Here is a 72089-nt window from a genome sequence, read left to right as displayed (position 1 = left end):
AAAGCACAAAGTCCTTCGGGGTACCAGAACAGCAGATCTGCGCCCCGGCGGACAACGGGTTAACTGACCTGGTCCGGCGCGACCAGAACCCGTCCCGTGTCCTAGTCACACCGCCATCCCCAGTCCTAAGAGGGGGGTAGGTACGCGTGTCGATCCAAAACATCACAGAGGGCGCCACCAAGATGGTCAGTACGTGAATGCACTGCACCTGGTGGCCCACCCCATGGGCGTGAGATCCCTCCGCCAATGCTTTGATCTACTCCGTCATCTCCCCCCGAAGATGAACGTGAGTCGTCAAGTCTAACCTAGTACACTGGCGCTCGGAAGAGATAAAACCTCCTTCCCAGTCGCTCGCATAAAAAAACGCAGTTTCTATGAATGAGCAACCAAGGCGCGCCAGCCCATGACGTGGTTCCACACCGAAAACACCCAGGGCCAGCGCTATGTACACGTCGAGACCCAAAAAACACATCAATGGTAATTCTAATAAGAAAACCAGACAACGTTCCCTCCATGCCGTCTGGGACGAGCGGCAGGAAGCCGGCCAAACAAGACACAGATATGGGTCCCATATGACGATGTAAACATTGAGCCACGTGACCAAAAGCCCAATACATATTTAAATAGAGAGCAGAGCAGAAAACGAACAGTTTCCAACGCATTGCATCACCCAACCTTGACAATGACAGTGGTCCGTAGTATGGAGCCTGAAAGAACTCACGGAAGTCTCATGGCCAATAGAAACGCGCCCAGTGACGTATTCTATGGCCGGGGAAATCCCGTGACCCACCTTCCAAATATGGCGTGGGACCAGGGAACTCCCCTGACCCCACAGCGTGACAGGAAGGCAGACGAACAGGAGGTCCAACCCCCTGGCCAATCAGTAAAAGGGGGGAGGGATTTATCAGTTCACCCCCTATGACCCCACACCCCGGATACGATGAAAAAAACCACCGGTATGACTGTGTTTGAACGAATAATGGACTCTGTGAAGCACTCTGAGTCAGAGAAGAGCGCTATATAAATCCAATCCATTATTATTATTATTATTATTATTATAAAATAACAAGCAGCGCATGACACCAGTTGTCTAGCATGCTACATGAAAAAGCGTATATCCTCTAGGATAAAGCTTAACAGTTGCACGCCAGCCACAGACGATAAACTTGTTTGTGTAAAAAACGGGTTTTTATACAAGGCTTTAGGCTCATGTGCGAACTTGCCACCCGCATTTTTATACCTTTACCAAGTAAAGAAAAAAACAACAGACGTTAAAGAGAGGGTCCAAAGACCTCGGTACAAGCTACATGTGATTACTTCTGTAGGCTAACACTCAACCTAGTTGTGGACTCGATGCCATGTTTCCCAAACGTAACAGAATACACACAACCCCCTCAGATAAAAAAGGTAAAGTTTACCCTTACTACTGCAAGAAGAACGCGTCTTTTATGATGAGAGAAGACAAGTCTTTTGACCGAGTGCTAGCCACAGGCCTTGCTAAGCACACATATATATAGCGACCAGAAAACAATTTTCAAAGAAAACTGCCCCACTCCCTAAGCAAGCACACAACCCCACAGCTAGGTGAGGGTTATACATCGTATCCCCAATTAAACACACGTTTTGTGACAAAAGACATTCCCTCACCAGGAGAGACTTTTTATTTAATAACAAAATTATATGTTGGGGGGGGGGGGGGGGGGAAACAGGGGAGTCACTTGCGCCGCCTGCCGCGTGCAGAGTGCTGTTTGCCCCCACGGGCAAACTGGCTGCAGCGGTCGAGGCACTCCCTCCACTCCTGGCCTTCTTGGCGGAAGGCCCAGCAGCGGCGGCGGTGACGGAGGCAACGGTCGCGGCCCTCTGCCGGCGTTGCTTCTTCCGGACATCACCGGTGGCATCGATCGGGGGAAATGGGGCTGGAGCACGGAGCGCTCCTCCTCCATCTCCCTGCAGGCTGCCGTCATCTGCTGCATTGCCGACCCGAATAATCCAGCATCGGAGAGGGGGCTGTGAGCAGCGGAATCCTCCTCTGGTCCGGCACCCGCGCCTGCTCCAGCCAAAGGTGGCGCTGGATGAGAGTGGCCAGGGCGCGCTCCTTCCCGGCGGCTGTCGCCTGCAGCTGGGTAAGGTGCAGGATGGCTCCAGCTGCCTGGGCGTGAAGGTATCGTTGATGGTCATCCAGTACAGACCCGCCCGCCATCAGCCCCGACATGTAGCGCGCCAGCTGCGCGATGTTGGAGGTCGCAGCCAGGCTCTGTGTCGAGCCCATGTACACCTGGTCACTCCACGATGCCAACTGCCTAGCCGATTTCCCCTGGGGAACCGGCTTCCTTAACGGCTCCCACACCATTTCGGGGCAAAGTATGGCTGCCATCGGGCTATCAAGCCGAGGCACCCCGTCCTTAAGCCCCTGGACCAAACCTGCCACCCAGGTGACTGGCACGTAGGCGGGGGTAAGGTCAATGATGCGGGATATTACCTGTCCCTGTGCCACGTAAGCCTCCATTGCTGGGAAGAATGGGCAGACAACGCCCGTCTCTCTCACAGGACGACGTTGCCAGAGATTACCTATCATGTCATCAGGAACAGGTGTCGGCAGTGGCTGCGGCAACGCCATGCCATTAGCGGCTGCGGCGGCCGCAATGAGCTCGGGGAACAAGGCAAGCCCTTGCATACCTTCCTCCACGTCACTCGCGTCCCTCGCGTACGGGAGGCTGCCTCGGCCGCCAACGTCCGACGCGGCAGATAGCTGGGCATCTTGTCTCGGGGTCGGAGGTTCTAACCCAACCCTGGAGTACAAGGAACCCCAAGGAGACTCAGCACCCCCTGCCACTCCCCGAGGGGGAGAGTGATACGTCTCTACTGGGGCTTCGAACAAGAGAGCTCCCGCCCCCTCCATGTAATCCTCAGTTTCCATCGGAAATGGAGAAGAGGCAAGAGAACTCTTGCTCGTCTCCAGCACAACACTAAAACAGCACCTGGCTGCCACGACCGCGGAGCCAGAGACGCCCCACGACGCACGGAGGACGCTGCGATAGTGAAGCGCTGGTGGAGGGTAACGTTGTGAGCGTCTAGACCCTCCGACGGCGAAGACATTATCTCTTCGTTTTTTCGTAAATTTGCGAGAGAGAAAAAACAAAGATACAATGTCAACGTAGCTCCTTTCCAACAACTATTTCGGCACTAAACTTAAAGTGGTGTGTTACAGACTGTGTTACAGACACTTTTCGGTGGTGAAAATAGGGAAGGAGCTGATGGTGTGGCCACGACCCCGCTTATGTAGAGGAGCGGATGTGGGTGTGGCCAGGCGGATGGGTGTGTGCATGTGGAGAAAATTATTCATTATTAGATTGGATAAAGGGATCGTTCCAATAGAGCAGAGCGTAAGCTATACGATAATATAACGTTAGTTGGCCCTGGCAGTGCCGTTAGTGTTACATCCAAACAGCCTGTTTGAAAATACTAGAATCCAACATTCAAATGCACCTTATCATCCATAAGTGTGATAGTTTTGTCCTCTTCATAATAATCTCCAATAGTTGCCGGTACAGTTGCCTCTGGAGTGCTCTCCCGGCGGCGACTGCTGCGGAGTGTTGTACAGAATACGTTACCTCCTCGGCCGGTTTGACTATAGTATTTTTATGATTTACCAGAAGTGTAGGGGTTAATGTAGTCTGGTGAAAACGCACCTTATCATCCATAAGTGTGATTGTTTTGTCCTCTTCATAATAATATCCAATAGTTCGCGATCGCCATTGAAGGTACCTCTCTATCCACTCCTGCTGCCCCTGGTGTGCTCTCAACTCCGGCGGCGATGATCCTGCCAGCGTGAGTGAGCAACCCCCCCCCCACAGTAAACTAGCCCAGTTCAAAAGGTAGGCGATACTGCCACCTATCGGGATTCGAACGTCATTTCAATTCCAATTCACTCAGAGCTACCAGGATCACCTGTTTAGTATAATAATAATAAAATAATTATATTTTCTTTTTTTAACTCATTCTGCGCCAGTCACGAGAAAACTCTGGTTTTAATCGTTATTTATTTTATTAGCTATATCCATTCATTTTTCATCCATCCAGCCTGATGTTATCATTGGGAATGGGTCTGAGCTCGCAAAAGGGCAAATACCGCCGGCCTACGCCTTCCAGCCGGTATTGCACTCCATTAGAAATGGTGTAGTTTATTTTCTGGGCCGATCTGAGCCATGCGGGTGGGGTTTAAATACTCCGGCAGGACTAGCGTTTACAACGTTACATCTGCGATGCTGCCCCCCCCCCCCCCCCCCTTCATATGCAATGCCGGATAATGTGGGACGGAATGGCGATCAGATCATTGGATAATTTCTTTTGCATTACATCACAGACCAGGTAAGGACTCTTTATATCCAATCTTGCGTTGATCTGATATTTCTTTCTACCGCGATCGAAGCTGTCTGTGTGGAATGTGTTGTGCTTTTTACCGTTGGCTGCGGTGGGGGGGGGGGGGGGGGGGGGGGGGGGGCGCGAGCGCCACGCTACGAGGGCCATTTCATGTATGCACGAGGAGATATAATAATGATAATCTAGTGTTGATTTCAGGAATATTCGATAATCAGGCGAAAAATGACAACGTGATAAGTGTATTCCACTAAAACGCTATTATCGCGTCTTTTCCTGGGATTACTAAGAATCACCAAAACTATACTCATATTCAAAACGGTATAAAACGGAAATGTACGGATGAAAAAACAATCTGTTTTGTGCATGTTGACTGGAAGCAACTCACTGACAATCGACGGGTGTATTAGACCCATAGCTATAATATAAGATATATTTTAAGCACTCGCAAATTTCGCAGTCTCCCCATTGATTAAAGCGATGGCGTTCTAGCGCCCCCTGGCGCCCCCCCGCTAGCCTAGCGCTGATTGAGTTAAGAACGAGTATTTACATTTTTGGCGGCCAACGGTTGGCTGGGAAAAATGAGTATACTCGTTTTTGGTGTTCAATGAGTTAAGGACAATTCTCACCGCTCGTTCCTGTTATATAATCAATGTTGTTCATGTATGTGTTACTTTTTATGTAAAGTCATATCACTATCAACATTTCAAGATAAAAATTCAGAAGAGGGTTCCGAGGAGCGAATGTGAGGAAGCCACGACGTGAAGCACATCGTTCGCTTTGATCTTTTATATGAAGAATTAAACGAAAGAAAAACGTTGTGTGGTTGTTCCTGCTCTGGATGAATAGCACGGCTGTGCACAGGGTGCCACTGATTCTCAGAAGAATGTCCTCTAAGTCAAGGACAGGCGTAGTTCCTTCCTTCCCTGTATTTACACATTTAAAATGCTAGTAATACTTCACACACAACGGCACAGGATGAACCCCTATTATTACAACATCCTTCGCTTTTTAGTTTGAAATGTAATTGAGACCGTATTTGCTTTGACAGAGTCCAGGCTGTAGTATATATCTTTTAGAGACTGACTATAGTCTGACCTTTGCCCCCTACCCAGAGTGCCCTACAGCTGGCCTTTCTCTACGCAGAGCTGGGCCTGGAGCCTCCACAACCTCCACGAAGGAGGAGGAGGTAACAAGACGAGGTTCCTGGTAGATTAAGAGGACCGGGACCTCAGGAGGAGGAGGTAACAAGACAGGGTTCCTGGTAGATGAAGAGGACCGGGACCTCAGGAGGAGGAGGTAACAAGACGAGGTTCCTGGTAGATTAAGAGGACCGGGACCTCAGGAGGAGGAGGTAACAAGACGGGGTTCCTGGTAGATGAAGAGGACCGGGACCTCAGGAGGAGGAGGTAACAAGACAGGGTTCCTGGTAGATGAAGAGGACCTGCTCCCGGGACCTCAGGAGGAGGAGGTAACAAGACGGGGTTCCTGGTAGATGAAGAGGACCTGCTCCCGGGACCTCAGGAGGAGGAGGTAACAAGACGGGGTTCCTGGTAGATGAAGAGGACCTGCTCCCGGGACCTCAGGAGGAGGAGGTAACAAGACAGGGTTCGGGCTCCCGGGACCTCAGAAGGAGGTGGCAGCAAGGACCCTGGTCTAACTGACCTGGACCTGCACAGCATGTGGCCACAGTGTAGCTCTGGACCGGGAAGATCTTTAAATTATGGTATTCTTAACCTCTTACTGTAACACACTGTCACATGACCCCTAGGCATTTTCAATAAATATATCCTCGTCACTCGGTCGAGCTCCAGCTCTGTCACTCAATGACTTTTCCTAAAAGTACCCGTTTTATCTGGCACGGTTTCTGAAATTTCAAAATTACTTCAGGAAAATGTAATTAGAATGTTATTCCACATATGGGCCGTTGGAACAGACGAAAGTCACAGCACTTTGTGAGCGTCTAGTGCAGGGGTGGCCAACCCGTGGCTCGCGAGCCGCATGTGGCTCTTTGCCCGTCAATGTGTGGCTCTTCCATCCAAAAAAATTATATATTTTTTAATTAATTATTATTATTTTTTTTATGTCACTCAAACCTACATTTCATTGTGGTAAACCTCATATTTTTATATTCAGAGGCAATTATATAGTTTACACTGTTTATTTTTCTCATATTTCTCATATAAGCTGTCGGGTCGTCTGACCCGTTCCTGGCGGGACTTACTGGCATTTTCTCCATGGCTGTGCTAGTGTTAAGGATAGCTCCTCATTGAACTCTGTCCCCTTTAAGATTACCAAAGATAGATTTACTTACCTAGGTGTGACCGTTACTAGAAAACCTGAACTGAATAACAAAACAAATTGCCTAAGAATAGAATAAAATATACAGTAAATAAATACAGTAAAAATATACAGAAGTCTACAGTAAGTGTAATATTGAACAGTGTTGTTTTAAAAGTAAGAGTCCAGTAAGATGGTAACTGTCACTCTGTGCTCAGTGATGCAGTGAGGCACAGTGATGCATTGTAAAGTCTGATGGCTGTCGGAATGAAGGACTTTCTGTGCCGTTCAGTGCTACATTTAGGGAGTGTTAGCCTAGCACTGAACATGCTCCTCCTGTCAGCCAAGTCTGTGTATAGTGGGTGGGAGGGGTTTTCCCTGATGGCCTGGCGCTTAGCAAGGCTCCTCCTCTCTGCCACCCTCACTGGAGAGTCCAGCTCCACCCCAACCACGCTACTGGCCTTCCTGACCAGCTTATCCAGCCTATTTGCGTCCCCTGCTCTCAGTCCGCTGCCCCAGCAGGTCACAGCGTACAAGAAGGCGCCCGCCACCACCGACTCATAGAACATCCTCAACATCCTTGTACAGACGGTGAAGGATCTCAGCCTTCTGAGGAAGTAGAGTTGGCTCTGGCCCTTCTTGTACAGTGCCTCTGCGTGTTTTGACCCGTTCAGTTTGTTGTCAATGTGCACACCGAGGTATTTGTAATCCTCAACCATGTCCACATCGACTCCCCTGATGGAAACGGGGGTCACTCACAGGTGTAGACGGTGAAGAGGAAGGGAGAGAGGACTGTCCCCTGCGGGGCCCCGGTGTTGCTGACCAGTCTGTCTGACACACAGCTCCGTAGGCACACATACTGTGGTCTGCCCGTCAGATAGTCAACAACCCAGGACACCAGGGGGGCCTCTACCTGCATCGCCTCCAACTTCTCACCCAGCAGCCCAGGCCTTATGGTATCAAAAGCACCAGGTAGTAAAGGGGCGGTGTCAAAATTATACCAGACACTTTTCAATCAGATGATAGTTAGCACAGAAAGATATAGGACTGAGTGGGAGTCAGAACTGGGGGTACCCCTCAATGAGGAATTTTGGGAAACGTGTCTTACAAATATTCACTGGTGCTCAGTAAATGTTAGACATAATTTGATTCAATTTAAAGTGATACATAGGTTGCACTACTCAAAGGTGAAAGTAAATAAGATTTATCCTATTGTATCAGCATTGTGTAACAAATGCAAAAATCAAGATGATACCCTTACACATCAACTGGTCTTGTCTCAACCTACACACACATTCTGGTCTGCTATATTTTACTTTTACTCAAAATATTTGAACAAACAGTGGACCATTAGTGGCCATTCTGGGCTCTTTCGACGATGCTACTCTGTACCCTGGCAGTGAAAAATGGCCGGTATTTCTGGGTGCTGTATTGGCTAAAAAGCTCATCTTGAGACTCTGGAAGTCTGATGCAGCACCCTCATTTGAAACGTGGATGAGAGAGCTGGGTGAGACCCTCTACTTAGAGAGGCTTAGATTAAAAAATGCAGGAAGGAGAAAGGTGTTTGATAAGACATGGGGACCGGTGTTGGATTACTTAAAGGGTCTGAGGGACCCTTTAAGTAATCCAGTGTTATTCTTGCAACATTTTTTTTTATTTTTATTTTGATTTGAAATCTTTATTTCGAACATGCAATGAATACAAACAAACAATAACAAAAGCAAAACAACTCAATCTACATGTTCGAAAAGGAGTAGGAAGAAGTATACACTTATTTAATCCTACCCCTTTTCCACTACTCAAATGAGTGTACTATTTTAAAACATAAAAAAGAAAAGAAAAAAAAAATATATATATATATATGCAAAACAAAAAAACAAAAACTATATATGTAAAACATGAAAGAAATAAAATAAAAATGTAAACCCCCGTGAATATCAAGTCCCTTCCTCATCCCTGTACCTTGTGAACATCATTTCCTTATACATCAGTTTGAATTGTCTCATGTTTGGACATTTCTTTAGCACCACATTTAGACTGTTCCACAGTTTCACTCCACATATCGAGATGCAGTGTCTTCTCATGGTAGTGCGTACATTTAGCACTTTTAAATTGTGTTCTCCCCTCAGATTATAACCCCCCTCCCTATCAAAGAACAATTCTTGAATGTTTCTTGGAAGTGCATGACTTTTTGCTTTATACATTAATTGTGCCGTTTTCAATTCCACAAGATCATTTAACTTCAATGTCTTTGACTCCAAAAACAATATGTTAGTGTGATCACGATAACCTGCAATGTGATCTATCCTTATGGCCCTTTTTTGGAGTATAAAAAGTGGTTGTAGTGTAGACTTATAATTGTTTCCCCAGACTTCAGCACAGTAATTTAAATATGGTAAAACTAGTGAACAGTAGAGAATGTAGAGTGATTTTCTATACAATGGCTCAATGTATATTCTCTGTTTTGTCTTGGCTTTTTGCCTTTTTCTATTGTTTTGGTCTTTTGGTCTCTTTCTATTTTCCAGCAAGAATCTATCTCATTTAGCTATCCTGTTAATTTGTATGTATAAATCTGCTAAATGATAGAATGTTTGTTGTTATATGCCGCTGTAAAAATTGTCTTTGGAAAAAAAAGAAAAAAAGTTTGCTTGTGTGCATCAATATGGAATGTATTCAAAGTACCCTGCAATAAAAATATTTATAAAAAAAAAGACAGAACCATGTAAAATATGCTTATTTTTAATAAGATAAAAAATACACAATTCAATAACATTCACTCTGTTCCACATCTTGTCGAGTCAGATCAGCAGGATTGTGTTTTGGCTGAACCGTCCCTTTTAACAGGTGAGCCATTTGGCATTAGGACAATTACAGACTAGACAAACCCCAAAGGGCCTTTAATACAGTATCAATAATCTCTGCTGATAATCATTTGATTTGGCCCAGTACATAAAATGTCAAGGATGAAGCTGAAGTCTTGATTGTCTACTGTAATCATTTAAAGGAACACATCAACATTACTGTAATCATTTAAAGGAACACATCAACATTACTGTAATCATTTAAAGGAACACATCAACATTACTGTAATCATTTAAAGGAACACATCGACATTATGGGAAATGCACTTACCTTCTTCTCCAGAGTCGGACAACAAGATGGATACCAATTTCCTCTCTGTGTGTTCAGTGGAAAGCTATCCGGCTGCAAGCTAACCTAGCTTAGCACAAATTAATGGAAGTGAATACCGACCAGTTATATATCAACTGGCTATCGCGTCTCGCTCTGCCTACTGAGATATAACCCATCATCTCTAGCACCTAGTTTGCTCCGGGAAACAAAACAAATGCACCCACTTGCACGTGACCACGCCACTCCCATGCGTCCCCTATATTACGCCCGGAAGTGGTCACGCCTCACCCTTCCTCATTCCTTTCCAACGCGGAAGCAGCTAGATGCACTTCGGAACTGGCGATTGTTATGAAGCAGAAGGAGAAATTACACATGTTGGGAATTCGCCAGAAGTTCGCCAGCCCCCGGAACCTTCTCTGCACGTCCTGACAGCACGACGGCCCTATCCTGTTTGTTCCTTGTCGCATTACAGCAGACCGAGGGACTTTGCGCGACGGTTAGCAGTCGAGCTACGTCGCGCCCAGGTAGGACCTGCACTAGCAGGCATTGGTATATGTAATACTGCTCGTTGTCTCATGAGACAGCCGGGTGATGTATTGGCGCGGGATATTTGGATAAACGTGGTCATCATGACTCACTTTTGGATGCTTTTCCAAGTATCCTAGCACACGCAGCTAATGCTAATGCTACAGTGTTGGGGCGCCGTTTCCCATGTACCCTGCCGAGGGCTGTCTTTACTGTCTTCCCTCCTCTTAACCATTCATGCTGACGGTCAATCGGTGTCTAATGTTGGGGGTTTAGCGGAGGCTTATTTACCCTTTACATTGGTGGATGGGCTGACTACAGGGCTCAGGGCAGGTGTGCTTTTTGTGAATCTATGAATTGAAATGGGGGACCCTGATGTAGACAGGACTAACGTTTTCTCTGGTCTGCATCCCCTTAACAATTGTGTGTATTGGGCTAGCCCATTCTGCAATATGTTAATAGAGTTTTCGTTCATTCATTTATTTATCCCTTCACGGGTGCACACCGCAGTGGGGGTTGTTACATGACTACTAGTGGAGCAGTGCTTCACTAGTAGTAGACTTTGGTCAGCAGCCACCACTGGTGTTCCGTGCTTAGTGAAGCAGGTGGCATCAGTCCTTTGCCCTGACATGGTGAAACGGTGTCCCGCCCGGCCGACGCCATGAGGCGAGTCGGCCCGGCTGGTGGGCTGATGAAGCTTATGCCGCCGCGGTACAGAATTTAGCAGCAACTGACAACATTGCTCAATTGGCTGCTTTTCTGTAAAAAATTGTGTCGGTGGTGGGGCCTTAGGGCCAGCCGACGTCAAAAACATTGCGCAAGGTTTTGAGGTTATTCAGCTTTTGACCTAGCCGCAAGCTATAACCGCAGGGAGGGCTAGGATGCTGTCAACGGTTGTTCACAGGCATCTTTGGTTGGAGCAATCTCCCCTTGAGGAGGGGAGGGGTCTCCTCCTCAGGGCTCCCCTCTCTGTGGGTGGACCTTGGTCTGTCCACGGAGGCGCGGGCGGTATTTGACCTAGGCTCCACGCCGCCCCACACCGCGCAGCCAGAGGTGAGAGCACGGCCTCGCCAGCGGCTGCGGCGAGGCCTCCGGCCAGTGGCCATGTTTTCCCCACCTGAGATACCCTGGACACAAAGAAAACAGGTGATCACAAGGCCGACAGCCTCGGCGGCCTGAGGGATCGGCTATATTAGATGGGCACGCCCTAAAAAACGTTGCCATCTAGCTGTGTCTAGCACGCTCTCCGGTTACTCCCCCCCCCGCTACACTACGGGACACAGGGCTCTGATTTGTTCCCTTTGGCTGCGAGCCGCGTTCTTCCAGTGAAGCGCACATTTCGCTTCTCATGGAGACAGGGGCTGACACCCAGTTGCTAGCTAGGCCTGGGTCTGTCTATGAGAATGCTGTGCTGTCAAGCGGCTCCGACACCACACGTCCTGCGTCTGTGTTTGGTGAGCCTGGTGTTGTATCTGTCGACGGAGCAGGGTTCCCTGTATCAGAGGGGGAACTCTAGGCCCAGGAGGTCGCATCGTGGGTTCCCCCCAGCCCGCCCTCGCCAGGCCGGGTATTACGTTAGTGCCTCCCCCGTCTGGACTTCCGATCCCGCGGTGGTCAGCAGGCATGCGTAATTTGGGTGGTAGTAATATCACTACAGGACTACGGTGTGTAGAGACCCACCCTATCAGGCAGTGTGAGGACCACACACCATGCATGTCCAGCTGCAGAGCAGGCTGTCCTCAGCAAGCTATGCCGGGAAGATGCTCAGCAGGGGAGCCTATGTCACCAGGGGTGATGGCCGCTCCCCCCGTATCAGACCGCCCCTTCTGTCGGGGTCCCCCCCTTGGGTGCGATTGCCTCGTTGGTAGAGTCAGGGTGCGATATCCTGGCTCCACGAGACACCCTGCTCGTGCGGTTGGCGAGACCAGGGTTGACAACGCACAGCAGGAGGGACCGGGCCACCTATCTACGATTCCTAGTGGACCAGCGACAGTTGGCGGCGGGGGCGCTTTGGAATTTTTACCACGTATGGCTGCAGTGGTAGCCATATGTCGGTGTGGATGGAGAGAACGCTGAGGGCGGTGCTTGTGTTACAGTTTACATGCCCCCCCCCTCCGTTTTTGGGTTTGGTACAGACTCTATTATCAGAGTCCGCGGCTGTGACAGCCCTGGCCGAGGAGATTTGTTCTTTGGCGGCGAAACAGGCCGTCGTCGTGGTCCCATGGGAGGACGCGATGAGCGGCGGTTCCTCCCGATATTCTCTGGTGCCCGAGAAATCGGGGGGGGGGGGGGGGTCAGACCCAGACCCAGACCCATACTGGACCTGTCCCATGGAAGGTTCAGAATGTTGACCGTCACCCACCTGTTAAAGGAAAACTCCAACATTTTGGGAAATTTGCTTATTTAACATCTTCCCTGTAGTTAGACAAGAAGATACATACCTTTTTTGTCTATCTGCATGCATTAGGCTTAGGGAACGCCCGCACTGTTAGCGTAGCTTAGCTTCATCACTGGAAGTGGGTCAGACTTTTACTTTGGATTTACTCGCCCAAACCCTGTAGCCGTGCATCGCTTAGATGGAATACAGCCTTCCATCTAAAAACATAAATTAAAACTTACCACAGTCATGGTATCCATAAACTTCAATCGGTTCGGATCCTTTGAATGAAATGAAAATGTAAACAAACACTGGCGTCACGTTAGAAAGTAGCACTGCGTTGCGTGAAATCACTTTTTTTGCTTAGAAAACGTAAATGTCGAATTCAATTATTTTTTATTTCTCCACGTGGTAAATACACAGGTCACAACATGTTTACAGGAACGTTTTGGAGTGTATTTCGTGACTGTAGGGGACTGTAGGGAACTTCAGGGTAAAAGTCTGACCCACTTCCAGTGATGAAGCTACGCTAACGGTGCGGGCGTTCCCTAAGCCTAATGCATGCAGATAGACAAAAAATGTATGTATCTTCTTGTCTAACTCCAGGGAAGATGTTAAATAAGCTAATTTCCCAAAATGTTGGAGTTTTCCTTTAAGCGCTGTCAGGTTCACCTCCATAGACCTGAAGGATGCGTATTCGCATCCCGATCTTCCCTCCTAGGACATACCTACGCTTCCTTTTTCAGGGCTTAGCGTACGAGTACCAGAGGCTGCCGTTCGGCTACTCTCTGGCTCCTCGCATCTTCACCAAGTGTGTGGAGACTGCGCTGGGGCCTCTGCGTCGTCAGGGGATACTAATTTTATTCTACCCTGGACGACGTTCTGGTCCTCGGTCGGTCAGAGAAGATCGCCAGGTCTCATACCAGGCAGGTGGTGGGATTCCTCACCAGCCTGGGTTTAGCTGTAGACTGGAACAAGAGTACTCCTCTTCCCAGTCAACGGGTGGAGTACTTGGGCTTATTTCTAAGCTCAAGGTCTATATGGGCGTCCCTCTCAGAGCGGCGGCGAGTGGGTGTTCTCGGCGCGCTCGGGAGGTTCCGTCCTGGCAGGACGGTTACGGAGCTGACCGTGATACGCCTGCGCGGTATTATGGCACCTGCTCAAGCTGTGGTCCCTCTTGGTCTCCTCTTCATGAGGAGGATACAGAGGTGGGTTTTTCAGTGTGAAAATAGACCCTGTGAGAGTCAAGTGGAAGCTGCTGAAGGTTCCCATGTCAGTACTGGGGGATCTCGCCCTCTGGGGGGGCCTGGGGCCCTCACCAGCGGGGTCCCCATGGGCGGCAGGCTGTCGCACGTCACAGTCTTCACCGACGCCTCCCCCACGGGATGGGGGGGGGGGGGGGATTTGTCGGACCGACGCAGTAGGGGGCAGCTGGCAAGGACCATGCTGCCCGGTCTGCGCTACATATCAATGTGTTGGAATTGAAGGCAGTGCTTCTAGTCCTCGGACGGCTCGGCCATCATGTGATGGGCGAGCATGTTCTGATCAGGACGGACAGCACGACGTCGGCGTCGTATGTTATCAGACAGGGAGGAGTACGCTCCTCCCGTCTCCACCGGGCGGCGGCTGTACGCCCGGGATTCTGTATGCGTTCCCCCCCATACACCTGATAGCTCAGCTGTTGGGTGGGTACGTCAGGAGTGCAAGACTTTGATCCTGGTTGCGCCGGGCCGGGGCACGGCTGTGTGGTTCCCGGCCCTGATTCAGCTCTTGGTGGCCCCGCCGTGGCCTGTTCCGTGGTCACCGCGGGCCCTCTTTTCAGGCATGTGGAACTCTGTTCTGCCTCCTGTTCTGGGGCAGCCCCTGGTGGCGTGGCTGCTGGAAGGGTGAATCTGGTGGGGATGCGTCTTAACTCTTCTGTGGTTAACGCCATACGGAACACGCGTGCTCCCTCCACTACCGCGGCTTACGCAGGGAAGTGGTGTATGGTTCGAGAGTGGTGTGAGGTTGGTGGGCTTGGACCTGGTGTCATGCCCCCTGGACTCGGTTCTGTCCTTCTCCAGTATATCCTGGATGGGCGGTCGGCCTCGACAGTGAAGGATATGCCGCAGCTATATCTTCTTGTCATGTGGGCTTTGAGGGCAGAACACTGTTCAGCCACCCTCTCGTGGGACGTTCTTGCTTGGCGCACGGCGTCTCAAGCCTGTGGAACGTTCTCTGTCTCCGAGTCGGGACCTCCAACTGTTCTGGAAAGGCTGTTGGGGGCCCCGTTTGAGCCTCTTGAGCAGGCGCCATTGGATTGTCTGTCTTACGACCGCGTTCCTTTTTTGGGTCATCACCTCCGCTAAATGCGTGGGTGAGCCATGTGCTCTCTCGGTGCGGTCGGAGTACCTGTCTATTCGGGTCGATAGCAGGCGACTCTGTGGCCTGATCTGGCCTTCGTGCCAAAGAATATCCGGATCTCTTGTCGCTCCTGGGATATTGTGATTCAGGCGTTTCATCCTCCTCCTCACGCTAGTGGGTTGGAGTCGAGCCTTCACCTGTCGTGTCCTGTCCGTGCACTGGGGGTTACCTTAGTCACGCGCAGGGTCTCAGGGCTTCCGATCAACTGTTTGTTTGTTACGGTGGCCCTCGCGCAGGTGAGGCGCTGTCCAAGCAGCGCCTGTCACATTGGTTGTGCGAGGGCATTGCCCTTTGCTACACGTTGGCTGGACAGGTTCCCCCCAGGCGCACTCCATTCGTGGTGTGGCGGCCTCTGCTGCCCTGTTAGGGGGGGCCTCGGTGGAGGACATTTGTGCTGCGGCCTCCTGGTCCTCTCGAGTCCTTTTGTAGGTTTTACCTCATGGACATGACTGGGGATTCTGTCTCCCAGGCAGTCCTGAGGTCCGGGACCTCTCCTGCATCCCGCCATCAGGTGGGTTAGCGGGAGTGTGTGGGTGTGGACCGCGGGGTGCTGTGTCACACGTGGTCCCGCTTGAGCTGTGCGTTCAGGGGTGCCTGGTTCCCCCCATTCTTCGCACTTTGGTGGAGTTGACTGCCTCCCCCCCTTCGTTAGGACGGGCGGGTGGACGGGACTCCCCTCCTCCCTGGCTGGGGCTTACGGGCCCTCAGGGGGTGCATTTGTCTGGGCCACGTGTCCGCTCTGCCCTTATCTCAGTAGGCAGAGCGAGACGCGATAGCCAGTTCATATATAACGTAAGGTTATCCTATAACCCTAGTTATATGATACTGGCTGAGCGTCTCGCTCTTAGCGCCCTGAGGTCCCTTGGATGTTTTCTGCTTATGGAAATCAAACTGGGAAGGGTGAGGCGTGACCACTTCCGGCGTAATATAGGGGACACATGGGAGTGGCGTGGTCACATGCAAGTGGGTACATTTGTTTTGTTTCCCGGAGCACACTAGGTGCTAGAGATGATGGGTTATATCTCAGTAGGCAGAGCGAGACGCTCAGCCAGTATCATATAACTAGGGTTATAGGATAACCTTACGTTATCTTAGCACACAATGAAAACCCTTTTACACCTAAGCCTGAAATAGTCCGCCTGGGTATATGTAGTTATTGCTGTGTAATTGTCAGAGAATGTGCTGTGAGTAAGTGCTTTTCACCCTTTTTTCAGAACTACTTCAGCTTTCATAAATCTATTATTATTATTGTTTTAACTTTACTGTATGTTTTGAGTGTGTATCAAATAGGGGTGGGAATCACCAGTTTCATCATGATACGATACGATATTGATTCTTTGGACAACGATACGATATTTGCCGATATCACAAAGTCTCTCACGATACAATACGATACGATTAGATTCAGGTGCCTGCGATCGATATGAGATGATATCATATGCCCATTTAACACAATCAGTAACATTTAGATCAACAAAAAAAAGGTAATGAAAATATCATTTGACATTTGGGAAAATCAATCTATTGTTTTTAATACAAATAGACCTCCTGTTCACTGTAAAGTGCCACGTTTTTATGTATTGAGCTTTAAACTTTAAGCTAAATTTTTTGGAACTCAAAACTCACAACCTCCCTCTCCCAAACCGTTCCTACAACAATTTGTTGATGTTGCATGATCATGTATAGGCCTACATTTATTATGTATTATATTGTTTATGTTTAAATAACATTTAAACATCAAACTCCTCTGACCTCATCTGGTCTTTCCAAAGACGCGCGCACACACACACACAGAAAGGGAGAATGCTATGCTGTAACGTCTACACACACGGAGCTACTGCTGTTGTTCTTGGGCGGATATGAGACTAGCCACAGGATTTTCAAAATAAGAGTATCGATATGAATCGATCTTATTACATCGCATCGATCCGATTCGATTGTTGATAATTACATCGATGTATCGATCTGGATCGATGTATCGTCCCACCCCTAGTATCAAACTGTTTTACACAAGAAAAACTCAAATCGGAATTAAATTTTTTGAACTTGGAACTATTATGCAACTGCAATACGGTTTGTGAACCCTGGCCTTTTAGATTTATTCTTCTTAGGGCTTGTGTCCATAGCAGACGTTTTATGAGTTGTCAGCTCTTTTCTGTCATTCATTTCTATGCTGGAGACGCGACAGGCGCGCTCCTTTTCCCAGCCCCGCGCCTCACGTTTTAGCGCTCTCGGCGGCAGCGTATTTTGGGCGGAGCGCTCTCAGCGCATAAAGTTGAAACTAGTTAAACTTTTGGAAAGGAGCGCGCTCATCAAGGTAATCAACATCGAGGAAGTGGCGCAGCCGCGGCAGTCGCGAGACTCAGGAAAACGCCTGGAGCTTTTTTTTTTTTTTTTTTCAAATCGGTCCGCCTTGAAAAAAACGTCCGCTATGGACACAAGCCCTTAGGCTCATTTTTACTCACTTTTGTCTAGGCGGAATTTGACCTCGGTGGTTGACCTTGAATCAGGTAGAATTCTACCTGTATTTACTTCCTCAATAACTCCTGCAGTTTTTGGATTACCATAATAAGCCAAATATGTGAAGAAAGCTTAGCTCCTTGGCTTTCAGACGGCGCTGAGATTTTGTTTATAACGCAAATACTCAAAGAGTGACGGTAAGGAGAAGCAGCAGTGGTAAATGGGCCCCAGGAGCGGCCCGTAGGCTTAAAATGAATGGAAGCGGATACCAAACAGCGATCACATTTCCCATAATGTCGGCATGTTCCTTTAACCACTGCGGTCCATCCCTGCTAGCATGTATACAGTATGTCCATGGCCGCCAAGTAGCAGGCCTTCTCTGAGACGTAGCAGCGCGCGGGGTGGTTGTGGTGGAAGCGAGTATCGGTGGAGAACTCCAACACCAAGCCCTCCCCGGCCGCCGTGGAGATCTCAGACTTCGACACGTGTCTCCCGTCCTTCGCCCCCCCGTCGGTGCTCAGACGCACGGTCAAGCGGTCCGGCAGCTCTCCGACGGAGCGGAGGTCGGTGACGGCGGACCTCGTGCCGAAGTTTAGGACGATGAGGAAAGCCCGGTCGAGGCCGTCCAGCTCTCGGACGTAGGAGAAGACGTCGAGGTCGGCGTGGACGGAGCAGAACCAGCCACGGTGGAGCGGGAGCTCGGACTGACGCAGACGACTCAGGGAGCGGTACTGGAGCAAGATGGAGTCTTCAGCATTCATCTGGGTCTGGGGGGGAGGGAGAGAGACAGAGACATACATGGAGAGAGAGGGAGACAGAGACATACATGCAGAGAGAGACATAGAGATAGACAAAGAGGGAGAGAGAGAAAGAGGGAGACAGAGAGAGGAACAAGTCATAAGAATAGAATATCACACAGATCAACAACATCTCAAATATGTGATTTGACTTCTACTTCTACATCACTGAGTCATAATGTTTATTGAGACTGGCTTCTACATGACTGAGTCAATTACCTTCACGCAATGTTTTATTACCTATTCATTCTTCTTGCCCCTGACAAATACCCCCCATGTTATAATAAACAAAGACAAACAGGTTTTAAATAATACAACCTGAACTAAAAGTAGCAAACCTATGCTGGAAACTTAACTGAAATTGAATTGAATTGACAACATTCAAATTAAAAACAAAACGGAAACGAATGAAAAATACCAAATTATAATAACCCTGATTCAACACACAGAGTACATTTCAACCAGAAGAGAAGAGAGACAGCAGATACACTAGCAGTGCCTCTAAAGTTGTAAGGAGAGTCAGTGTCATTTATAGTATAGTAGCGTGTTTATGCCTTACATCTATGACCGGGTGCACAAGGTTTGAATCTCCACGCCTGTGAAGGCTGTACAAAGGAGAAAGTGGTGCCAGGCGATTAAGCTGTCTGACGCAGAACAGGGAAGAGAACATTCACTGACTCCTTGCCCTCCCTAGATGACGGACGGACACTTTGTTCTATGTTTCTAAGGGAACGTTTGACCCAGAACGAGTGCTTCCACTCCTTCGAGAACAGATTGGTTGACCACTTTGCAGGGTGGACGCACCACCACTGACTTGAGTCCTGAGACGTCTCTTGCTTCTATGTTGCTAAAAACGCAGAAAATCGACTAGAACTGCTTTTAAAAGCTGCCATACAAACTTTTTCGGATATAAATGTGCACCTCTGCAAACGTCTAAATAGTGTTATATATCTTTAGTAGTGAATTAATAGTGTGATATATCTTTAGCAGTGAATTAATCCTTTCACCGCCGCACTACCAAACGGTTAACCCTTTCACTGCGCCAATACACAGAAGGTTAACCCTTTCACTGCCACACAACAGCCGTCGGTTGTGTGATAGTAAAGGGTTAACCTTCTGTCGTGTGGCAGTGAAAGGGTTAATAGAGTGTGGTATATAGTCTCTGGGTAATTTCTTGTTTCCGGTAGGTCCCGCTCCTGTACGCCAAACGCGGTTGGGTTTGGAGCGTCGGGAGCGTGAGACCAGCTTCACTGCACCCACCTCTACGTTGGGTTTGGAGCGTCGGGAGCGTGAGACCAGCTTCACTGCACCCACCTGTACGTTGGGTTTGGAGCGTCGGGAGCGTGAGACCAGCTTCACTGCACCCACCTCTACGTTGGGTTTGGAGCGTCGGGAGCGTGAGACCAGCTTCACTGCACCTCTACGTTGGGTTTGGAGCGTCGGGAGCGTGAGACCAGCTTCACTGCACCCACCTCTACGTTGGGTTTGGAGCGTCGGGAGCGTGAGACCAGCTTCACTGCACCCACCTCTACTTTGGGTTTGGAGCGTCGGGAGCGTGAGACCAGCTTCACTGCACCTCTACGTTGGGTTTGGAGCGTCGGGAGCGTGAGACCAGCTTCACTGCACCCACCTCTACGTTGGGTTTGGAGCGTCGGGAGCGTGAGACCAGCTTCACTACACCCACCTCTACGTTGGGTTTGGAGCGTCGGGAGCGTGAGACCAGCTTCACTGCACCCACCTCTACGTTGGGTTTGGAGCGTCGGGAGCGTGAGACCAGCTTCACTGCACCCACCTCTATGTTGGGTTTGGAGCGTCGGGAGCGTGAGACCAGCTTCACTGCACCTGTACGTTGGGTTTGGAGCGTCGGGAGCGTGAGACCAGCTTCACTGCACCCACCTCTACGTTGACTGTGGCGTAGTCGGGATGCACCGGCAGCCAGGTGAGGTTGGTCACGTCGTTGAAGCCTGCGTTCATGCTGTTGCTCCACTGCATGGGTGAGCGCTGGGGGTCCCGACCGGCACTCTGCAGAGAGAGGGGATGCTATGGTGAACCATTGATAATAATTAGTGCTGTCAGGCGATTCAAAAAGTAATCTAATTAATTACAGGATTTTGTAATTAATTAATCTAATTAATCTCATTTTAATCTCATAACCATTTTAGGCCTTATATTCTATAATCATATTTCAAATTGCATGTTGTCCGGATGGCAGAATTCAGTACTGTATCTACAAAACCTTCATCTTCCATTATCTTAATCATCTTCCATTTATTAATTTGCTTAAATTTTTCAGCTCTGGTCAATTTTAGCATGGTGTTATTCACAGTCAAAGATAATAAAAAAAATTATTGATATTCTCATTTGGTTCATTACAATTTACTCAAGCCTAGTAACAGACACAGTATTTCTGACACTGGGAATACATTCCCTGAGATCCATAGATGTCCCTAGAATTAGATACCAAGAAGTCTGTAAATGTGTATTCTACGTTCTTATGGAATGAATGAGATAAAAATATATTAAAAAAAATATATATTTTTTTTAGTTAATTTTGAGTTAATTTTCATAACGCGATAATTTGCTGTGTAATTAATTAACGTGATAAACTGACAGCCCTAATAATAATAGCAATAAACTTGATTTGTATAGCAAGAATTTCAGCTCAAAGTGTTTCACAGCAGTAAAAAGACACATATGAGCACAAAATGGGCATAAAATGAGCACAAAATGTACAAAGAAGTGCAGACATAAAACAAGTATAAAATAGATGGCAGCAAAATAGACAAAGTCAAGGCAAGGCATAGAACATTAAATCACATCGTTTTTCATATTAGGATCTAACATCTTAATAGATAATGTGTGACAGGAGCTTGACCCCATTGACATTGTATTGGTTTGTAGCTAACTATCCAGAGCTAGTATGAGGAACAGCATGGTTTGTAGCTAACTATCCAGAGCTAGTGTGAGGAACAGCATGGAGTGTAGCTAACTATCCAGAGCTAGTGTGAGGAACAGCATGGTTTGTAGCTAACTATCCAGAGCTAGTGTGAGGAACAGCATGGTTTGTAGCTAACTATCCAGAGCTAGTGTGAGGAACAGTGTGGTTTGTAGCTAACTATCCAGAGCTAGTATGAGGAACAGCATGGTTTGTAGCTAACTATCCAGAGCTAGTGTGAGGAACAGTGTGGTTTGTAGCTAACTATCCAGAGCTAGTATGAGGAACAGCGTGGTTTGTAGCTAACTATCCAGAGGGGAGCATGTCTATGTTCCCCGGGTCCCATGTTCCCCGGGTTCTATGTTCCCCGCTTTGATTGATTGATTGAACATTTTAGACCACCAGCCCTGATTCCAAACTCTAACCTTAACCAGTTCTAAAGAGGGCCTAAGCTTATCCGTTCGAAACAAGGCGGACATTAATAATTAATAAAATAATAAAAATTTATAAAATGTTCAATCTATTAATCAATCAAAGCGGGGAACATAGAACCCGGGGAACATAGGACCCGGGGAACATAGGGATGATCCCATCCAGAGCTACAGTAGTGTGAGGAACAGCATGGGTTGTAGCTAACTATCCAGAGCTAGTATGAGGAACAGCATGGTTTGTGGCTAACTATCCAGAGCTAGTGTGAGGAACAGCATGGTTTGTAGCTAACTATCCAGAGCTAGTGTGAGGAACAGCATGGTTTGTAGCTAACTATCCAGAGGTAGTATGAGGAACAGCATGGTTTGTAGCTAACTATCCAGAGCTAGTATGAGGAACAGCATGGTTTGTAGCTAACTATCCAGAGCTAGTGTGAGGAACAGCATGGTTTGTAGCTAACTATCCAGAGGTAGTATGAGGAACAGCATGGTTTGTAGCTAACTATCCAGAGCTATAAGGAACAGCATGGCTTGTAGCTAACTATCCAGAGCTAGTATGAGGGACAGCATGGATTGTGCTGAGAAAGGACTCTACCGATCAACAACATAGGGCTCCAAAATCTGTGTATGTGTATGTATGTATGTATGTATGTATATGTGTCTGTATGTATGTACTGTATGTGTATGTACTGTATGCGTGTGTGTGTGTGTGTGTATGTATGTATGTATGTATGTATGTATGTATGTATGTATGTATGTATGTATGTATGTATGTATGTATGTATGTATGTATGTATGTATGTATGTATGTATGTATGTATGTATGTATGTATGTATGTGTGTGTGTGTGTGTGTGTGTGTGTGTGTGTGTGTGTGTGTGTGTGTGTGTGTGTGTGTGTGTGTGTGTGTGTGTGTGTGTGTGTGTGTGTGTGTGTGTGTGTGTGTGTGTGTGTGTGTGTGTGTGTGTGTGTGTGTGTGTGTGTGTGTGTGTGTGTGTGTGTGTGTGTGTGTGTGTGTGTGTGTGCGTGTGTACTGACGGCGTTGTGTTTGCCAGCAGGGTCTTGTATTTGGCTCTCTGTGACGTTGACGTTCTCCATGCCGATCTCCTCGCCGTAGTAGGTGGTGGGCGTGCCGGGCAGCGTCAGCAGCAGCATGTTGATGACACGCGCGTAGCTCCGCCCAGCACTGGAGGCGATCCGAGGATGGTCGTGGTTCCCCACCTGCAGAGAGTGGGGTCGTTCGAAGGTTAAAGGAACACGCTTACCGCCCTTCTCCAGAGCCGGTTTTACAAGCTACGTCATCTCTGCGAGTTCAGTAGAAAGTAGGGATGTTTGATATTGGCTTTTTTACCGATATCCGATATACTGATATTGTCCAACTCTTCATTTCCGATACCGATATATGCTGGGTCCCCCCCAAAACGGAATAATTTCAGGTAATTAACATTACATATCTCTTATGCATACTTTTGACAATAAATAAAATAAGAATTTGTTCTTACTTGTTTGCCTGGGTAAATAAAGGTTAAATAAATTATTATTATTATTATAATTCTTTTTTTTAAACCGATACCGATCATTTCCGATATTACATTTTAATGCCAATATCGGCCGATAATATCGGACATCCCTAGTAGAAAGCTATCTTAGCACAAATTAATGGAAGAGGATACGGACCAGCTAGCCTAGCCGTTGGCCAAAAACACCTAGCTTTTAAACTCTGGAGAAGATGGTAAGGGAATTTCCCATAATCTTGGCGCGTTCCTTTAACCTGTTAAGCTCTAGCCCTATTTTCTGAAAATCCGCCTGAAAGTAAATGGAAGATTGCTCCACTTCTACAAGGTCAATTAGCATGTTATTGGTATCTTGGAACATCTATGGACCTCAGTGAATGTATTCCCAATGTCAGAAATATTGTGTCCGTTACTATGCTTGAGTAAATTGTGATGAAACAGAGGAGAATATAAATTATAATCTTTCTTTGCATCTTTGACAGTGACTAACACCATGCTAACATTAAGGTCGGAGGAATTTCGCTCACTGAGCTCATTCAGCATGTTCTTGAGATCAAGTGTACAAAAGGTTGAAGCAAATTAATAAAGGGAAGATGATTAAACAGAAGGATTTGTAGATACAGCACTGAATTCTGCCATCCGGATACATGCAATTTGAATGATAATGCATTTGAATATAGAATATCAGGCCTATAAATGACCTTATTATGGCCAAGCCAAGTTTTGATAGGGTTATGGACTGTCTTTACTCTTGGTTACATTTGAAAAAGAAACACAACATTAGATCGATTTATGATGAGAACAGCAGGGGGGGACCCTAGGGCTTAACAGGGCGAGAGCGATGGAGAGTGTAATGTCCTGGTTTACTGTACAGGCTGGTGTCATGCTGATTGACTGTAGGATGAAGGCTGCTCACATGGTCTAGAAGTACAGGGGGCTACATGATGCCAGTGTGGACATATGATGAGCTCCACTCTTTTGCATTTCCACCTAGATCCAGCAGAGTGCGGTCCATATTGTGCTATGTCTGGACTATGAAACAGCCTTAAAGGAACACGCCAACATTATGGGAAATGTTCTTACCGTCTTCTCCAGAGTCAGACAAGAAGATAGTTACCAATTTCTTCTCTGTGTGTTCAGTAGAAAGCTATCTACTAGCTAGCCTAGCTTAGCTCAAATGAACGGAATACTATTATTTTGTGTCATGTTTCCAAATAAGATTTGTCACAACGAAATGCTATCTACTTCAATTTGTTGGTTAGAATAGATGACCTCCGTTGAAACTTCACTGAGACTAACACAGTCTATTTGTGAGCTCCTGCACAGATGATAATAATAATAATAATAATAATAATAATAATAATAATAATAATAATAATAATAATAATAATAATAATAATAATAATAATAATAATAATAATAATAATAATAATAATAATAATAATAATAATAATAATAATAATAATAGCTTCATTTTATATAGCGCCTTTCAAGAGACCCAAGGTCGCTTTACATAGGGGGGAAAAAGAACAAAGTAACAAACATAGTGGACAGACACAACATAAATATTCGCATCAAGTTCGCATTTTTATTGATCACATAGGCAGGCTATACATGGCATAGGCCCAAGGCCAGATTAAGACTTCAGAGGCCCCTGGGCCAGATTCTTGTGGAGGCCCCCCCACACACACGTGCATGCACGCACAGTGGCATTTTTATGTCACTTTAAAAAATATATAGAATACCGTAATTCCTCTAATAGTAACCCCGGCTTGTATTTGTTTCAACTGTAGTGGATACCAGGCTTGTATTAAGAGGAGGCATGTATAAGAGAGAGGCCTATATTTCTAATTTTCGTATCTCTTTTATTTTTTTTACTGAATGAATGAATGAAAACTTTATTTAACAGATTGCAGAATGGGTACAATACAGTACGGCTCAATACACACAATTGTTAAGGCAGACCTGAGAAAGACGTTTGTCTTGTTTACATCAGGGTCCCCCATTTTCAATTCATATAGACATTTATGACATACACAACATACATGACATTTATGGCATAGGGACATATAGGTATTTAGTACTAGTACTAGTGTGTAGTGTGGAGGCCCCTAGTCGCGTTATTTCTAAACCTAGCCGCATTTCTGGCAAGACGCTCTCTGATTGGCCGATGCCTGTTTCTACACTGGTTAAGCTTAGGCACTCGTTCGAAGTTGGTTAAGGTTAGAGTTTGTCTTAGAGCGTGACGGGCTGACGGCAAGTTCTTTTGACGGTTAAGCTTAGGCACTCTTTCGAAGTTGGTTAAGGTTAGAGTTTGTCTTAGAGCATGGCGATAGAACGCCAGGTAGTTTGCAGGCTGTTTGACGAGGAAATGGGCAAAGACACAGCTCGTCACGCGATTGGGCAAACATGTCAGTGGCCAATCAGAGAGCGTCAGTCAGTGCCAATCATTCAGTGTCACAGTATGACATCGATCTCCAAAATAAGAAAAAAAAAATAAATAAAATGTGGGGCTTCTAGTGACGAGGGGCCTCCAAAAATGTTTAAAATAAAAGTTAAAAAAAAATAAACAAATATTTGGGGCCTCTAGTGACGAGGGGCCTCCAAAAGAAAAGAAAAGAAAAGTAAAAAAAAAATAATAATAATTTGGGGCCTCTAGTGACGAGGGGCCTCCAAAAGGCCTCGTGTGATGAGCGGCCTCCAAAAAAATTTATAATAAAAGTTAAAAAAAAATAAAAATAAAAGCTGGGGCCTCTTGTGACGAGGGGCCTCCAAAAGGCCTCTAGTGACGAGTGGCCTCAAAAAATAAAAAATTAAAGTTAAAAAAAAATAAAAAAAATGTGGGGCCTCTAGTGACAAGGGGCCTCAAAAAATTTTTTTTTTTTTTTTTTTTTTTTTTTTTTGAGGCCCCTCATCACTCGAGGCCCACGGGCCGCGGCCCGGTCGGCCCGGTCGTTAATCCGGCCCTGCATAGGCTACATGGCAGTGAGATGCATTGTTCTTGTATGCTCTCGTATTATTGTTATAGTATACTATTGTCAAGAAGGAAGTACATTCTTTTCAATTGTGGCTTTAATTCGTATAGCCGAGAAGCAGTCTCCTATCAGCTTCATTAATCCCGACCCATTTTAGCCACAGCATAACTGGACTACTGTAAATAAAATAGCCTATAACATTATAAAGGATATGGCTATAGCAGGGGTTCCCTTTCTTCCCCGAGCCCCACGATTCCTTGGAGACATATGATATATAGGCTATACATGGGTCCGTCAGCGAGGAGATTTAGCCATTTGAGAATAGGCTATTATGGCCAAACAAGGGCCAATAGCCTATAAATATTATTAAATGTTTTCATAAGCGTAAAGATACAAGGACAACAGTTATATTAACACATTCCCTGCCACGCTTATATCCATCAATGTTTGATCACTGCCACCAGTCTAAGCCTATGGAGATGTTTACCTTCTTTGCAGGGCTATAACTTTTTAAATTGTATTGCTAAATTGACATTACTATGGCCCTATTGCTAAATTGACATTACTATGGCCCATTCAACATCGATTATCTATCGTTCAGGATGTAGGAACGTTTTACTTTTTCATTCATAGATTCATACGAAAATACGTCTAGAATATAAATATGTTTTTATCGTTTTCTGCAGTAATTCCTAGAACGTGAGATCTAGGCATAAACGCATATAGATTATCAACTACAGTTTGTTGGCGATACACGCTATATTAAAAATTTCAACGCGGATGAACGGGGGGGGGGGGGGTCGTTCATAATTCCGTGATCGTCAGTAAATGCTTTATGTAGTATGGGTCAGTGCATGTGAGCGGATCGGAGCGTGAGCGGCGCAGGGCGCGGAGCGGCCGGTTTTGACGTGAGCGAGGAGTGGGTTTTAAAATGAGTCTGCGCGACGTCCGGAGCGAGAGTTCTCCTCCGCTCCAATCCACTCCAGGCCGCTCACAGTGGTTTAACACTGATGTAATATATACATGCAGTACAATGCCAAAGCAACAGATGGCGATGTACAAACATGAAGGCCATTTTCAACCAATGAGAAGGGTGAACCTGTGATAGGCTAGCCTGTTCAGGCTTTGTCACTGTAGAGACGCCCACACTCACTCCAGTTAGAAAAAGTATCGACGCCAGACGTTAGCTTACATGCTAACGTTAATGGCAGCGACCATAGCATTGTGGCTCGGCTAGCCTATCATCGCTTAATAGAACTAGTGAATGGATAAACAACGTTATTTAACATTGCAGAATGGCTACAATTACAATGCGGCTCAATACAAACAATTGTTAAGGGGCCCAGGGGGTGTAGACTGTTGTAGTTTGAGCTAATTTACACCATGCTCCAAAAAAAAAAAAAAAAACTGCTGAGCGATCTGGCGCGGGGAGTGGGGAGCGCTCGATTCAAGGTGAGCGGGGAGCGAGCGGAGAGCGACTTGGGGGCGGGGTCAACATGAGCGATTAGCGGAGCGGACCAAGCTTTAAAGAGCGAAGAGCGGATTTCTCGGCCGCGCCGATCCGCTCACGTGGCCTGGTATGGGTGATATATTGATCAGAGCAGTTTGCATGGATAATAATAAACAAACGCGCAGAAAATGACGTCAGCGTCCTCTTACTCCGTACTGGAGTAAAAAGATCCCACTTATTTGACGGCGATCTCCTAAATCCATTTCCGGTTTGTATAATCATAATAAACGCCCAAATCGTATCGATTATTCATGGCAGCGATCGCTACACACGGACGTGTGTCTACAGTCCCGCAACAATATGCGAGTGCCGGACGCATTTGCCAGATGCACCGGAGATCTCCAGAGATCCACTTCCGGTTGCAACTCGCCGATCATCCACCAGGCAGCAGTATTGAAGCGTTGCAGAGTTGTGCAGGCTCCCACTGCATCAGACCAGGCTCCGTGAGGGAATTATGAATAACATGTCGAAAAAATGAAATATGATCTCAATAACGTCGTACGCCATGGAATGGCAGAATTTGCATGAACTTGAAACACGTCGTAAGCCGTTTCCGGCGGTGGATGTGTTAACGATCAAGTTAGTTTACTGTATGCAGGTTTCGCGGGGGTCCGTGTGACATGTCTGTGCCATGCTGCGTTATGCGCAAATTACTGTTGCATAATGTAGGCTATGCATATATAATTTATATACACTGTAAGAAAAAAAGCTGCAAGAAAATGGTAAATGTCTGGCATCAATGGTTGCCAAATACTTACTGTCAAATTACAGTAAAAAAATCAAATACATTTACAGATTACAACCTTTATTTAATGGTTATTATTTTGATAAAAGGTAATTTACTGTATTTGTATGGCATTTACACTTAAAGTAGAAAAACAAAAGTAATCTGTAAAATAATACAGTGAATTTCCTGTGAAAAAACATTTATTTTTTACAGTGTAGGCTATACCTAATACCGACATCAAAATTATATGCCTGTACAAATCGTATTAAACAAATCATATGCCTGTACAAATCATATTAAAAAATATAAAAAAAATGCAGGTAGAAGATTTACGGAAAATCCGTCACGATTTGGAATCAAATTGACGGAGTACTTTAATCCCTGGGTATTAATCGAACGAAACGAAAAAAGGCAGTCATATTCCAGCATGGTTATTAATGACACCAACGGCAAACAGTGGTTAACGGTCTTTATTAGTGTTTGCGCTGCCCAGGCAGCAATGGTCTTTAGGAAGTTAATAGATATCATATCCGACATCACCGTCTGTCAGCCTGTCTCGTATTTCTCGCGTTTCATTACCGTATATGGTTAATTAGAGGCGGTTCTATATGCAAATACTTAAAATCATGCACGAGCACGGAGCATAGGACAAGTGGCATTTATCAACACGGAGTACTTGCAGGTGTGCGTAGGACCTGTGTACGCACGTTTGATAAATCCCGATTTTTCTGTGCGTAGAGACATTCTAAATTCTGTGCTTAAGAACGAAAATAGAACACTTTCTAAGCATTGTTGATAAATGAGGGCCTGACCTCCCAAAACAAACTAGTGAGACTCCTGCACAACCTTCACTTTAGGACTCACCTAACGCCAGCTCACTTTATCAGTCTGGGATGGCTCAGGGTTGAGGAAAGAGTACACCAGCTTAAAATGCTTCTGGTACTCAAAGAAACGGTCCCCAAGTACCTAGTAAATTATTTTAATAAAGTAAGTGATGTCCACAAATACGCCACAAGAGAAAAACGCATTATTTTACTCTGCTATTGTGATGTGGAATGCCCTGCCAACATCCCTTAAACTCTTGAACTCCCCTCTCGGATTTAAATCTGCCCTAAAATCATGGCTCAGCAGAAACTCAAATTGGTCTTAATTTGGTTTTTATCTCTTTTATCACAAGTGTTTGTGGTTTTTTAATTTCTTTTAACATTAGTTGACTTTATGAGTTTTCAGGTTAGGTGTTTTTGTACTTGCATTTAGGGTGTCCTGTCTGTGTACATGTTCTTTCGTGTTTTTCGTGCCTTTTTATGTTCTATGTAAATGGTCCACAATGGAAACAAGCCTATGGCTTTATTGTGTCCTATCCATTTGACCAGCGTTTGACATTGTTGTTTCAAATGTTGTTTTACTGTTGTGTCAAGTATTCAATTAATCAATCAAACCACAACCATCAGTAGGAAATAGGGCTGAGGGTCCAAAAGGCTGAACAATCCCTTCAATTTAGGGGTAAGCCGGAGCACCACTCACCGGGGTGTAAAAAGTACCCAGAAATTATACTTAAGTGAAAGTATGGGTACCGTCTCAAAATCATACTCAAGTAAAAGTCAGAGTATCTGGCTAAAAACACACTTGAGTCAAAGTAAAAAAGTTTCTACTTTTAAATGTACTTAAGTACTAAAAAGTAAAAGTAAAAACTTTTTTTCTGACTGTCTATTCTTCTGATAGCACGTGTTTAATCAAAGATCCCTGCTTTCTAGTCTTGCACAAGGACCAATCAGCATGGGCATGGGCGGGTTAATTTTCCATTGATGGGGATTTGATTGGCTGTTTTTAAATAAAGTGTGGCCGCAGGATTAATAACATTAACGTTAGTTTGGCCAGAGAAACAAATATACAAATTAAAATGGTTGGACCTGCGAGATTTGTACTTTGTACTTTGTAGGTCTGCATTTTAAATGTAAGGAGTAAAAAGTATGTTTTTTTTCTCTGAAATGTAATTAAGTAAAAGTAAAATAATACAAACCTAATAATACTCAAGTAAAGTACAAATCCCCCAAAACAGTACTTAAGTATGGTAACAAAGTACAATTACTGAAGTACTATACACCCCCACTCACCACCCAGTTGGGCCACTGTCCCTCTGGCATGTTGTCCAACCAGAGGTGGACCAGGTGTTGAACCCACAGGCCGCTGGCACTCTGGGGCAGATCCAGCAGGTAGAAGTTGAAGGGGAAGTCGCTCTCCTTCACCTGCGGAGTGCCGTAGTACATCATTGTCTTCTCCACCTCCTGGTAGTCGTACGACTCCGTCACCATGAACCTAGAGGCGGGGGGCAGGGGTGATGACACAGCAGTGAGTAGTAGAGCAGGTGTACAAAATTATTAATAATCGATGCGTCGTAACTCGTGATGCATCAATATGAATGTGGGAACTTAATACTATAGCCAACACAGTCTACAGTCTAACTGAAACATGAATAATATCAAAACGGAAAACACACCATACATGTATTTGTAAATATGTAAAATAAAAGACCGCCTACCTCCGGTCAATGGTCTCTAACTACACACCCTCAAGACCCCTACGCTCTGCATCTTCTGGCCGCCTCAGACCTACTCCTATCCAAGCTCCGGGAGGGTCATCAAAGAGAAGCCGCCTATTCTCAGTCCTTGCCCCACAATGGTGGAATGAACTACCCACCCCAGTTAGGACAGCGGAATCCCGTCCAATCTTTCGCGGTCGACTAAAGACTCACTTCTTCAACCATTATCTGAAATGATAATAATAAAAAAATAATAAAAGAATAAATAAATAAAAATCTAACCCTGACTAACCTTACTGTCATGCACTTGTCCTAATAAACGAACCTACACTGTAACACGCAACACTTTGATAAACATTGTTACTCAGCTGATAGAGTTGTACCCTTCTTGCTGTCTTGTCGTACAGAACTTGTAAGTTGCTTTGGATAAAAGCGTCAGCTAAATGACTAAATGTAAATGTAAAAAGATATGTTCCATGTATCACCACGCTGTTACCTGTATCACCACTCTGTTCAGTTGCTATCGCATGCACTTATCTGTGTTTCATCACGCATATGAGTGCATGCTTACCAACTGTTTCGCCTGTTTTATTGCAACACTACTATCACCGACATCTAAGAAGGGAGATCCGCCCTTGAACGGCCCTTCTAAGGTTTCTCTCCTCCACATTGCCTGTAGTGCATTTTTTCCTATTGCTTGGTTTTAGTGAGTTTTTCCTTACCTTCGCGTGGGGGTATGTCTGGGAGTGTTGCATTTATTTAAAAAATTTTGGACTTTATGGTGTTTTTGTGTTGTTCTTGATTTATCGTGAAGTTTCTTCTTGACTTGTTTAAAGAAGACGTGTCCGGCCCATGGGGACATTAACCTGTATCTCCACTCTGTTACCTGTATCTCCACTCTGTTACCTGTATCTCCACTCTGTTACCTGTATCTCCCACTCTGTTACCTGTATCTCCCACTATGTTACCTCCACTCTGTTACCTGTATCTCCACTCTGTTACCTGTATATCCACTCTGTTACCTGTATCTCCACTCTGTTACCTGTATCTCCCACTCTGTTACCTGTATCTCCCACTCTGTTACCTGTATCTGTTACCTGTATCTCCACTCTGTTACCTGTATCTCCACTCTGTTACCTGTATCTGTTACCTGTATCTCCACTCTGTTACCTGTATCTCCACTCTGTTACCTGTATCTCCCACTCTGTTACCTGTATCCCCACTCTGTTACCTGTATCTCCACTCTGTTACCTGTATCTGTTACCTGTATCTCCACTATGTTACCTGTATCTCCACTCTGTTACCTCTATCTCCCACTCTGTTACCTGTATCTCCCACTCTGTTACCTGTATCTCCACTCTGTTACCTGTATCTCCACTCTGTTACCTGTATCTCCACTCTGTTACCTGTATCTGTTACCTGTATCTCCACTCTGTTACCTGTATCTGTTACCTGTATCTCTACTCTGTTACCTGTATCTCCACTCTGTTACCTGTATCTCCACTCTGTTACCTGTATCTGTTACCTGTATCTCCACTCTGTTACCTGTATCTCCACTCTGTTACCTGTATCTGTTACCTGTATCTCCACTATGTTACCTGTATCTCCACTCTGTTACCTGTATCTCCACTCTGTTACCTGTATCTCCACTCTGTTACCTCTATCTCCCACTCTGTTACCTGTATCTCCCACTCTGTTACCTTTATATCCCACTCTGTTACCTGTATCTCCCACTCTGTTACCTGTATCTCCCACTCTGTTACCTGTATCTCCACTCTGTTACCTGTATCTCCCACTCTGTTACCTGTATCCCCACTCTGTTACCTGTATCTCCACTCTGTTACCTGTATCTGTTACCTGTATCTCCACTATGTTACCTGTATCTCCACTCTGTTACCTCTATCTCCCACTCTGTTACCTGTATCTCCACTCTGTTACCTGTATCTCCACTCTGTTACCTGTATCTCCACTCTGTTACCTGTATCTGTTACCTGTATCTCCACTCTGTTACCTGTATCTGTTACCTGTATCTCTACTCTGTTACCTGTATCTCCACTCTGTTACCTGTATCTCCACTCTGTTACCTGTATCTGTTACCTGTATCTCCACTCTGTTACCTGTATCTCCACTCTGTTACCTGTATCTGTTACCTGTATCTCCACTATGTTACCTGTATCTCCACTCTGTTACCTGTATCTCCACTCTGTTACCTGTATCTCCACTCTGTTACCTCTATCTCCCACTCTGTTACCTGTATCTCCCACTCTGTTACCTTTATATCCCACTCTGTTACCTGTATCTCCCACTCTGTTACCTGTATCTCCCACTCTGTTACCTGTATCTCCACTCTGTTACCTGTATCTCCACTCTGTTACCTGTATCTCCACTCTGTTACCTGTATCTATTACCTGTATCTCCACTCTGTTACCTGTATCTCCACTCTGTTACCTGTATCTCCCACTCTGTTACCTGTATCTCCACTCTGTTACCTGTATCTCCACTATGTTACCTGTATCTGTTACCTGTATCTCCCACTCTGTTACCTGTATCTCCACTCTGTTACCTGTATCTCCACTCTGTTACCTGTATCTCCACTCTGTTACCTGTATCTTCCACTCTGTTACCTGTATCTCCACTCTGTTACCTGTATCTTCCACTCTGTTACCTGTATCTCCACTCTGTTACCTGTATCTCCACTCTGTTACCTGTATCTCCCACTCTGTTACCAGTATATGTTACCTGTATCTCCCACTCTGTTACCTGTATCTGTTACCTGTATCTCCACTCTGTTACCTGTATCTGTTACTTGTATCTCCACTCTGTTACCTGTATCTCCCACTCTGTTACCTGTATCTGTTACCTGTATCTCCACTCTGTTACCTGTATCTCCACTCTGTTACCTGTATCTCCACTCTGTTACCTGTATCTCCCACTCTGTTACCTGTATCTGTTACCTGTATCTCCCACTCTGTTACCTGTATCTCCACTCTGGTACCTGTATCTCCACTCTGTTACCTGTATCTCCCACTCTGTTACCTGTATCTCCCACTCTGTTACCTGTATCTGTTACCTGTATCTCCACTCTGTTACCTGTATCTCCCACTCTGTTACCTGTATCTGTTACCTGTATCTCCACTCTGTTACCTGTATCTCCACTCTGTTACCTGTATCTCCACTCTGTTACCTGTATCTCCCACTCTGTTACCTGTATCTGTTACCTGTATCTCCCACTCTACCTGTATCTCCACTCTGTTACCTGTATCTCCACTCTGTTACCTGTATCTCCACTCTGTTACCTGTATCTCCCACTCTGTTACCTGTATCTCCACTCTGTTACCTGTATCTCCACTCTGTTACCTGTATCTCCCACTCTATTACCTGTATCTCCACTCTGTTACCTGTATCTGTTACCTGTATCTCCACTCTGTTACCTGTATCGCCCACTCTGTTACCTGTATCTCCACTCTGTTACCTGTATCTGTTACCTGTATCTCCAGTATGTTACCTGTATCTGTTACCTGTATCTCCACTCTGTTACCTGTATCTCCACTCTGTTACCTGTATCTCCACTCTGTTACATGTATCTCCACTCTGTTACCTGTATCTCCACTCTGTTACCTATATCTCCACTCTGTTACCTGTATCTCCCACTCTGTTACCTGTATCTCCACTCTGTTACCTGTATCTCCCACTCTGTTACCTGTATCTCCACTCTGTTACCTGTATCTCCACTATGTTACCTGTATCTGTTACCTGTATCTCCACTCTGTTACCTGTATCTCCACTCTGTTACATGTATCTGTTACCTGTATCTCCACTCTGTTACCTGTATCTCCACTCTGTTACCTGTATCTGTTACCTGTATCTCCCACTCTGTTACCTGTATCTCCACTCTGTTACCTGTATCTCCACTCTGTTACCTGTATCTCCACTCTGTTACCTGTATCTCCCACTCTGTTACCTGTATCTCCCACTCTGTTACCTGTATCTCCCACTCTGTTACCTGTATCTCCACTATGTTACCTGTATCTCCACTCTGTTACCTGCATCTCCACTCTGTTACCTGTATCTGTTACCTGTATCTCCCACTCTGTTACCTGTATCTCCACTCTGTTACCTGTATCTCCACTCTGTTACCTGTATCTGTTACCTGTATCTCCACTCTGTTACCTGTATCTCCACTCTGTTACCTGTATCTGTTACCTGTATCTCCACTCTGTTACATGTATCTCCACTCTGTTACCTGTATCTCCACTCTGTTACCTATATCTCCACTCTGTTACCTGTATCTCCCACTCTGTTACCTGTATCTCCACTCTGTTACCTGTATCTCCCACTCTGTTACCTGTATCTCCACTCTGTTACCTGTATCTCCACTCTGTTACCTGTATCTCCACTATGTTACCTGTATCTGTTACCTGTATCTCCACTCTGTTACCTGTATCTCCACTCTGTTACATGTATCTGTCACCTGTATCTCCACTCTGTTACCTGTATCTCCACTCTGTTACCTGTATCTGTTACCTGTATCTCCCACTCTGTTACCTGTATCTCCACTCTGTTACCTGTATCTCCACTCTGTTACCTGTATCTCCACTCTGTTACCTGTATCTCCCACTCTGTTACCTGTATCTCCCACTCTGTTACCTGTATCTCCCACTCTGTTACCTGTATCTCCACTCTGTTACATGTATCTCCACTCTGTTACCTGCATCTCCACTCTGTTACCTGTATCTGTTACCTGTATCTCCCACTCTGTTACCTGTATCTCCACTCTGTTACCTGTATCTCCACTCTGTTACCTGTATCTGTTACCTGTATCTCCACTCTGTTACCTGTATATCCACTCTGTTACCTGTATCTCCACTCTGTTACCTGTATCTGTTACCTGTATCTCCACTCTGTTACCTGTATCTCCACTCTGTTACCTTTATCTCCCACTCTGTTACCTGTATCTGCACTCTGTTACCTGTATCTGTTACCTGTATCTCCACTCTGTTACCTGTATCTCCACTCTGTTACCTGTATCTCTCACTCTGTTACCTGTATCTCCACTCTGTTACCTGTATCTCCCACTCTGTTACCTGTATCTCCCACTCTGTTACCTGTATCTCCCACTCTGTTACCTGTATCTCCCACTCTGTTACCTGTATCTCCACTCTGTTACCTGTATCTCCACTCTGTTACCTGTATCTCCCACTATGTTACCTGTATCTCCACTCTGTTACCTGTATCTCCACTCTGTTACCTGTATCTCCACTCTGTTACCTGGATCTCCACTCTGTTACCTGGATCTCCACTCTGTTATCTTTATCTCCCACTCTGTTACCTGTATCTGCACTCTGTTACCTGTATCTGTTACCTGTATCTCCACTCTGTTACCTGTATCTCCACTCTGTTACCTGTATCTCCCACTCTGTTACCTGTATCTCCACTCTGTTACCTGTATCTCCCACTCTGTTACCTGTATCTCCCACTCTGTTACCTGTATCTCCCACTCTGTTACCTGTATCTCCCACTCTGTTACCTGTATCTCCACTCTGTTACCTGTATCTCCACTCTGTTACCTGTATCTCCCACTATGTTACCTGTATCTCCACTCTGTTACCTGTATCTCCACTCTGTTACCTGTATCTCCACTCTGCTGTATCTCCACTCTGTTACCTGTATCTCCACTCTGTTACCTGTATCTCCACTCTGTTACCTGTATCTCCACTCTGTTACCTGTATATCCACTCTGTTACCTGTATCTCCACTCTGTTACCTGTATCTCCACTCTGTTACCTGGATCTCCACTCTGTTACCTGGATCTCCACTCTGTTACCTGTATCTCCCCGGCTCGCGGCTGAACAGGTCCATCTCGGCCCTCCAGCCCCTCAGCAGGTCATGCAGACCCAGTTGAGAGGTGGTGTAGTCGTGGTAGAGGAGGTCCCACTCTGAGGTCATGGACTTCTACAGTTAGAGAGGAAAAGTAAACCAGGAGTAAAAGACAGGCAGATTAAACGTGTGGGTGAGTGTGTCTCAACATCTACATGATCTCTTTGAATTCTACTAGATTTTGGATGTAGGTACGGGGACACGGCTGTCCGTTAAAACATCCTTGGACAAAGTTCCCAGTGCATTCAGTATTTGAAACCCAATTGCCCACCGAGCTTGATTTAAAATGTACTCTCTTGGGGCGCTCTAGTAGCACACCATGTATCGCGCTGCGTCGCGAAGCGGCCGTCCCGGGTTCGCTTCCCACTCCCGGTGACTCCCATTTGTCGCATTTATTCCCCCTCTTCTCCCGTTCATCCTCTCCTCATCTGTCGGGCATGTCTGACCATGAAAAAGCGATAAACGCTAAAAAATAAATCTTGAATTTTTTTTTACTCTCTTCAGTGTTAATTTCAGCTATTTTAAATTTTAGTTTTAGTCTTAGTTATGTCTCAAATTCTCTTTTTTCATTTTCATCATATTTAGTCACCTTTATCTATTTTTCTTTTAGTCAAGTTTTAGTCAACTACAGGTCTGAGCATTTTCGTTTTAGTCTCGCACTTTTTTGTTTAGTCTCGCCACTCAGTTACAGCCTCATAAGTTGGCGTGAGCTTTTTCTAAACAAAAACCTTTCACTACCACACTACAGAAGGTTAACCTTTCACTACCACACTACAGAAGGTTAACCCTTTCACTGCGACAATACAGAATGTTAACCCTTTCACTGCCACATGACAAAGTGTTAACCCTTTCACAACCACACTACAGAAGGTTAACCCTTTTACTACCACACTAGACGGTTAACCTTCTCTAGTGTGGTAGTGAAAGGTTAACCGTCTCTAGTGTGGTAGTGAAATGGTTAACCTTCTGTAGTGTGGTAGTGAAAGGTTAACCTTCTATAGTGTGGTAGTGAAAGTGGTAGTGAAAGGGTTAACCGTCTAGTGTGGTAGTGAAAGGTTAACAGTCTGTAGTGTGGTAGTGAAAGGGTTAACCATCTAGTGTGGTAGTGAAAGGGTTAATGCAGCCACAGCCTGTTGGAGTAGCAGCTGAAACACGCTGGAAGCAGAAGGGATGCAGAAAGGACACTGAACCCATGTTCAAGAGCCCGTCGGTCTGGATGTTCAAGAGCCAGTCGGTCTGGATGTTCAAGAGCCCGTCGGTCTGGATCTTCAAGAGCCTGTCGGTCTGGATGTTCAAGAGCCCATCGGTCTGGATGTTCAAGAGCCAGTCGGTCTGAATGTTCAAGAGCCAGTCGATCTGGATGTTCAAGAGCCAGTCTGTCTGAATGTTCAAGAGCCAGTCGGTCTGGATGTTCAAGAGCCAGTCGGTCTGGATGTTCAAGAGCCAGTCGGTCTGGATGTTCAAGAGCCCGTTGGTCTGGCTGTTCAAGAGCCAGTCGGTCTGGATGTTCAAGAGCCAGTCGGTCTGGATGTTCAAGAGCCAGTCGGTCTGGATGTTCAAGAGCCAGTCGGTCTGGATGTTCAAGAGCCAGTCGGTCTGGATGTTCAAGAGCCAGTCGGTCTGGATGTTCAAGAGCCCGTCGGTCTGGATGTTCAAGAGCCAGTCGGTCTGGATGTTCAAGAGCCAGTCGGTCTGGCTGTTCAAGAGCCAGTTGGTCTGGATGTTCAAGAGCCCATCGGTCTGGATGTTCATGGACGCTGCTGTCCAGACTGCAGCGCCAGACTCCATAGAAACACAGTATAGACCTGTTCGCCGTTTACAAACACACCGTGTTCGAGCCAATCAGCAATACCAACTGAGTCACGTGACTAAGTTACCCCGGACCTGCGCAAGCTGCTGCGCTACTCTATGGACAATGGGGCTCTATGGAGAAACAGTGACTCCCCTGACTAAAAGTTGTTTCAAACTTGTTGCCAAATCAGCATGGCTGTGAGTGTGAGTCTTTCACCTGTTTACATATCCGGCTTTGGCATGGATTGATTGTTTAGATCGCTAGCATGGCTAACAAATGCCAGGATTAGGTTCCTTTCTGCTCCGGGGATGCGCGCCGCACACTGACTCTGACGTATAAAGTGAACAGGTCTATAGAGACAGAGATTCACTCTCTGTGGCCCCAGGATACAGTCAACCACCCCACGCATCCAATCATTCTGCTCCCACTTACCATCTGTTTCAGGGGCCAGTAAGTATACTAGTCAGTCTGGACAGAAGACTACAGTCGTCACTAGTAGATAAAACAGTAGGTCAACAGCCAGTAAGTCTGGGAGTCACAGTGTAAATCACTGAAGCAGTCAAATCTCTCTCTTAATCTAACTGGAATGCTGTAGCAGCCAGTCGATGGAAAACAGACGGGTCTGTCTGGGTGTAATGCTGCAGCAGTCTGTAAATCCCACTGATTTGTTAATCCAGTGAAACATGCCTAATCTCTGCCGTCTCGTACGGACATTAGGAACGTTCAGTGTGGAACAATGCTTTTATGTGACAAGCGGGAGCAGCGTGGAACCAAGCAGCGAACTGAGTGAACCCAGGCCACCCGAGAGAGGAGTCATTGGCTACCTCGATTCGATTCGTAAAATTTTTTATACATTTTCTATCAGTTAATTCCCCCCAAAAATTTGAATACACAAATGTGGCTGGGGGAACTGATTCACTCAGCATGAATGGACTATAGGTTGATAAAAACAATACACACAAAAAAATACCTTTTTTAATTTTTTTTTAAATATATATATATTTTTTATTTCGATTAATTTAAGATTATAATCGATTCTAACATATTCAAATCGATGCATCGATTCTAACACATTAGAATCGATGCATTTCGATTAATTGATGCATCGTTACACCCCTACTACCGTGTTATATAAAGATGGACCAGTGGAACGTCAAAGATAAGATAAGATAAAATAAGATATTCCTTTATTGATCCCCTTGGGGATCAGGAGGGGCGATAGGAGGTACAGGTTGTAAAAACAAGCAGTGTAAACAATATAACAAATCAATATAATTAACTAGCTAACTAACTGAAATATACAGTATTCACATAAGGTGCAGTATGCATAAGGTAGTGTTATTGTCCTTTTTAGGTTCCTAGTAGTGATGGCCGCTGGTATGAAGGACTGGCCGAGGCGGTTAGTTGGATAGACAGAAGGATAGGGGACCTTCCAAGGTTAACATGTATGCACCCTAACCCTAACCCCAAATAGGTATGCACCCTAACCCTAAAGAGGTATGCACCCTAACCCTAAGATGGTATGCACCCTAACCCTAACCCTAAAATGATATGCAGCCTAACCTTAAGATGGTATGTTCTAGCCTATGTCCATTGGCTACCGGTACAGTATAGAATTTATTTTAAAGTTCTCCTGTTTGTTTTTAAAGCTCTAAACGGACAGGCAGGCCCCCTGCTACATCACAGACCTCATGACCCCCTACAGACCTCATGACCCCTGCTACATCACAGACCTCATGACCCCCTACAGACCTCATGACCCCTGCTACATCACAGACCTCATGACCCCCTACAGACCTCATGACCCCTGCTACATCACAGACCTCATGACCCCCTACAGACCTCATGACCCCTGCTACATCACAGACCTCATGACCCCTGCTACATCACAGACCTCATGACCCCTCCTACATCACAGACCTCATGACCCCTCCTACATCACAGACCTCATCACCCCCTGCTACATTACAGACCTCATGACCCCTCCTACATCACAGACCTCATGACCCCTGCTACATCACAGACCTCATGACCCCTCCTACATCACAGACCTCATGACCCCCTACAGACCTCATGACCCCTGCTACATCACAGACCTCATGACCCCTCCTACATCACAGACCTCATGACCCCTCCTACATCACAGACCTCATGACCCCTCCTACATCACAGACCTCATGACCCCTGCTACATCACAGACCTCATGACCCCTCCTACATCACAGAACTCATGACCCCTGCTACATCACAGACCTCATCACCCCCTGCTACATCACAGACCTCATGACCCCTGCTATATCACAGACCTCATGACCCCTGCTACATCACAGACCTCATGACCCCTGCTACATCACAGACCTCATGACCCCTGCTACATCACAGACCTCATCACCCCCTACAGACCTCATGACCCCTGCTACATCACAGACCTCATCACCCCCTACAGACCTCATGACCCCTCCTACATCACAGACCTCATGACCCCTGCTACATCACAGACCTCATGACCCCTGCTACATCACAGACCTCATGACCCCTCCTACATCACAGACCTCATGACCCCTGCTACATCACAGACCTCATCACCCCCTACAGACCTCATGACCCCTCCTACATCACAGACCTCATGACCCCTGCTACATCACAGACCTCATGACCCCCTACAGACCTCATGACCCCTGCTACATCACAGACCTCATGACCCCTCCTACATCACAGAACTCATGACCCCTCCTACATCACAGACCTCATCACCCCCTGCTATATCACAGACCTCATGACCCCTGCTACATCACAGACCTCATCACCCCCTACAGACCTCATGACCCCTCCTACATCACAGACCTCATGACCCCTGCTACATCACAGACCTCATGACCCCTGCTACATCACAGACCTCATCACCCCCTACAGACCTCATGACCCCTGCTACATCACAGACCTCATCACCCCCTACAGACCTCATGACCCCTCCTACATCACAGACCTCATGACCCCTGCTACATCACAGACCTCATGACCCCTCCTACATCACAGACCTCATGACCCCTGCTACATCACAGACCTCATCACCCCCTACAGACCTCATGACCCCTCCTATATCACAGACCTCATGACCCCTCCTACATCACAGACCTCATGACCCCTGCTACATCACAGACCTCATGACCCCTGCTACATCACAGACCTCATCACCCCCTACAGACCTCATGACCCCTGCTACATCACAGACCTCATCACCCCCTACAGACCTCATGACCCCTCCTACATCACAGACCTCATGACCCCTGCTACATCACAGACCTCATGACCCCTGCTACATCACAGACCTCATGACCCCTCCTACATCACAGACCTCATGACCCCTGCTACATCACAGACCTCATCACCCCCTACAGACCTCATGACCCCTCCTACATCACAGACCTCATGACCCCTGCTACATCACAGACCTCATGACCCCCTACAGACCTCATGACCCCTGCTACATCACAGACCTCATGACCCCTGCTACATCACAGACCTCATGACCCCCTACAGACCTCATGACACATGCTACATCACAGACCTCATGACACCTGCTACATCACAGACCTCATGACCCCTCCTACATCACAGACCTCATGACCCCTCCTACATCACAGACCTCATGACCCCTCCTACATCACAGACCTCATGACCCCCTACAGACCTCATGACCCCTGCTACATCACAGACCTCATGACCCCTCCTACATCACAGAACTCATGACCCCTCCTACATCACAGACCTCATCACCCCCTGCTATATCACAGACCTCATGACCCCTGCTACATCACAGACCTCATCACCCCCTACAGACCTCATGACCCCTCCTACATCACAGACCTCATGACCCCTGCTACATCACAGACCTCATGACCCCTGCTACATCACAGACCTCATGACCCCCTACAGACCTCATGACCCCTGCTACATCACAGACCTCATGACCCCTGCTACATCACAGACCTCATGACACCTGCTACATCACAGACCTCATGACACCTGCTACATCACAGACCTCATGACACCTGCTACATCACAGACCTCATGACCCCCTCCTACATCACAGACCTCATGACCCCTGCTACATCACAGACCTCATGACCCCCTACAGACCTCATGACCCCTGCTACATCACAGACCTCATGACCCCCTACAGACCTCATGACCCCTGCTACATCACAGACCTCATCACCCCCTACAGACCTCATGACCCCTCCTACATCACAGACCTCATGACCCCTGCTACATCACAGACCTCATGACCCCTCCTACATCACAGACCTCATGACCCCTCCTACATCACAGACCTCATGACCCCTGCTACATCACAGACCTCATGACACCTGCTACATCACAGACCTCATGACCCCTCCTACATCACAGACCTCATGACCCCCTCCTACATCACAGACCTCATGACCCCTGCTACATCACAGACCTCATGACCCCTCCTACATCACAGACCTCATGACCCCCTCCTACATCACAGACCTCATGACCCCTGCTACATCACAGACCTCATGACCCCTCCTACATCACAGACCTCATGACCCCTGCTACATCACAGACCTCATGACCCCTGCTACATCACAGACCTCATGACCCCTGCTACATCACAGACCTCATGACCCCTGCTACATCACAGACCTCATGACCCCTGCTACATCACAGACCTCATGACCCCTGCTACATCACAGACCTCATGACCCCTGCTACATCACAGACCTCATGACCCCTGCTACATCACAGACCTCATGACCCCTGCTACATCACAGACCTCATGACCCCTGCTACATCACAGACCTCATGACCCCTCCTACATCACAGACCTCATGACCCCTGCTACATCACAGACCTCATGACCCCCTACAGACCTCATGACCCCTGCTACATCACAGACCTCATCACCCCCTACAGACCGCATCACCCCCTGCTACATCACAGACCTCATCACCCCCTCCTACATCACAGACCTCATGACCCCCTACAGACCTCATCACCCCTGCTACATCACAGACCTCATGACCCCCTACAGACCTCATGACCCCTGCTACATCACAGACCTCATGACCCCCTACAGACCTCATGACCCCCTCCTACATCACAGACCTCATCACCCCCTCCTACATCACAGACCTCATGACCCCTCCTACATCACAGACCTCATGACCCCCTCCTACATCACATACCTCATGACCCCTGCTACATCACAGACCTCATGACCCCTCCTACATCACAGACCTCATGACCCCTCCTACATCACAGACCTCATCACCCCCTACTACATCACAGACCTCATGACCCCTGCTACATCACAGACCTCATGACCCCTCCTACATCACAGACCTCATGACCCCTGCTACATCACAGACCTCATGACCCCTACAGACCTCATGACCCCTCCTACATCACAGACCTCATCACCCCCTGCTACATCACAGACCTCATGACCCCCTCCTACATCACAGACCTCATGACCCCCTTTTACATCACAGACCTCATGACCCCTACAGACCTCATGACCCCTCCTACATCACAGACCTCATGACCCCTACAGACCTCATGACCCCCTGCTCCACCACCAGGTGACCTCATGACCCCCAGGTGACCTCATTATGACCCCCTGCTCCACCACCAGGTGACCTCATCATGACCCCTGCTCCACCACCAGGTGACCTCATCATGACCCCTGCTCCACCACCAGGTGACCTCATGACTAGGGGTGTAACGATCGATTTGAATATGTTAGAATCGATTATAATATAAATTAATCTAAATTAAAAAAAATAAAAGATTTTTTTTTTTTTTTTTTTGCATGTATTGTTTTTATTGACCTATAGTCCATTCATGCTGAGTGAATCAGTTCCCCCAGCCACATTTGTGTATTCAAATTTTTTTAGGGAATTAAATGATAGAAAATGAATAGAAAATTCATCTAAAATTATTCGAATCGAATCAAATGAAGAGATTTCATGATGCCTGAATAATCATAATCGAATCGAATCGTTGTGAGGTTGCATCGTTACACCCCTACTCATGACCCCCTGCTCCACCCCCAGGTCCCTCAGGTCGGCTGACTTGGGGCTCCTGGTCGTCCCGCGTTGTAAATGTAAGCTCAGGGGTAACCATGCCTTTGCTGTTGCAGCCCCCAGACTGTGGAACAATACCCCCCAGATCTGCCCCATATGTTTATTCCTCAAGCCCGAGGGGTCCGGCACCGGACCCACAATGCCATCACGCCATAAATCCATCTCTACAGAATGTATGAATTAATGTTGCGTTCTTTTTCCAAATGTATATTTTCAGCAATACGTTTGTTTACCAATGGTTTAAAGTGTTATTAGATTTGGCCCGATCCATAGATGTGTGACTTGGCCATAATAAGGTAATTTATAGGCCTGATATTCTATATTCTATAATCATATTTCAAATTGCATGTGTCCGGATGGCAGAATTCAGTACTGTCTCTACAAAATCCCCTGTTTAATCATCTTCCCTTTATTCATTTGCTTAGATTTTCTGTACACATGATCTCAAGAAGGTGCTGAATGAGCTCGGTGGCAATATTTCATGTCTGGTAATTTTTTGCATGGTGTTATTCACCGTCAAAGATGAAAAAAGAAAAGAGAAGAAAAGAAAATGCATATTCTCCTTTGGTTCATCACAATTTACTCAAGCCTAGTAACAGACACAATATTTCTGACACTGAGAATACATTCCCTGAAGTCCATAGACGTCCCTAGATACCAATAATATGCACATGGACCTTGTAGAAGTGGAGCAATCTTCCATTTACTTAGGTATGTATTTTTAGGTGGATTTTCAGAAAATAGGGCTCAGGCTTAACTCGATCAGCGCCAGAGGGATATGTCTAGTGTGTGGTTAAAAGGCCAGGGCCCTCATTTATCAACGTGGCGTATGCACAGATATGTGCGTAACCCGTGCGTACGATAATTTCTAAGCAAAGTGTGGGATTTATCAATTTGAACTTGTGCTTGACTTTGTGCGTATATTTAAGCACAGGTCGGACCATGCGTAGCTGGCGCCGGTGGTAGAATATTTTTACAACGTGGAAATAAGCACTGACTGCGCTCCGCGTAACTCAACTCGTTATTATTTTGCGCATATATTGCAGAAATACGGGAACGCTTTGATTATATTTAAAAGGCTTTGCCATTGTTAAACGTAATAAGTGGAACCCCGAAGCTGTAAGCAGAATACAAGTCATATGAACACCCACGATATAGTGTTCTTCCCCCTTCCTATAAGAAAGAATAAAAAACGCATTGCAACGAGAACAGACTGAGGTTATTTGTTGAGTGTATGTGTATACAAAACCCTTGCAATAAATGTGTCTTAAATGAATGAAAAGCATACATGCTCTGGACACAGAGCATATATCGTGTGGGTGATATCATGACTTGTATTCTGCTTACAGAATTTCACTTATTTAGTTTTACAATGTCAAAGCCTAAATCAAAATGTTCCCGTATTTCTGCAATCTATGCGCAAAATAATAACGAGTTGAGTTCTAACAAAGAATGTATTACATGCTGGTATGCTGATAGAGTAAACTATTATATGAATATGAATAGGAATATGATATAAGGTATACACTGGTCCGTCCGCGAGGTGCATTGTGCTATTATATATGCGCAAGTTACTGTTGCATAATGTAGGCTATGGCTGCTATTATTATGTAATTCATATAGGCTACCTAATAGTATATGATTTTTAGAGGCATCTATTTTGTTGTCGGTATTAGGCTAATACCGACAACAACAGGGGGGGACCCTGATGTAAACAAGACAAACATCTTTCTCAGGTCTGCATCCCCTTAACAATTGTGTGTATTGAGCCGTACTGTATTGTACCCATTCTGCAATCTGTTAAATAAAGTTTTCATTCATTCATTCATTCAAAATAGATGCCTCTAGAAATCATATTAAATCGAACACAACTAATAAAGGCATTCATATTACAGCACGGTTATAATGACACACCACCAACGCCAAACAGTGGTCAACGAACGGTCTTTATTAGTATTTTGAGCTGTCCAGGCAGAATTGCAGCAATGGTCTTAGGGAGCCGTTGATATCTGACATCACCGTGTACAAGTCAGCCTTTTATTTATCCCATAATACCGGTTGTGTCTTCTTGGTTCGACAGCGCCTCAGTGAACAATCTCCTGTGAAGTTTCTCAGAGTTCCGCTCGGGTCAGTCCATTATTTCAGATCCCATGGGGGGTGTTTCATGACCATATATGGATAATCATGCACGAGCATTGACGGTAGAACAAAGAGGTATTTATCAACACGGAGGAGCGTAGGACCTGTGTACGCACGGTTGATAAATCCCAATATTTCTGTGCGTGCACACATTCTAAATTCTGTGCTTACGTATGAAAATAGAATACTTTCTAAGAAAAATTTATAAATGAGGGCCCAGCATTCTAAAGTATAGGAATACGTGGCGGTGTTTGCAGGGCTATAACTATATTATATATTATAGCTATGGATACAGTACTATGGCCCATTTGACATCGAGTATCTATCGTTCAATATGTGAAAAAAAATGCATTTGTCATCCAATACATACGCTTTATACCGTGGTGAATATAAGTATGGTTTTAGAGCGGTCTAGGGTAATTCATGGGAGGCTGGTAATAGCCCCCAGCGTATATTATACTAAATGCATTGGCGTTCCGTCCCTACACATGCTACAATTAAAAAATCAAATGCATATGATAGGTATTATGTTCCATCATGAATGCATGAAAGGGTGGAGGGGGTAGTATCGTAATAGGAGATAGGGGTTTACCTTAACCCATATATCTAAGCTACTCTGCGTTGTGTTCTGTAATGACCCTAAAACCTATTACTAGATAAGACCCACGGTCTGTAGGACGGCCCAGGAGCAGGAAATCAATGAGAAAAGGAGAGGGTTCTATTTCCCAGATCTGTTTTATTTCAAAGTCCAAAAGTGAACAAGAATTGTCTGGTTCAATGGAAAAGGAATGTGCAATAATATCAATGAATTCAAGCACTATGCCGCTTGTCATTAATATTAGTCTAATCAAAAGTAATATCTTCAATGGAGCCTTGGTGGTGGAGCGTCGTTGATTGTTGATTTATTTGTTGCCAGGAGACAGAAAGATGGTATTCTCGTGCAGCGTCTCCAGGCAGGCCTCCCTCCATCCAGCTTTGTGCATAGAATGTTTCCAGAAGCTCCTCTGTCCATCTCTCCTGTGCATGGGATGGTTTCAAACGGCGTGTGTGTCCTGTCTATCCTGCAGGCTATTTTTAAAGAGTAAACTCCTCCTCTCGAATACGCTAGATTAATACATCAGAGGGAAGTGTCTCTACATCCTGATTGGCTAAAACATCTCGCGGCCATTTTAGATTTTTGAGTCAGCGGCCATCTGGGTAAAAAAGAGGCAGTCCTCTATTTTTAAGGACTAACTAATACTTTTGGAGTTTTTTGTATTCAAAGTATTCAACATCTAATTTGACCAACTAATAGATAAGAAATTAATTATGACTATACTTTAATACTGGGTGTAAGTTCTTTCCTGGTTTTAATTGGTACTTAGGAACTTTATTTAGCCCTATTTATCGTTTTTAACAAAGAACAAAGAAACCTATATTTTAGTTGAATATAGGTTCTTCAAATGTTAGCTATGTTAGTCCCTTTTGTTTTTAAGACAATCCTGTTGCATTTATTAATTCTATAACCTTATGTTTGACGTTAGATAACTTTCTAATTATATTACACATATCCTAACTGTATGACTGGCTGAATTAGACTTTACAACGGTGGATAAGAGTCTAGGTGTTTCCTTAACCTATTTGTTATATTCTATGTTTTAATCTATACCATTTTACTGTTTAGCTCAACTTTTAAATGGTCCTATGGGATTAAATAAAGGGTTTTAGTGATGATTACATAATTTTAGACCAAATGGCAGCCCTGTGTCAGCTTTCACACAGTTTGCCTCCTAATCAGGTCATATCGTATACTAGGGCCCCCAAACTGGTTTGAGGGGGATTTCCAATCAATAGTTGGGTGTCATCTCCTGTCACCTATTGTTCTCTTCAGCTTCGTCAACAGAGCCATCTTTTGAAATGTTAAATTCATCCTGCTAGAAACTCAGTCCTTTATTATTTTACCTGTCCCAACGTGGGGGGAGAGGAGCAGCTGCATTTACTTTAAGATTGTAATGCTAATTCACTCTGTCTCAAGTCCTGTCTTTTTAGGAAGATAGGCCAGCTAGTATTTACTGCAGCGAGACAGAGGGAAGTGGCAGAGTAATTTAATCGCCTTTTTAGAACTCTGTGCAAATTAAGAGGTGGTCTCATCCTGTGTTATCTCACCTCTCCTCTCCAGGGGGGGTTGAGACACAGTTTGAACCAGAACCTCTGACTATCTTCAGGGCATAATCTAATCAATATTACTTTACTTGTGGTCTATTTTCAAAAGCCTATCTATATTACTGATCTCCTTTTTAGTGATTTACCAATATGAGACTTGTCTAACGTGTTGTGCACTGATCATATCGAGTTCACTTCTTCCCATAGACGTCGACCTGTCTTGGGGGATCAAGATTCAACAATATTCCATATTTCATAACAGTTTGAGAAGGGAATTATACTACAGTAGTTTTTTGATGCTTTGATCGTCACCAACGGAATACGTTATGGACTAGCGTTACACACATACGCTCGGATCGCAATGAAGGCATGCTTTGATCAACGCAAGATTGATATTATATAGCCCTTACCTTGACTAGGATGTGCCCCAAAAAGAATATTCCAATGATCTGATCGCGAGTCCCAGTATTGGTGTCAATCGTGTCGCCAACATAATCCGCTACACATCATCCATCTCGAGCATTTGGCGCTCCTCAAGTCAATCGGGACAACCGCTCCCCTTGCCCGACATGGAAAAGCCCACCCGGACCCATATAATCGACGCACAGCCCAAGACACAGTTTCAAAGGGTGCTCAATACCGCCGCCTGGTAGGATGCGGCCGGTATTGCACTTTTGGGATCTCAGACTCATTCCCTATGATAACACCAGGCTCCCTGGATGGATAATGAATGGAAATATCGAATAAAAGAAATAACAATGAAAACCCGACTTTTCTCGGGTTTGGCGCTCAAGCGTCTGCGAGTTAACCCGACTTTATTCGGGTATGGCGTCCATTGAGTTAAGAGGTTGAGTCCAGGCTCAAAACACACCTTTATTCTCTAGTCTCTGTTGGTTCCTTTAAGTCCAGGCTCAAAACACAGTTTTATTCTCTAGCCTCTGTTGATTCCTATAAGTCCAGGCTCAAAACACACCTTTATTCTCTAGCCTCTGTTGGTTCCTTTAAGACAGTCCAGGCTCAAAACACACCTTTATTCTCTAGGTCCTCTGTTGTTTTTAATGTGTTGATTTGTGAATATGATCTGTTGTTGTTAATGTGTTGATTTGTTTTTAACGTGTTGATTTGTGCCTATGATCAAGTCAAGTCAAGTCAAGAGTTTTATTTGTCACGGCATACAAGTATACAATGAAATGCGGGTGGTCTTGCCCGCAACGATGTGCAATAACATATAATAGAATCCAATAGAACAACATTGTGCATAAACAAGTAACATTGTGCAATAAACAAGTAGCATATTAGGGCATATCAGTATATGTACATAAGTTATTTACAGAGCATGGAGGACATGCTACGTCCTTTGGTAGTGTCTTTCTGTACATGCTAAATTATACAATCTCCGATTATACTCTACTATTTTTAAAGTGACCTTTCCTTAGTGGCCATAAGTGTGGGCGTGTGCAGCATGAGTGTGTGCTTGCTCATGTTAAAGTGGCTGCTAGTGTGTGAGCGTGTACAGTGTGTGTGTCGTGTGTGTGCTCATGTGTGCTTGTGTGTGGAGGGTTCAGTGTTCAAGGCTCTGATGGCCTGGGGGAATAAGCTGAGCCAAAGTCTCTCTGTCCTAGTAGCTGGTCCTCGCAGGCGTCTGCCTGACCTCCGCAGCACGAACAGGCTGTTGTTGGGGTGGTGTGGGTCTTTCATTATTCTGCAGGCTCTGGATTTGCACCTCTTGTTGTATAGAACCTGCAGGGGTGGTAGTGCAATACCCGTGGTACGCTCGGCTGAGCGCACCACCACTCTTCTTGTCCTGTGCCGTGCTGTTTCCATACCAGGCAGTGATGTTTCCAGTCAAGATGCTCTCTACAGCTCCGGAGTAGAAGGACTGGAGTATCTTCCCAGATACTCTGAACTTCCTTAACTGTCTCAGGTGGTAGAGGCGTTGCTTCGCCTTTTTTACGACTGGGTCTATGTGTGTTGTCCATGTCAGGTCCTCTGCGATGTGGACCCCCAGGTACTTAAAGCTGCTCACCCTGTCCACGGTAGCCCCGTTTATCCTCAGTGGTGTGTGTGTCTCCTGCTGTCCTCTCCTATAATCCACGATCAGCTCCTTGGTTTTACCAATGTTCAGGAGCAGGCTGTTGTCCTGGCACCAGCGTTCCAGTACCTCAACCTCCTCCCGGCAGGCCTTCTCGTCGTTGTCCACTGTGTCGTCCGCGAACTTCACTATGGAGTTGGAGCTGAACTTGGCCACACAGTCATGTGTGTATAGTGAGTACAGCAGGGGGCTCAGAACACAGCCCTGGGGGGACCCGATGCTCAGGGTGATGGTGTTGGAGGTCTGACCCCCCACCCTGACCGCCTGGGGCCTTTCACTCAGAAAGTCCAGTATCCAGGCGCTCAGAGCGGAGCTCAGACCCAGCTCGATCAGCTTGTCCACCAGTCTGGTGGGGACTATGGTGTTGAACGCTGAGCTGTAGTCAATGAACAACAGTCTCACATAGCCCCCCTTCTGACGGTTCAGGTGAGAGAGGGTGCTGTGCAGTACTTGGGAGACCACATCGTCAGTGGACCTGTTTTGCCTGTATGCAAATTGCATATGATGTGTTGTTGTTAATGTGTTGATTTGTGCCTATGCACTATTGTGTGTATTGATGCTGATGTGAGCTCAGCCCTGGTCTATACAGCACGTGTTTTTAAATGTGGTTCATAAATAGATTTGACAGGTCAGAGGTGTTGAGGGGCGGGGCCTCACCTGGGACGTGTTTGTTTTGACTTGCGGCTCGTCCCTCAGGTGAGAGGCCTCCAGGAGGTGCTTGACTGCGTCCATGCGAAGGCCGTCTACCCCCTTTCCCAGCCAGAAACCAATGATGTCCTGAAGAGACAAATACATAATTTTTGGTGTTGGGGCTACACACATGTTTACATTTGGATCACTGGTCAGGCCTTTTAAGATCTTAACCCTTGTGTGCTGTTGTTGTTACTCGCTCAGTGTTCACAGGTCTGATGGACCCACAGCATTATTGGGATTGTAAAACAATGAAGCCATAACAATTCACGTAAAAATACTCAACCGATGTTAACTTGATCTCAATTACTAGTAATCTAGACAGCATATGGTTAATATTTACCATTTACCTCTGCTAGATCACATTCATCAATAAAAGTGGTATTTGTTGTTAAAATGTGATGTCTGTAAAATAAAGAATCCATTAAAATCAAGACATGAATGGAATAAATTATGTTTAACTTCATAATAATATGGATGAAACAAGGTGGAGGCAGACAGTGAAGGTACACCTTTTTGTAAAATTTCTACCATAGTTACTTGTTTTCACCTACAATTGCCACACTTTCTGACCCGAACACCACATATGTAATATAAATCTGTAGGGTGGTATAAAATGTGTTCATTTATATGTTCTTCACAGAGAATTAGCCAAGGCCAGTGAGTCTCAGGTTAAAATAATAACTCATTGTATAATTTGTTTTTCAGTAAACATTGAAAACGTGTCCCACAGAACTGAACACCACACAAGGGTTACATGTGTTTATGTTCAGTCTACAACTACATATATACCATAGTATAATAAAACACACAGTACTCTGGAGTACAAGGGTTAATTGCCTAGCTGTAATATGTAACCACACATCTATACCAGAAACGTGGATCCATCAATGGCCAGAGAGAGGGAGAGAGAGACAGAGACATTGTATGGAGTTACCCATTAGTTAGAATGACCAGGAGATGTTGGACAGGTTTATTCTATATAAGTATTATGGTTTATCTCCATAAAGTTAGCATTTCTTTTTTTAAAGTAAACAAAGTTTCAAAATCTAAAAAACTACAGTAAGCTATGCTCAGGTCATGTAATGTAAACATGGGCTAAAACCCATACTTATCATATGTAACAAATAGGTTTCAGGTTTTAAGTCATCATGCTGTTTCTCAATGTGCTTAAAAACACCCCTCAAAACCACACAACCAACTTCTCAAAACCACAACCAACCTCTCAAAACCACACAACCAACTCCTCAAAACAACAACCAATCCCTCAAAACCACAACCAACCTCTCAAAACCACACAACCAACCCCTCAAAACCACAACCAATCCCTCAAAACCACAACCAACCTCTCAAAACCACACAACCAACCCCTCAAAACCACAACCAAGCCATCAAAACCACAACCAACCTCTCAAAACCACAACCAACCCCTCAAAACCACAACCAACCTCTCAAAACCACAACCAACCTCTCAAAACCACACAACCAACCTCTCAAAACCACAACCAACCCATCAAAACCACAACCAACCCCTCAAAACCACAACCCCTCAAAACCACAACCAACCTCTCAAAACCTCACAACCAACCCATCAAAACCACAACAACCTCTCAAAACCACAACCAACCCCTCAAAACCACAACCAACCCCTCAAAACCACACAACCAACTTCTCAAAACCACAACCAACCCCTCAAAACCACAACCAACCCCTCAAAACCACACAACCAACTTCTCAAAACCACAACCAACCCCTCAAAACCACAACAACCTCTCAAAACCACAACCAACCCCTCAAAACCACAACCAACCCCTCAAAACCACACAACCAACTTCTCAAAACCACAACCAACCCCTCAAAACACAATACAGCCCTTTTGAATTGAATTGAGACAGCGAGAGAGAGAGACAGAGACGGAGAGAGACGAGGAGAGAGACAGAGAGAGACAGGAGAGACAGACAATAGAGAGACATAGAGACAGATAGACAGAGAGGCAGAGAGAGACACAGAGAGGCAAAGAGAGAGAGATGCAGAGAGAGAAAGAGACAGAGACAGAGAGAGACAGGAGAGAGAGAGTGAGTCTGCCTCAGGGAAGCTCTGGCTGCAATTGTAGCTTACCACCACCGGTATGACTGTGTATGAACGAATTATGGACTCTGTAAGCGCTCTGGGGTCACTGGGGTGTCATGAAGAGCGCTATATAAATCCAATCCACTATTATTATTATTAGAGAGACAATAGAGAGGCAGAGAGAGACAGAGAGGCAGAGAGAGACAGAGAGAGACAGGAGAGAGAGAGACAATAGTGAGGCAGAGAGAGACAGAGAGGCAGAGAGAGACAGAGAGAGAGACAATAGAGAGACATAGAGACAGAGAGACAGAGATAGAGAGGAGAGGTTGTGCTGTATTTGTGATGAGGGAGCCATAGAGACAGAACTACACTTCCTAACACAATGTGAAAATTACAGAAATATTAGGGAGGAATTCTTTCCAAAAATTTTAATAATTTTCCCAGAATTTCAAAGTATGACAGAAGTGCAGAAATTGCCATTCCTTCTGGGGGAACAGAAAGAATGTGCAGTTTTAGCTGCAAAATATGTCAATTCATGTCACAAGAAAAGGGACAACCAGTAGGACACATATACTGTATATACATGTACCATGTTTTACTCACCGCACCATCTCCTGTATTTCTTTGATCTTGTTCTGTTGATATTGTTGTTGTATTGTATAATGTTGTTTGCTGTTTATGTCATAATTGTGCTTTGGCAACATTTGTGAAATTTCATGCCAATAAAGCTTTTTGAATTGAATTGATAGAGACAGACAGGAGAGAGAGAGGCAGAGAGACAGACAGGAGAGAGAGAGACAGAGAGGCAGAGAGAGACAGAGAGAGAGACAGAGAGGCAGCTATTCTTACCAGCATCTCTTTGCGAACCAGAGGGTTTCTGAAGTTGAGGTCTGGCTGCTCTTTGAGGAACTGGTGCAGGTAACACTGTCCTCGCTCTTCATCATAGCTCCACGACGAGTTCCCAAACACACTCAACTGAAAGGAGAGGAGAGGGGAGAGGAGAGGAGAGGAGGGGTGGGGAGAGGGGAGGGGAGGGGAGAGGAGAGGAGGGGTGGGGAGAGGGGAGAAGAGAGGAGAGGGGAGGAGGGGTGGGGAGAGGGGAGGGGTGGGGAGAGGGGAGGGGAGAGGAGAGGGGAGGAGGGGTGGGAATAGAAAAGAAGAGAGGGGAGAGGAGAGAAGAGAGGGGAGGAGAGGGGAGGACCGGGGAGGAGAGGAGAGGGGAGGAGGAGAGAGGAGGGGTGGGGTGAGGAGAGGGGAGAGGAGAGGAGAGAAGAGAGGGGAGGAGAGGAGAGAGGGGAGGGGAGAGGAGAGGAGGGGTGGGGAGGGGAGGGGAGAGAAGGTGTGGGGAGGGGAGAAGAGGAGAGGAAAAGAGGGGAGGAGAAGGGAGATGAGGCGAGTGGAGAGGGGTGGGGAGGAGAGAGGATGGGTGGGGAGAAGAGAGGGGAGAAGAGAGGAGGGGAGGAGAGGAGAGAGGAAAAGAGGAGAGGGGAGGAGAGGGGATTTAATTGAAGAATTCCTGTGCCCCAGTCATCTTTAACCCCTTGTAGTGTAACAGCGATGTGGCGTCTGGGACGTCCCACGACACCCCGAAGAGAAGCATGTGGTCAAGACACAGTCTGCTGGTCAAGACACAGACTGCTGGTCAAGACACAGTCTGCTGGTCAAGACACAGACTGCTGGTCAAGACACAGTCTGCTGGTCAAGACACAGACTGCTGGTCAAGACACAGTCTGCTGGTCAAGACACAGACTGCTGGTCAAGACACAGTCTGCTGGTCAAGACACAGACTGCTGGTCAAGACACAGACTGCTGGTCAAGACACAGACTGCTGGTCAAGACACAGTCTGCTGGTCAAGACACAGTCTCCCAGCCAAGACGTTATGTTATGATGCTATGATGACCTAATCTGACAGGATGACCATCGTGAAAGACAATAATAAGTAGTTGGATCCCGGCATAAGAGCTACACAAACATTCTATGGCCTCATGAAGTCAGAGCCCCATTCATTGTCTATGGAGCAGCGTCAGATTTTACATCCCAGTGACATCACTGATAGGATGGTTCTCTCTGATTTCTAGCTTTAGGGGAGAGTGGTGCATCTTCACAAATACTGACTGAACTGTCCTGGGGCACAGGAAGAACATACTGACTGAACTGTCCTGGGGCACAGGAAGAACATACTGACTGAACTGTCCTGGGGCACAGGAAGAACATACTGACTGAACTGTCCTGGGGCACAGGAAGAACATACTGACTGAACTGTCCTGGGGCACAGGAAGAACATACTGACTGAACTGTCCTGGGGCACAGGAAGAACATACTGACTGAACTGTCCTGGGGCACAGGAAGAACATATTGACTGAACTGTCCTGGGGCACAGGAAGAACATACTGACTGAACTGTCCTGGGGCACAGGAAGAACATACTGACTGAACTGTCCTCAGGAAGAACATACTGACTAAACTGTCCTGGGACACAGGAAGAACATACTGACTGAACTGTCCTGGGGCACAGGAAGAACATACTGACTGAACTGTCCTCAGGAAGAACATACTGACTAAACTGTCCTGGGATACAGGAAGAATATACTGACTGAACTGTATTGTATAGTAGTGTACATAAGACCCAGTGCCTCATCTGTAGCTTAACACTGTATTGCACTATCGCAGGACCTTAGCATGTCTTTTACCATGCATTTTAAACTTTATGTACATTATACCTGTTATGTCTTATTCTTATTACTTGTATTATTGCACAATCGCTGCGGGCATGACCACCTGCATTTCACTGTATGCCGTGACAAATAAAACTCTTGACTTGACTTGAACTGTCCTGGAGCACAGGAAGAACATACTGACTGAACTGTCCTGGGGCACAGGAAGAACATACTGACTGAACTGTCCTGGGGCACAGGAAGAACATACTGACTGAACTGTCCTGGGGCACAGGAAGAACATACTGACTGAACTGTCCTGGGGCACAGGAAGAACATACTGACTGAACTGTCCTGGGGCACAGGAATAACATACTGACTGAACTGTCCTGGGGCACAGGAAGAACATACTGACTGAACTGTCCTCAGGAAGAACATACTGACTGAACTGTCCTGGGGCACAGGAATAACATACTGACCGAACTGTCCTGGGACACAGGAAGAACATACTGACTGAACTGTCCTGGGGCACAGGAAGAACATACTGACTGAACTGTCCTGGGGCACAGGAAGAACATTCTGACTGAACTGTCCACAGGAAGAACATACTGACTGAACTGTCCTGGGGCACAGGAAGAACATACTGACTGAACTGTCCTGGGGCACAGGAAGAACATACTGACTGAACTGTCCTTAGGAAGAACATACTGACTGAACTGTCCTGGGGCACAGGAATAACATACTGACTGAACTGTCCTGGGGCACAGGAAGAACATACTGACTGAACTGTCCTGGGGCACAGGAAGAACATACTGACTGAACTGTCCTGGGGCACAGGAAGAACATACTGACTGAACTGTCCTGGAGCACAGGAAGAACATACTGACTGAACTGTCCTGGGGCACAGGAAGAACATACTGACTGAACTGTCCTGGGGCACAGGAAGAACATACTGACTGAACTGTCCTGGGGCACAGGAAGAACATACTGACTGAACTGTCCTGGGGCACAGGAAGAACATACTGACTGAACTGTCCTGGGGCACAGGAAGAACATACTGACTGAACTGTCCTGGGGCACAGGAAGAACATACTGACTGAACTGTCCTGGGGCACAGGAATAACATACTGACTGAACTGTCCTGGGGCACAGGAAGAACATACTGACTGAACTGTCCTCAGGAAGAACATACTGACTGAACTGTCCTGGGGCACAGGAATAACATACTGACCGAACTGTCCTGGGACACAGGAAGAACATACTGACTGAACTGTCCTGGGGCACAGGAAGAACATACTGACTGAACTGTCCTGGGGCACAGGAAGAACATTCTGACTGAACTGTCCACAGGAAGAACATACTGACTGAACTGTCCTGGGGCACAGGAAGAACATACTGACTGAACTGTCCTGGGGCACAGGAAGAACATACTGACTGAACTGTCCTTAGGAAGAACATACTGACTGAACTGTCCTGGGGCACAGGAATAACATACTGACTGAACTGTCCTGGGGCACAGGAAGAACATACTGACTGAACTGTCCTGGGGCACAGGAAGAACATACTGACTGAACTGTCCTGGGGCACAGGAAGAACATACTGACTGAACTGTCCTGGAGCACAGGAAGAACATACTGACTGAACTGTCCTGGGGCACAGGAAGAACATACTGACTGAACTGTCCTGGGGCACAGGAAGAACATACTGACTGAACTGTCCTGGGGCACAGGAAGAACATACTGACTGAACTGTCCTGGGGCACAGGAAGAACATACTGACTGAACTGTCCTGGGGCACAGGAAGAACATACTGACTGAACTGTCCTGGGGCACAGGAAGAACATACTGACTGAACTGTCCTGGGGCACAGGAAGAACATACTGACTGAACTGTCCTGGGGCACAGGAAGAACATACTGACTGAACTTTTTATCGGCCGATATTGGCATAGAAATGTGATATCGGAAAATATCGGTATCGGTTTTCAATTATTTATTTTTTAACATTTATTTAACCTTTATTTACCCAAGCAAGCAAGTAAGAACAAATTATTGTTTTATTTATTGTCAAAGTATGCATAATGTTGTGTTAATTACACAACAAGAGATATGTAATGTTAATTACCTGAAACTATTCAGTTTTTTGGGGGGGGGGGGGGGGACCCTGCATATATCGGTATTGGTTGATATCGGTATCGGAAATTAAGAGTTGGACAAGATCGGTATATCGGTATCGGTAAAAAAGCCAATATCGAGCATCCCTAACCAGGTCACAATGCTAGCTGTAGTGTGGTGACCATGAGTGTCACTGCTCCTCTGGAAGTGGTCTTTGAGGTACTCTGGTGCTCTGTTGGTACATTATGGACCACTTTGAACTGCAGTTGAACTGACCTATCCTTCAGGGGAAGCTAACCCAGCTGCTGGCCATGTCGAGTCACTAAACCTCAAGTCTGAGTCGAGTCTCGAGTCCTCAGTGTCCAAGTCCAAGTCTGCTAAATACAAAAAAAAATTGATGCATGATGTTCAGCAAACGACCAGTCAGAATCACTAGATCTAGTGTTTCTGGGGGGGGAGAAACTGGAATTGGTTTCCCATTTCAAGTACCTCTGCATCATCTGGGACTCGAACCTATCCTTTAAGAAACATGTCAAAAAAGTGAAACACACAATTAATTTTAATTTAGTTAATTTTAGACAAATCCGGCCTTTTTAACAGTTGATGCTGCAAAAACGTATCTTCATTGCATGATATTCTCACATATTGAATACTGCTTCACAAACTGGTCATTTGCTGGTGTCACTGTCATGAAACACATCGAACAGCTTTATCATAGAGCCATCAAGGTATTTGCCAGGAAACCATTGGCATACCACCATTGCAATATTTTGAAACAATATAGCTTTTTGAGCTTTGAAAATGTCAGTCTTAAAAAGCTCTTGTTTCATCTAAAAATGCCTACATGGACTAGCTCCCCCTCCTGTACAGGAATTCATCTACAAAAAAAGAAACACTGGACTCTGCACCAGGTCAGACACCAGAGGTGACTGCATGGTCCAACGTAGACTGACCATGTTTGGCCAAAACGTCCTGTCCATAAAAGGCAGTCAAACATGGAACAGTCTCCCCATTTCCATAAGGGAAAGCCCCACCCTTGCTTCTTTTAGAGGGCAACTAAAAAAATGGCTGAAGTCCAACCAGTCATGTGAACACATGTGACATGCTGTTATGTATTTGTACATTTTTTTGACTGTTTTTTTATGTGTCCTGTTTTTATGTATTTGTACATTTCTTACTGTTTCTATGAGTCCTGTTTTTATGTTTGGGGACAACGGATGGAAATTAGCCTGGTGCTAAATCCGGCAATTTTTACACTCCACAGTGTTCATAAATTTTGCATTGTCCCGTCCAAATAAACGGAAAAAAATAAAAATAAAAATAAAAAAATCACCAAAGAAGAGCCAGAGTCGAGTCCCCATTACCGTAGTCCGAGTCCAAGTCATCAAGGTTGAGTCCACTCCACTCTGGCAGTTAGCAAACGTTAACTGATCCCCAACTGATTACATCTCACTTACATGTCTGGGTGCGTCCTTGACAGATGTCTGTTGAAGTGTGAGGTCGTCCCGGTCTAGTTTGTTTACATATGGAACATCTAGCAGTGCTCTTGCTGGAATTTGATGTAAAATCTGTGTAAGCAAAGCGACGTGAGTCGGCATGTAGGTGGAACACACATGTCTGCCCTTGCACAAAATTAAATAATGTTACGGTAATATAGCCATCAATATCTTATGCCAAATAATTAGGGCCTATTACAAAATAAATAATAAATAAATAACTATTTATCAATTAACAAGTCCGAGTCTGCACCTTCCGAGTCTGAATGCAGTCAATGCTCGAGTCCAAGTCCGAGTCATCAGTGCTCAAGTCCAAGTTGAGTCACGAGTCCTGAAGATCAGCCCAGGACTCGAGGACTACAACACTGACTGAAGATCAGCCCAGGACTCGAGGACTACAACACTGACTGAAGATCAGCCCAGGACTCGAGGACGACAACACTGACTGAAGATCAGCCCAGGACTCGAGGACTACAACACTGACTGAAGATCAGTCCAGGACTCGAGGACGACAACACTGACTGAAGATCAGCCCAGGACTCGAGGACTACAACACTGACTGAAGATCAGTCCAGGACTCGAGGACGACAACACTGACTGAAGATCAGCCCAGGACTCGAGGACTACAACACTGACTGAAGATCAGCCCAGGACTCGAGGACTACAACACTGACTGAAGATCAGCCCAGGACTCGAGGACTACAACACTGACTGAAGATCAGCCCAGGACTCGAGGACTACAACACTGACTGAAGATCAGCCCAGGACTCGAGGACGACAACACTGACTGAAGATCAGCCCAGGACTCGAGGACGACAACACTGACTGAAGATCAGCCCAGGACTCGAGGACTACAACACTGACTGAAGATCAGCCCAGGACTCGAGGACTACAACACTGACTGAAGATCAGCCCAGGACTCGAGGACGACAACATTGACTGAAGATCAGCCCAGGACTCGAGGACTACAACACTGACTGAAGATCAGCCCAGGACTCGAGGACGACAACACTGACTGAAGATCAGCCCAGGACTCGAGGACGACAACACTGACTGAAGATCAGCCCAGGACTCGAGGACTACAACACTGACTGAAGATCAGCCCAGGACTCGAGGACGACAACACTGACTGAAGATCAGCCCAGGACTCGAGGACGACAACACTGACTGAAGATCAGCCCAGGACTCGAGGACTACAACACTGACTGAAGATCAGCCCAGGACTCGAGGACTACAACACTGACTGAAGATCAGCCCAGGACTCGAGGACGACAACACTGACTGAAGATCAGCCCAGGACTCGAGGACTACAACACTGACTGAAGATCAGCCCAGGACTCGAGGACGACAACACTGACTGAAGATCAGCCCAGGACTCGAGGACTACAACACTGACTGAAGATCAGTCCAGGACTCGAGGACGACAACACTGACTGAAGATCAGTCCAGGACTCGAGGACTACAACACTGACTGAAGATCAGCCCAGGACTCGAGGACTACAACACTGACTGAAGATCAGCCCAGGACTCGAGGACGACAACACTGACTGCTGGACATGCTGTGTTCCTACACAGTGCCTTGAGGACAGCCCCAGCACTAGCTTGACTCGTTTATTCTGGGAAACCTGTCTCTTTTTAAAAAAAAATCTAAGAGTCTGAACATGAGAAAGTTCTTGATGCTAAAACTTTGAAAAGGAGCTACTTTCTGAATTGAAAGTGAGATTGACTGCAGCCATTTCTGTGATAAAAACACCAACCCATCCCACCCGACTTGATTGAATGACCATTTCAATGATCTCTCTATTTGCTCCATTCTAGTAATGTTGTGTTGGGGTCATTTTGTATCTCTCAATGTCTCTGAACGTTTTTGGTTTTGTTTTTTTGAGTTTGTTTTTCTTGGTATGTTTGTTTACATTATGTAGTTGCCTTTATTACTTTATTTTACGGATTTACAGTGGATTTACCGTAGGCGTATATATACTCACATATTGTTGTTGTTGTTACTGTCCTGTAAATGTCTCTGTATTGTCATTTTGTATGTTTTGAATATTGGAAAATATAAATAAAATATAAAAAAAAAAATTAAAACACACCAACCCAGTTATTGGGCTTGGGTCCGTTGAGGTTGCAGTCGGCCCAGACGTAGTAGTCCTTGTAGTGATCGTGCCCGGTCCGACTGAGGTTGAACCAGCGGTGCCGGTCGCTGGTGTGGTTGGGAATGAAGTCCATGATCAGCTTCAAGCCTGGAGGACACAGACACAGGTTGGGATAGATAGACACTGGCTGAATGTATCTTCATCTGAACTGAGTTTAGAAAATAACTGGGATTATCCTTTATACAGGATAGTTTGGATTTTTGAACATTAAGTTATATGAAATACATGCCAGTAGTAAAGCAAAGCTGCTAGCTTACTCACCAGGCCCTGTGGGCGGAGTTCTGGCCAAAACGTTTAAATCCAAAGTTTAACCCTTTCACTACCACACTACCAAAAGGTTAACCCTTTCACTGCGACAATACAGAAGGTTAGCCCTTTCACTGCCACATGACAAAGGGTTAACCCTTTCACAACCACACGGCAGAAGGTTAACCCTTTCACTACCACACTACAGACGGTTAACAGTCTGTAGTGTGGTAGTGAAAGGGTTAACCTTCTGTAGTGTGGTAGTGAAAGGATTCAATTGTATTGTACCATGCTATTATTTAAGTACCAAAGAGGTACCATGGCGATGCATAACCTGAAAACTGAAATGACCATCAAACTACCAGGATTCTTTTTAATAAATGGTAAATGATAAATGGCTGCATTTATATAACAGCTTTTATCCAAAGCGCTTTACAATCTGTTCCTCACATTTTTACCCATTCACTCACACATTCACACACCGATCGCAGAGGCAACCATTCAAGGTGCCAACCTGCTCATCGAGAGCAGTTAGGGCTTAAGTGTCTTGCTCAAGGACACATCGTCACAAGGCCCGGGAGGAGCGGGAATCGAACCGGGAACCTTCTGATTACCCGACGACCGCTCTACCTCGCAAACCACTGTCGCCCCGCCACCACCATTTCATCTCATCTCAACACGGTCCTGGGAAGTTCAACTGATTCCAGCATACTTTGATAACTCCCCCCTCCTCCACATGCACACACACGCACACACACACACACACACACCTTTGTCGTGCATGTCCGCCAGCAGGTTGTCGAAGTCCTCCATGGTCCCGAACAGCGGGTCGATGGCTCTGAAGTCCTCCACGTCGTAGCCGAAGTCTCTCATGGGAGACAGGTAGACCGGACCGATCCAGACCGACTTGATGTTAAGGTACAGGAAGTGATCTAACTGCTGCCTGATACCTGATATACAAACAACAAGGAAACTATGACGCACAACACACACACAATATAGTAGCCTATATAATGCTGCGCTGCAGCCTGCGCACATATATTTTATATACATTTCCCAGCATAACATTTGGGAAGGCGTAGCCTACCCTAGCCTTCATTACCCGCCGCCAATGGTTACACTGTAGTTGACTATATATAAAAAACAAAAAAAGGGAATATGTGTGTGTGTGTGTGTGTGTGTGTGTGTGTGTGTGTGTGTGTGTGTGTGTGTGTGTGTGTGTGTGTGTGTGCGTGCGTGCGTGCGTGCGTGCGTGCGTGCGTGCGTGCGTGCGTGCGTGCGTGCGTATAAATTCAGTGGCTGGTGTTGACATGGTAACTGTAACTATGGGAGCCTGGTCCAGGTTTCTCCTGCCATAATCGGCAACAAATCCTGTTTGTAACAATTGTATTTAATCTACCCAGTTAAATGTGTGACCAACTGACCATAGACCCACTCTGTGGAGAGAGAAAAAAGATATTTGGAAATCATTTCTGTCAAATCTGACCTGAACTGTTGTTTGTAGACAGACGTGTATTTCCACTGTGTGGCCTGTAGGTCTACTGTATAGTGAGAAGTGCAGCACTGAGTGCAACTATCTGACCCTTTTCATACTGTCCACTCTCTGATAATAACACGTTAATAACGAGCTGTGCATGAAGAGCTATGGGGAAAAAAAGATGATCAAGCATAATTAATTCTATATAACGAGATGAGGATAATAAACTAATAATAATAAATAGTCAAAACACGGAGTCATCCCGTTTGGCTAAAGTATAATGCTATGATTTGGCCAATGGAAAGATCGCTCTGCTTTCCAAGAACGATTAACCCTTTCACTGCCGCACTGCCAAAACGGTTAACCCTTTCACTGCGGCGACACACAGAATGTTAACCCTTTCACTGCCACACGACAGCCGGTTAACCCTTTCACTGCCACGCGACAGAAGGTCAACCCTTTACTATCACACAACCGACGGCGACCAGTAACGGGTTAACCTTCTGTCGTGTGGCAGTGAAAGGGTTCAAGGGACCTTCTCTCCAGGGTTTCCCTATACTGCACCTTTGATGTCTCCGACCCCGTCGCCGTCGGAGTCTCTGAAGGAGCGGGGGTACACCTGGTAGACCGGAGACTCCTGCCACCAGCTGAGGCAGCGGGGAGACAGCGCGATCACCGTGACCGTCAGCGCCACGAGCGCCAGCGTGAGGGCCACGATCAGCCAGAACAGGACCTCCCGGGGCACCCGGTACCGGGCCTGCCGCGAGTACAGCAGCAGCACCTCTTTGGGCATCCCGGCGTACGGCTTGATCTGCGTGTACTCGTCCAAGTCCACGCCGCTGGTGGTCTCGCCAGGGTCGCCTGGGGTCGTCGTCTCCCGGTAGCCGGAGTTTCTGATGCCTGTCAGCTCCACGGAGCCCGGCGCGGGGTCCCTGTTGAGGCTCATTGTGGGTTCAAGTGCTCCAGGAAACACCGGTCCGTTAGGATAGTCGTGCTTCGAGAGTCAGCCAGAGAGACAACGTGAGACCGCCGTGATGTATGGAGTCAGAATAATATGTAATCACCCTCAGTTAAAGGGTCATAGTGCAATCTCTCTCTCTCTCTCTCTCTCTCTCTCTCTTCTCTCTCTCTCTCTCTCTCTCTCTCTCTCTCTCACATGCACACATACCTCCTCTCTCTCTCTCTCTCTCTCTCTCTCTCTCTCTCTCTCTCTCTCTCTCTCTCTCTCTCTCTCTCTCTCTCTCTCTCTCTCACATGCACACATACCTCCTCTCTCTCTCTCTCTCTCTCTCTCTCTCTCTCTCTCTCTCTCTCTCTCTCTCTCTCTCTCTCTCTCTCTCTCTCTCTCTCTCTCTCTCTCACATGCACACATACCTCCTCTCTCTCTCTCTCTCTCTCTCTCTCCTCTCTCTCTCTCTCTCTCTCTCACACATATTTCCGACTCCCTTCTCACATGCACACATACCTCTTTCTCTCACTCATTTTCTTGCTCACACACACACACACACACACACACACACCACACACACACACACACACACACACACACACACACACACACACACACACACACACACACACACACACACACACACACACACACACACACACGCACACACACACAAGCTAGGCTCTCTCTCTCTCCCTCTCTCTCTCTCACACACACACAGGCGTAGTGGCTCTCTCTCTCTCACACACACACGCACACACACACACACACACACACACACACACACACACACACACACACACACACACACACACACACACACACACACACACACACACACACACACACACACACACACACACACACACACAGAAGCCTAGACTCACTCTCTCTCACACACACACAGCCTAGGCTCTCTCTCTCTCTCTCTCTCTCTCTCTCTCTCTCTCTCTCTCTCTCTCTCTCTCTCTCTCTCTCTCTCTCTCTCTCTCTCTCTCTCTCTCTCTCTCTCTCTCTCTCTCTCTCTCTCTCTCTCACACACACGCACACACACAGGCCACAGGTCTCTCTGTCTCACACTCAAACACAGCATGGCCAGTGTGGAATGTGGGAAACCGGAGAGGAGGAGGACATGGTTAGAGATTAGAGACCTGCTTGCTCTCTTGGTCGGAGGACGTCTCATAAAATAACCAACTATAAACATAAACCTGAGTGGTGTGTTTTATAAACCCTATGAATGAATGACTTTGCATTCAGAGTTATTTGGAATCAGCTGTATGTTGGGAAGTTTAAAGGGGCACTTCACCAAAAAAACGATTTAGATTTATTTTAGTCTCACACACATCCAAAAACTCTAAACAGGTTTGCACACATTCATTTAGTTTGACAGTTCTTGAGAGTGAATGAGTTTGAATATGGCCACCGGTGATGTCATCAGGGACATTGATTCAAATTAGGGCTGTCAGTTTATCGCGTTAATTAGATTAATTAATTACACAGCAAATGATCGCGTTATGAAAATTAACTCAAAATTGATTAAACATTTTTTATTCTCATTAATTCCATAAGAACGTAGAATAAACATTTACAAACTATTTTTTAAAATAGTCCGTTTGCATGTTCTTGGTATCTGATTTTAGGGACATCTATGGATCTCAGGGAATGTATTCCCAGTGTCAGAAATACTGTGTCTGTTACTAGGCTTGAGTAAATTGTAATGAACCAAATGAGAAAATCAATTCAATTTTTTTTTACTGTGAATAACACCATGCTAAAATTAACCAGACCTGAAAAATCTAAGCAAATGAATAAAGGGAAGATGATTAAACAGAAGGTTTTGTACTCAATTCTGCCATCCGGACACATGCTATTTGAAATATGATTATAGAATATAAAATATCAGGCCTAAAATGGTTATGCGATTAAAATGTGATTAATTAGATTAATTAATTACAAATCCTGTAATTAATTAGATAAATTGTTTTAATCGCCTGACAGCACTAATTCAAACTCATTCACCCTGTTTGTGCAAAACTGCTTAGAGTTTTGGATGTCTGTGAGATTATGTGCAAAATAAATCAGAATCGTTTTTTGGTGCAGTGCCCCTTTAGGTTCAAATGCAATCAGTTACAGATGGCAGATTATCTGCTTATAATTGTAATTAGTAATGTAATATATGAATACAATAATTCTTACTAACATTGTACTGTATAGTTTACTGTGTTCCATCAATATTCTACCAGTTCTAAAGCTGAACAGTAACATGTAAGCCCTCAAAACCCACCTTTTTACCCTTTACTCCTTCCTCTCTCACCTTTTATATAATTTGTTATTGTTTATTTTTTTCTACTAAAACTGTATTGTTTATTTTGCTCTGTAAATAGTCTTTGAGCATTCGGAAAAGCGCTATACAAATTTGATGTATTATTGGGTCTCATTCCCCAAACTTTTCCAAAGAGTTCTCTTGGAAGACTTATCTTGGAACCGACTGAGACAGAATCAATGACAAGTTCACTCTGAGTCCCCAACGTGCTGGTAATATGTTTTAAGTGGCTCAAACGGTCGCACCTGTGACATCTGCTTGGGGAATGACACCATGTCTTAAACACGAACGCGCGTTCCCGTCTAGATCATTTGCATACAAAACAATGCCTCCAGAGCTCCTTATAAGGCAACTAATGACGCAGCCGCGTGAAAATGGAATGGCGGAAGTGCCTTGCGAGTCTTGCGACGCATCAAAATTAGATTAGATTAATGTTTGACGGTTTGACAGCAATATGTAGCAGACGCGTTTGGTCACAGCTCCGCTCCCGTCAACGTTAATTTAGTTTAAAAACCTTATTTGAACAACACTAATGAGTTTAAACCACATCGTATATATTAAATAAGACCTTCTACTAACTATATCAAAAGAAATAAAGATTCAACATGGGACCTAAGGATGAGAAAAAGAGTGGAAAGAAACTCGGAGTAGAAAGTACAACGGCGCACGTTATGACACGCTCTTCGAGGGATACAGCAGCCGCCAATACAACAGTACCGTTGTTGACTAGCCCCGTCGGGGAGACAGTAGCGGATAATATACCGGGACCGACGACGACTAGCCCCGAGAGGGTGACAGCAGACGACATTATAACGGTAACGGCGGGGACAAACACTGTGAGAGAGAAAGCAGTGGAATTTGAGAAGAAAATTTCCGTCAAATCCACTGTGTCCCCCAATGCTCCTACAACCTCAACGGATACAAGCAGGGAAGATACACAACCCGATTTCAAGTCTCTGACTAACCTGATTAAGGATCAGATACAAGCAGGGAAGGATCAGATGGACGCTTTCAAATTACACATTGACGAATTCAAATTACACATCGATGCTAAATTCGAAGAGGTTAAAAAAGCGGCCGCGGAACAGGCCGGGCGAATTACTGCAGTGGAGAACACGGTGCTAGGAATTACATTGAAAGTCCAGGAGAACGAGAAGACTGTTCTCGATGGATTCACAGAGGTAGCGGAGGAGATAAAACAGGTGGAAAAAGCGCTTCGGAAGAAAATACAAGACATCAAAGAGGAAGCAATGGAGAGGCGGCTCGAGACCGAACGTTACTACCGTAGAAATAATATCCGTATTGTGGGATTGGATGAATCAGTCAATTGCACAGACGGCATATTTCCAACAGTGTTAGCAGGAATTCTAGGTAAACATATCCTACCCACAGCGCCGTTAGTGGACCGATGTTATAGAGTCGGTACACAAGACCTAAAAGGCAACGGGCCGAGGGTTATCATTGCTACTCTGCGCAAGACAGAAATAAGAGACGCGATCATCAGAGGGGCACGCAATCAATGGGGGAAACTGAAATATGGTGACAAACCAGTATCTTTCTACGAGGATCTATGCAAGGAGGCCATTGCTCTACGTGTCCCCTACAAAGTTGTGTTGCAGAGGCAAGAAATCTTAAGCCAAGCCTTCGGTACCCAGCCCTTCTATCCATCTTGGGGGAAGATGGTAATAGACTCGGATTACGCTCGCCTAAAGCCGCCGATGAATACATGAAGCAACATGAAACTGGTCCCCCGGGGCCGGTCGCAACATAGGCTCGAATCAGAAGACAAGCCTACTCATCTTTCTCTTTTTCACAATTTTCTTTTTCTCTTTTTATTTTATTATTTTTATTAGAATGACTTTACCACGGCTCAACAAAAGCAACAGCTGATATGCATGTTGGCAACACTGAGGCCCCGTCCACACGAACGCTGGTTTTAATATAACCATGATTGTATGTGCGCAGTTGCACTGTTCGGCCACACACAACCGGGGATTTGCTACACTGCAACCGCGGTCTTTGAAACCGGTGGCCAGGGTGAAGTTGTGCGGTTTTGCAGTTGCGTGTGGGCATAGCAACCGAGGTTATTCCCAGTGTTTACAGCAGAGCTGTCGCAATTATTTCCCATGTTCACGGCAGACCGCGGGGTAGAGAGATTATAGCAGAGCCAACTACACCAGTGTTTACAGCAGTCCCAAGTAGCGTTATATGAAAATGATTGTAACAAACTTTTGTTCGAAACGTATCGTCTGTGTTGAAGAGTGTTGTGATCGACTGATGTCTTGTCGCATTCCTGACCTGACGCTGAGAGTAAACATGTAGCTGCAGCTAAACTAAACTCATGTGTTGTCAAGTTATTGTTATAAAGAACCCAGTCCAGACTGCATCCCCTTAACAATTGTTTGTATTGAGCCGTATTGTATTGTACCCATTCTGCTATGTGTTAAATAACGTTTACATCCATTTCATATCGGTAACGTTACCACATTACGTTAGCATTTAAGCTATATACTATACATGGATATAGCCATTCACATTAGCATGTAGCTAACAACACCGGCGGTCTTTTGTGAGACTAAACTATCCGCTCTTGGTGGTAAATTGTGTTGCTGATGGTTTTGTTTCATCAACAAAATGAGAGGCAGAACACAGTGAATGTATCCGTTTGTTTATTGCAGTTTCTTTCTTTGCTGAAAATAATATGTTCCGTTGGCAAAATGATCCAGTCCAGCTGTGCTTCTAAACAGGAAGTTTACTTCTTCTTCTTCAGTGAATTAATGGCAGATCGCAACCCAACAGGAAGTTTAGTGAGCGTACAGCCTTTTCTGATTGGTTGAAATGGCCTTCATGTCTGAACAACATCGCCGCCTACTGTTTTGGCATTGTACTAAATGTATCGGTTACTGGGTTCCCAGCTCTGCCGTGAGTACGCAGTTATACACGGTTGTTCGCCTGTGTTCACCGTGTGGACGGAGTTTTATTTTTTCAAACTTCGGTCATATTAAATCCAAACCCTCGTGTGGACAGGGCCTGAGGCACAAAGTGTTTAATACGGAACGATAGGCACTATATTTATAGACTTCTGGTTTCTGAGGAGGCAATAATCCAATAATGACATTGGGAACAATCTGGAATATTCTGGACTCTTCTCTCGACTACTCAGAGACACAATGGAATATGCTTGAAAACACTAGTAGGTCATAAATTCTGGACAGGAAGAACATTCTGGAACATAACAGCAGTGTTTACGAATTTACAAGGGTATTCTACAACCTTCTAGAATATACTGTTCTCCTACAATGAAGGCCTGTAACTTTAACATCCGGTATGTATATGGGAAGTTCAATAAGGTTTTAAAAACATCAGCCTCACCTAAAGGTATAAGCATGACAAGTAGAGGGGAGGCCGAGTCAGTCTAAAGTGAACTTGATTGATCCATGTTGGCAGACTACACAATTCTTTGTGTGTAATATCTAGTTATTATGTTGAGTCAAAATACGTTTGTTGGCCAGCCGTCTGTTGGTCATCGGTGTTCGTAATCTTACATTTAGATTCAATGTTTGCTCATGCATATCTTGGGACACCTCTAGCTGATAAACCAATCAGGATACAGAAACGGGAAGTACGGACCCCAAAATTGTCAACAAGAACGGAGAATCTGACTGGAACGCTAGCTGTATTATACATCGCAACATGGACAGTAAATACTATTGTAATAAAACGTTCAAAACTATGTTCAATTTGTGTATTGTTTTGTTACTATATAAGATTGTATTTCGCACTGTATTAACCATAACGACGTCACAGATGAGCTTTAGATGGTTAACGTGATATTAACGTTAGATCCGACGGTCCGACCTAAATACTATTGTAATAAAACGTTCAAAACTATGTTCAACTTGTGTTTTGTTTCTTACTATAAGATTGTATTTCGCACTGTATTAAGCCATATCGATGTCAGGTGAGCTTTCTAGCCATTAGATTGTTAACGTGATATTAACATTAGATCTACGACCACAATTTGATTCCAAGTTTTTACATACCTCACTTTGTTGGTCTCTCACGAAAGTCTTTCTCTGGACTGCAAATATACTGTCTCATAAATATACTCTTCCAATATATAAATATACATATAAATATATTGTTTTAGATGCTGTTGTCACTATGAATTACAAATGAGGGACCCTGATGTAAACAAGACAAACGTCTTTCTCTGGTCTGCATCCCATCTGCAATTGTTCTGGACTCTTTGTATCATAAACAGTACTGTATTTGCAAATCTGGTATGTCATAATTAAATGTATAGATGTAGCAGTAGGCCTACTGTATCTGTATGTCATATATGTTATGATGAATTGAAAATGGGGGACCCTGATGTAAACAAGATGAAAGTCTTTCTCTGGTCTGCATCCCCTTAACAATTGTGTGTATTGAGCTGTACTGTATTGTACCCATTCTGCAATCTGATACAGTTTTCAATTAATGTCAGACGTCCTCTCCATTAAAAAAATGATTGAATTGCTCAGAATTTTAAATTATGTCCCCAATAGGACATAATAATATTAATATTATTCCCCAGTATGACACAATAAACACAATGAATGCTACCAAAGAGAATGCTATATGCAATTTGTGTATAAAGTGTGTATTAATCCTGTAACATGAGTCAAGGTCAGATCTAGCCTGGCATAGAGAACAGAATGTTGATTTTTTGATGTTCAAGTTTCTTTATTAGTTGTCATACAGAAGTACAGAATACTTTTATATAAAATGCTTCTTTC

The 72089-nt window shown here is 45.5% G+C and overlaps 2 protein-coding genes across 2 annotated transcripts in view; one reads left to right on the top strand and one right to left on the bottom strand.

The window, feature by feature from the left end:
- Nucleotides 1-5595, top strand: part of prepl (prolyl endopeptidase like) — a gene marked incomplete at its 3' end in the record, with an annotated part of 57915 nt that extends 52320 nt beyond the window's left edge. Inside the window, exon 15 of the mRNA XM_084321826.1 lies at nt 5524-5595. Within this exon, the coding sequence (XP_084177952.1) occupies nt 5524-5595 (72 nt within the window). The remainder of the gene's footprint in view (nt 1-5523) is intronic.
- Nucleotides 5596-17886: 12291 nt separating this feature from the next.
- On the bottom strand, nt 17887-65006 carry slc3a1 (solute carrier family 3 member 1; the record flags this gene model as incomplete). Its single annotated transcript, XM_084321214.1, has 10 exons — nt 64601-65006; nt 63330-63509; nt 62255-62400; nt 54745-54870; nt 51793-51912; nt 36803-36930; nt 30554-30755; nt 22752-22934; nt 20248-20373; nt 17887-18321 (listed from the first exon to the last, which is right to left on the bottom strand). The coding sequence occupies exons 1-10, from the start codon at nt 64980-64982 to the stop codon at nt 17887-17889; spliced, it is 2028 nt and encodes a 675-aa protein (XP_084177340.1). The 5' UTR covers nt 64983-65006.
- Between the last annotated feature and the right edge of the window lie 7083 nt (nt 65007-72089).

Source organism: Notolepis coatsorum (genome assembly GCF_963971535.1).
Source record: "Notolepis coatsorum genome assembly, chromosome: 9".
NCBI lineage: Eukaryota > Metazoa > Chordata > Actinopteri > Aulopiformes > Paralepididae > Notolepis > Notolepis coatsorum.
The sequence above is the reverse complement of the archived record's forward strand: the minus strand, read 5'-3'. Positions and strand labels throughout refer to the sequence as shown.